The sequence below is a fragment of the Onychomys torridus genome, chromosome 9 (assembly GCF_903995425.1).
Source record: "Onychomys torridus chromosome 9, mOncTor1.1, whole genome shotgun sequence".
In the NCBI taxonomy this organism is placed as follows: domain Eukaryota; kingdom Metazoa; phylum Chordata; class Mammalia; order Rodentia; family Cricetidae; genus Onychomys; species Onychomys torridus.
The window spans coordinates 10,862,013-10,934,101 of NC_050451.1; the positions used below are offsets into that span (position 1 = coordinate 10,862,013).

The window sequence follows — 72,089 nt, forward strand, 5'->3', positions numbered from 1 at the left end:
CACTGGCTGTTTTTCCAGAGAGACCAAGGTTCAATCCTAGAGTCCACATGGCAGCTCACAACTGTCTGTAATTCAAGTTCTGAAATCCGATGCCATCTTCTGTCTGATGCAGGCAGCAGATATGCATGTAGAGTATAAGCAACCATGTAGACAAAACAACTATGTATGTAAAACTATATTAAATAAAAAATCAAAAGAAAAAATTAAGTAAGGCTCATGTGTTGTAGGTTTTGTCCTCAATGCAAGAATTGTTCAGGTCAGGAATTTTGGAAAGTGATTAGATCATGAGGCTTCTGCCTTTGTCAGTGCCTTAATCCACTGATGGATTAAAAATTTAATGGACTATTGGGGAATGTTATGGCTGTGGAGAATTAGGCCTTGTGGGAGAAAGTGGGTCACTGTGGAGTGACTTTGGTAATTAGTTTGTCCTGGCCATCTTTGTCAGTCCGCCTTTCTGCTTCCTGGCTGCCATGAATTGAGCAACTTTATTCTCTCACAATGTTCTGCTTTGCAACAGCCTCAGAAAATAAATGGGCCAGCTGACCATGGACTAATTTCTGAAACCTCAATCAAAAGGTAATACTTTTTTTCTAAGTTGTTTAGTCCAGGTATTTGTAACAGAAATTTAAAAAATGACTAACATGACCCATTCTGCTCTTCTACTCTGAGCAGTGTAGTACGAAGAGATACACATTGCCAGACAGCAATTCAGGACTCAGGACTCCAATCTGCTCCTACTGTAAATCTGCTCCTACTCATGCTTCATGACAGCTCTGATGCTAAACTGGTTCCTGTGAATCCAGAATCTGGGAAAGTAATCCTAGACTCAAATGCCAGACCCTCCCAACATCAGAGCAGCTCTTACAAACTTTGTGCTAGTGATTGTCCCTAGAGTTAGCACTGCTCTACAATTAACTTTTACCTGAGGGAAACTGGCATGAAGCAAGTAGGCCTTGGAGAACTCCCTCCTAGAATCTTACAAATTTCAAATTTTTGAGTGGGATTGGTTCTGTGCCCTTTACACAACACTTCCATCAATTACCAGAAAGATGACAAGTTATGATCCAAGACATTACCTGTCAACAATGGACCCTATGAAGCCCACATTTTTGTTTCTTCTAAATTAAAATGTTCTAACTTAAGATTTACTGGAATCCTCTGTGTTTATGGTTCCTTATTCCTTGGATTGAACTTAGTTGGGGCCGGAGTATAGGACTTGATAAATCAGCTGAAAGCCTATCTCAGTGCTAGGTAGACTATGTTTTGGGGCTGTGATTTGCAACCTCCTTCTGATTTCCAATGCTCAACAACATTGCTGATGACACCCAAAGGGCTATTTCAGGTGGAATGTGTTTAAAGATCTTTGCTTTTCTTTATCCCCAGATTGTCACAAAGCAGTATAAGCAGAGAGCATTAAGCTCCTCCCAATGAGAATGGAGGGTTTATCTTCCCAGTCAAGACCTTTTACTAAGCTGTGAGGTTCTGAGTGGGGCACAAAACTGTCAAGATGTGTTTGATCTCTCAGTAAAGTCTATAATGTATTGGGACTCAGGAGGTAAAAGTACAAAATGGAAATATTTTATTACATTTGAAAGAAATCCCCAAATGTCTATCTTCTTGGAGAAATACTCTATAATATAGCAAATATCTGTAATATCAGTCCCATGGGCAAGTACTTCCTACACAAGTGAGAACTTGAACCCAGATGAAATTACTAATGAGAGCCCAAGAGTAACCCTGAAGAAATACAATATTAAAAGATTATGTGATGAGCTGTTTCTGGTCTATGTTCCCTTCAGGTGTTAGGTTTTTTTGGAAAGCCCAGTTCATGGTGACCAGAGTTCACACTGGCAAGGTTCTCATGTACATGTCACCATGCTACAGATGCCAGATGATTATATGGGTGGTGCTGTTCTTGGGCAGGTTATCTCATGCTGTGGGATGTTCCGTATGTCAAATGTGTTGCTCTGATCGGTTAAAATAAGTAAAGTGCTGATTGGCCAGTAACCAAGCAACAAGGATAGTGTAGGCGGGACAAGGAGGAGGAGAATTGTGGGAAGTGGATGGCTGAGTAGAGAGAGACTGTGAGCCCCTGCAATGACAAGGAAAATGTAAGGTACTGGTAAGCCACGAGCCACATGACAACTTATAGATGAACAGAAATTGGTTAATTTAAGATAGAAGTAGATAACAAGAAGCCTGCCACAGCCACACAGTTTGTAAACAATATAAGTTTCTGTGTGTTTACTTGGTTGGGTCTGAGCATCTATGGGCCTGGCGGGTGAGAGAGATTTGTCCTGACTGTGGGCCAGGCCGGAAAACTCTAGCAACAATCTTGTGCTGTATAAGAAAACAGGTTGAGCATACCATGGGTAGGAAGTCAGTAAGCTGTCATCCTCAATGTCCTCTACCTCAGTTTCTGCCTTCAGGTTCCTGCCTTAAGTTCTTGCCTTGACTTTAATTTGCAAGATATCATAAGCCTTCTCCCCGACAAGTTGCTTTTGGTAATGATGTTTTATCACATTAATAGAAACCCTGACTAAGATACTACTCATCTCTCTTTGCCTATTTTGGGGAATACATTATTTTTTATTGGTTGAGAATTTCATATACTTATACAATGTATTTTGATATTATATATATGCGCACGCACACACACACACATACACACACATATACACACACACACACACACACACACACACACTCTCATCAGCTCCTACCAGACACTCTCTACCATATTCCCTTCCCAATATGGATGCAGGCTGCAGGCTCAGCCACTGAAGTATGGGCAACTTACCAGGAGAAACAGCCTTGAATGAAACTGACTCTTTTTCCCTTGAAGCCATCAACTGCTAATATCTCCTCAGGAAGAGATGGGATTCCTGAGACCTTCTATCCATACTGGCATGGTGACTGGCTTGATCACAGCTGCTATGAGTTCATGTGTGTCAAAGCCTGACAACATTGCTTCATGGAAAATCTCCCCAACTGCTGTTATTAGTCTTTCTGTCTTTTCTTCCATTGTTTCCTGAACCTTGGAGGGAAGCCATATGATATAGACGTCCCTTGTAGTGACCAGCACTTTACAGCCACTTATTCACAATTGGACCATTTCTGAGTCTTTGAATCAACTACTATCTGCTGCAAAAGAAGTTTTGCTAATCTGTGGGTATAAAGATAAGTATTTAGAAGACAGTTTGGTGATTCCTGTGTAAATTAGTTATAACTCTTGTGTCTGTGACAAAATAGCTGGAACAAAGCTACTTAATGATAGAAGGGTTTATTTTGGCTCATGGTTTAAAAAAAATCAGTCCAGAGCAGGTCAGGCAGCTGCATTGTCTGTAAAGTCGGGAAGCATGGAGCGATGAATATTACTGTTCAGTCAGTTTTCCTATTTCATTCAGTTTGGAACCCCAATTCATGATATGGTACTGTCCAAATTCAGAGTGATCTTCCTTATTCAGATCAACCTCTCTGGAATTTCTTGGAAAGCACAGAGGGGTGTTACTATGGTGATTCTAACTACCAAATTGAAAATGAAGATTAACTATCACACATTATATATTACTGATATGGATTCACAACATGCTCCCATGGAGGGGCATGGTTGCACATGCCCAGTGGACCTAGTCACTTCCACCTAGCCATTTCTGGGTCAAAACATTTCATGTGACCAGGACCCTGTGGCTTTGCGTGGTTGTGTAAAGCACACAATGCAAACATGTGATCTACTGGCATGTATAGAATAGCAACATGGGCCTGTGTGCACAGGCGCAGCCCCGCCTTTATAAGCAGGCACCATGATTTCCAACACCATCTTTACTCACATGTGTTTTCCATAGGCCTGTGCACATCTGTCTCTCTTCCCTATCTTAATAAAACTTGTTAGCAGCCCGGAACTCCCACCTGGACCAGAGGTGAGTGCCTGGGGTTATAGTGAGAGAGGCAACCGCCCCTGAGTCCCACCCCTGGGCACCAGCCACCCTGGGAGGACCTGCTCAACTTGGCCCCAGTTTCCAGCCAATCATTGGGCCCTGTGGGAAGGCTCCCCTTCTCCAAGACTGCAGGCAGACCCTGCAGTCTTCACACCCTGCCCCCACACCCATTTGCCTGAGATCACAGCCATTTCCTGAGACTTAGAGATCAGTGTCCAGCATTCCATCCTGCCCCAGAACTCCCACCTGGACAAGATAAGGAGACCCCAGGGACTTCCTGAGACTCAGAGTCCAGCCCCCCAGCTCCTATCTGGCCAGCACTCTCACCTGGACCACAGCTCCCATCTGGCCCAGAGCTTCCATCTGGACCAGAGAGAGGCTCCCTAAATCTGTCACCTCTGTCTGGACCAAGTACACTGATAACCCACAAGGAGATGGGAAGACATCAAGGCAGAAGTACATACAATAAAATAAAGAGCAATACAGAATCTCCAACAGCTAGACCTGAACATCACAGAATAGAAGACACAGAAGAAAACAACCTTATAAGTAACATCATGAAGAGGCTAGAGCCTTATATAGAAGAAATCAAAAATAAAGTGGAGGAACAGACAAACAAAAAAATGGGAAGAACGCTATAACGAACTAGAGGAAAGGAAAATTAAAGCAGAAGAAAACAAAAAGTCCCTGAAAGAAAATCATGAAAAAGCAAGGGAGAAAGTCCAATACCTGAAGAGGGAAATAGAAAAAAATGAAGAAACAAGCAGAGCGAAAGCTGGAAATAGAAAATCTGAGTAAACAAACAGGAACTTCAGAGGCAAGTATAACCAACAGAATGCAAGAGATGGACGAGAGGATCTCTGGTATGGAAGATACGTTAGAAGAAATAGATTCATCAGTCAAAGAAAACACTAAAGCCAACAAAGTCATGACCCGAAATGTCCAAGAAATTTGGGACACCATGAAAAGACCAAACCTACAAATAATAGGGATAGAGGAAGGAGAAGAATACCAACTCAAAGGCACAGAAAATATATTTAACAAGATCATAGAAGAAAACTTTCCCAACTTAAAGAAGGAAATGCCTATGAAGATACAAGAAGCCTATAGAACACCAAACAGACTAGAACCCCCAACAACGTCCCATTGCCACATAATAATTAAACAACTAAACATACAGAATAAAGAAAGTATATTAAGGGCAGCAAAGGAAAAAGGCCAAGTGACTTATGAAGGCAAACCCATCAGAATAACACCCGATTTCTCAATGGAGACTTTGAAAGCCAGAAGGACCTGGACAGATATAATGCAGACACTAAGAAACCAAGGATGCCAGCCTAGACTAATATACCCAGCAAAACTTTCAATCATCATAGATGGAGTGAACAAGACATTCTAAGACAAAACCAGATTTAAACAATACTAATCCACAAACCCAGCCTTACAGAAAGCACTAGAAGGCAAATTCCAATCTAAGGAAGGCAGATGCACCCATGAAAACACAGGCAATAGGTAACACAACAGCAGTAAACCCCAAATAAGAGAAGTAAACACACACTACCACCAAAAAATAAAAATAACAACATGAACGAACAATCACAGGTCATTAATATCCCTTAATATAAATGGACTTAATTCACCTATGAAAAGACACATACCAACAGAATGGATACAAAAACAGGACCCATCTTTCTGCTGCATACAAGAAACACACCTCAAATTCAAAGACAGACACCTCCTAAGAATAAAAGGCTAGGAAAACACTTTCCAATCAAATGATCTTAAGAAGCAAGCTGGTGTAGCCATCCTAATATCCAGCTAAATAGACTTCAAACTAAAATCAATCAAAAGTGATGATGAAGGACATTACATACACATCACAGGAAAGATCCACCAAGGTAAAGTCTCAATTCTGAACATTTATGCCCCAAACACAAGGGCATCCACATATGTAAAAGAAACATTACTGAAGCTTAAATCACATATAAAACCCCACACATTAATAGTGGGAGACTTCAACACCCCACTTTCACCTCTGGCCAAGTTGAAACTTAACAGAGAAATAATGGCCTTAACTAATGTTATGGCTCAAATGGACTTAATCAATATCTACAGAACATTCCACCCAAACAAAAAAGAATATACCTTCTTCTCAGCACCCCATGGAACCTTCGCTAAAATCGACCACATACTTGGCCACAAAGCAAATTTCAACAGAAACAAAACAATTGGAATAACCTCCTGTGTTCTATCAGACCACCATGGTTTAAAGTTAGATTTCAAAAACAAAAAAAAAAACTACAGAAATCCTACAATCTCATGGCAACTGAACAATGCTCAACTGAATCACCAATAGGTTAAGGAAGAAATAAAGAAAGAAATTAAAGAGTTCCTAGAGATCAATGAAAATGAATACACCACATACCCAAACTTATGGCAGTGATAAGAGGGAAATTTATAGCACTAAAGGCCCACATAAAGAAGCTGGAGAAATCTCACGCTAGTGACTTGACAGCACATCTGAAAGCTCTGGAACAGGAAGAAGCAAAGTCTCCCAAGAGGAACAGATGCCAGGAAATTATCAAATTGAGAGCTGAAATCAACAAAATAGAAATATAGAGAACAATACAAAAAAATTAATGAAACAAAGAGTTGGTTCTTTGAGAAGATCAACAAGATAGACAAGCCCTTATCCAAACTAACCAAAAGACAGAAAGAGAGCATCCAAGTTAACAAAATCAGAAATGAAAAGGGGAACATAACAACAGACAATGAGGAAATCCAGAGAATCATCAGGTCATACTTCAAAAACCTCTACTCCACAAAACTGGAAAATCTAAAAGAAATGGATAATTTTCTGGATAGATAGATACCACATACCTAAGTTAAATCAAGACCAGATAAAACATTTAAATAGTCCAATAACCCCTAAGGAAATAGAATCAGTCATTAAAAGTCTCCCAACCAAAAAAAGCCCTGGACCTGATGGTTTCACTGCAGAATTCTACCAGATCTTCAAAGAAGACTTAATACCAATACTCTTTAAATTGTTCCACATAATAGAAGCAGAAGGTATATTACCAAACTCCTTCTATGAGGCTACAATTACCCTGATTCCTAAACCAAAAAAAATAAAAATAAAAAAAAAAGGATGCAACAAAGAAAGAGAACTATACACCGATCTCCCTCATGAACATTGATGCAAAAATACTCAATAAAATACTGGCAAATAGACTCCAAGAACACATCAAAACAATTATCCACCATGATCAAGTAGGCTTCATCCCAGGGATGCAAGGGTGGTTCAACATACAAAAGTCTGTCAATGTAATACACCATATAATCAAACTCAAAGAAAAAAAACCACATGATCATCTCACTAGATGTAGAAAAGGCATTTGACAAGATCCAACACCCCTTCATGATCAAGGTCTTGGAGCGATCAGGAACACAGGGAACATACCTAAACATAATAAAGGCAATCTACAGCAAGCCAACAGCCAACATCAAAATAAATGGAGAGAAACTCAAAGCAATACCACTAAAATCAGGAACAAGGCAAGGCTGTCCCCTCTCCCCATACTTATTCAATATAGTACTTGAAGTTCTAGCCAGAGCTATAAGACAACATAAGGAGATTAAGGGGATACAAATTGGAAAGGAAGAAGTCAAGCTTTCCCTATTTGCAGATGACATGATAGTATACATGAGTGACCCCAAAAATTCAACCAAGGGACTGATACAGCTTATAAAAACCTTCAGCAACATTGCAGGATACATTCCTCTTTTGCTATACAATAGATTTATTGCTAAGTTTGCACTGTTATGAATACTGATGTTATGAACATTGTTGTCAATATTTAGAGTTTAGAGTAGTTGCTAGAATAAAACTAGAAATCGTAGTGATTCCCTATTCATTAAACAACTTAATTATTAAAATAGTGAAGGTTGACCATGGTGAGAGACATTTTACATTTTTGTCAAGAAAATTATAACACAGCATTGGGATAAATAAGAATTTATGGGGTAAGTCATGTTTCTGAGTATTTCAGTTAAGAGTCATAAAAATATTAATTATTTTTATGTATATTGTATGAAATTATCATAATTGTAACTTGTGTCCAAAATAATTTTAAATTAAATAATTTTAAAATTTGTTTGGAGAAAAAGTAATGTGAAACAAAGAGAGGTATTTAATCATCGAGTACATTTTTGGGAGGGGGCTGACATTACTAAACCATAAAAGGATAGAGCAATAGGAGGAGACAGAGAGTTGTAAAAAGAAGAGTAGAAAGTTTTTGATGCATAATAAAGTAAGTTTGTTGAGACCTTTCTGGCTTGGTCCTGGAAATTTGAATGGATTGATGGAGAAATGAAGAAAGGACAGACACACAGACAGAAAAGCTTGGGTTGGGTGTTTTGTGTTCTCTCTGGTGGGAGGCACCTACAAAACAACCCAATGTGTTTATTTTACATCTGAATGGAGGAGGTGGGCTTCCCATAATCATTTGAACAAAGAGGCAGGTTCAGCTAATCTCAGTACAGGGTCCCTGTAGGGGAGCAGTGGCAGGTTGTAGTCCTCAGGATGAGGAAGCTGGAGTTGATAGTTCCTGCACACACTGTCAGCATTGGCACTCAGACCGGAGGAAGGCTTTGCGTTCCGTTTGTGCTTTGCTATTCTTGTCTTCTGAGTCACGGAGGTCCTGGACATTGCTGTGGTCATGTCAATACTATGTATTCATAGAGGGGTTCATTCACTCCTTATGCATTCACTCAGGGCTTCCTTCACTCCCTACATGAATCTTTCCAAAATTAGCAAAGAATAGAAATATTTAACAAAACCTCAAAAAGAAAACCAAATACATCAAGGTTTGTCCTCCATTTGAGCCAACCAATGATCTCTACTTGGTGGAGACAATGAGGCTTCATGGTGACATGATGTGTTTGTATTTCTCCATTCTGAAGCACTAACACATCTATTGAGCAAGTTCTTTCGAATCAGCCGAATCCTGATAGATGGAGCACCTTGGAGTTGTTTGGTATATTAATCAGGATAGATTAAGTTATTCTGCAGAAACAAGACATCAATATCTCAGGAGCTGGATTCAATAATAGTTTATATCTCATTCACTCCAACTTTGCTGCAGCCACAGGAGACATTCCAGAGTTTTTGCCTTGCTGTGTTACTCCTTCCAGAATGTGTTGATTGTGTAGTGTTCTTAATTAAACCACTGCAGCAGGGCAAGCAAAATGCATCACTGTACACCATGGAGTTTACATATTGCTTGGAATATATTTTGCTGAGCAGAAGTAGTCATTTGGAAATTCTTAACTCTGAGAATCTCTGGCCAGATGAGAGTAACTGAACTTTAATGGGAAATGCCATCCTTTTTGCTTATCCAAACAAAAGAGGAATGGATTAACTGTGTACCTATTAACTTAACCCTCCCATTACATTGCTCCGTCATGCATGGGCTGCAGTGGAGCTCTGCAACTAATACAGGAAAAACTGCAACCTGTGCTGTAGGTCCAGCATTTCCTAAGACTTTACATTTTATCATCCTTTGCTGAGGTGGATGGCCAAACATTTTGTTGACTTCTGGTACAGAGACTTTCACAGAGCCTGACATGAGTTAGTATACACCACAAAATTATAGCACCACAGGGAAATTGACCTGTCATGGCAGTGCTCAACTCAAAGGTAGCCTACTATCTAGGGTAGTCTACATCATCTAGGCCTCCATATTTTTTAGATGAAAACAATTAAAACTTGGGTGATGGGTGCAGAATAAGGACAAAAGAGAGTAGGATCCTGTGGTAAAATGATCAGAGATTTTTATATATGAAAGTGATACATGCTAATAAAATACTTTAAAAGGGTACATATTTTTAGTTACTCAAGAAGGATTTTTACATATACATATTAGTTTGCTAAATATTTTAGACTTTTTCATAAATTCTGAAGAAAACTGGCTTATAAATAAAAATCTGAAGAAAAAAACCTCCACTTTTAAAGCTGCAATTAGAAAAAGTATTATCTCACTGTTTGTATATATCAATACACTGCTTCTAAGAAATAGCCTAGAGTAAGATGAGAGTTAAGTACGGAAAGGAGGACTAGCTTTCCTGCTGATGCCAGTGATCCCAGTGAGCTCTTAGCCACTCAGTTTTTTCCTCTGCAGGTGAGGTGAGAATAGACCTCAGGTTATTTGAGGGATGAGAGTGTACAGGAAAGAGTCATGAGGGAGTGAATATGATTAAAGTACCTTAAACACATATATGAAAAGTTCATAATGAAACCCCTTGTTTTGTAGATTAGCATATGCTGGACTGAAGAGATGGCTCAGTGCATCAAGCAGGAACCCACATGGAAAGAACTAACCCCCCTGAGTTGTTCTTTGATGTCTACAGGTAAACACACAACACACACACACACACACACACACACACACACACAAACACAAAAAACACAAGATACATATACACACATACAACACACACACAGACACAACACACAGACACAAATACACACTTGCATGCATGCACAATAAAAAAATAAGTGTAATAAAATTAATGCATTCTAAAAAAAAGAAGAAAAATATACTCTGTGACTAAGTTTTATAAGCATAGGGTTTTAAGCGTGATAGATTGAATTGGATTTGAAGTCAAACTTTTCCTGTCACTAAAAATGGGATTTTGAGAAAACCGATTTCCCTAAACAGAGTTTCATTAAGAGTAAAAGAATTGTAATAACACCTTCTACATGTGATTATTATAAAGACATATATAACAATGTATGTCATAGTGCCATAGTACCACAGACACCCTAGAATAAAGCAGTTTTCAATAGATTTATCTGTTCCCTTCCCTGGAGGAAGATGATTTTTATAAAGAATGTTTCTATGATTACACTTGGTGTTTGATCTCCTATTTGTAGTCTATAAAGCTAACATTAACATTCTAATGATGCCTGTTCTGTGTCTCAGTATATGCACATGCATACAACTCACACATATTAAAGTAACAGTTGGGGAGCTAGGGATTCTTTGTTTCCTTTCACATGGTACTTTTGCAAATTCAGTTTTGTATAGTTTATGCAACGAGTTGTTTTGATACTTTATTGACATTCCATGAACACTCACAGAATTTAATGGCCTAACACAATAGTAAAGGATTCCCTGAAAGACAGTTCTACCCTGTAGTCTATTTTATATGGATAATATTTCTTGATATTATATCTTTTTAAAAACAATCTTTAAGAGTAAAGAATGTATAACAAAAGCTACATGTGACCTTATGGAGAAAAATTTTGATGATCTTTCACTTGCAGAAACAATGTATATTTTGTCTCTGGCAGTATTTAATGCTATATTTCTTTCATCAGTTCTCTGCTTCTGTCAGCTGGGCCAGATTTACTGCACTGGAGTGCCTGAGTCCAGAATGGTCTACCTCCATGATGGGCAAAGTGTCTTTGGTTTGGCCTGGGACCTCAACTGAGCCAGGGGGCCATGGATTTCAGTCTGTCTTCATTACATCTGAACCAGGCTGTGTCATGGTAGCCGGGTTCTCAAGGCAAGTGCAGCTTCAGTACTCACAGGGGTTCAGTTTCTCTATAGCCTCTTAGCCAAGCAGGCACAAAGGCCCACTAACAGAGGTCCTGCTCGACCAGATGCTTAGTGCAGATATAGGGAATTTCAGAGCTTCTCACAGGAATCCAGACGTCACATCCTTCTTGATTTCATGCTGGCAGTCTGTCATGATTGCCTTTTTTGGCTCTTCCAAGCTCAGATGTATTACATATCAGCACTTAGGGAACTGCTCCATCACTTATTTTTCTTTTCAGAACTTTGCTTTCTGAACTTTGATTTTCCACCTTCTCCTGAAATTGTATAAGGTCTGATATGACAATTTGCTCATCTCTTACTTTGAGTTTATTGTGTTTTCTGGTTGATTCTGGTTAGATGAAGTTTGTCAACACAATTAGGGACAGGAATCTGGATTGGTTCTTTCATGTGACTACATGCAGAAACATTTGTAACTCTGATATTAGTAGAAGGGGGAGTTGATAGCCTAGCTATTACCATGACAAACAGCTAATGACTACTTGTGTTCACCAGAAATAAAGTGTCCATAAAACCTAAGGAAATAGAATTCAGGGGTGGTGTGTCTGTTTTGCCACTTCTACTTTACAGAAAACCAGGTAGTAAAAAAAATATAGAGCTCAAGACTCAAATACTTGCCTCAAAATCTGGTAGGTTACTAGGACAAAAAAAAAAGACAAAATAAATCAAAACAACAACAAATATGTCTGTGTTAGCCAGAGAAAGAGTCATTCCTGAAGATCAAGACCAAGTCTGTGGAGGGTGGACTATAGGGTTTGTCAATTCATAACCTTGTAAGTTTTTGTTGCTGCTGTTGTTAAAGTTAGGAATTAATTGTGAATTAATGTGACCTTGAAAGTTACAAAAGTGGCATTTATGATTCTTATTAGGCTTAGAAGTTTGATTTTTTTCAACTTGCCTGAGTATTTTCAGTCAATAGTATCAGCCTCCTCAGACCTATACCAAAGTACATTGAATAACCTCTTCCAAGGGAGGCTACTGAGAAAGTTTGTAACTTTGATCTCTCTTCAACTAGGATACATAAGCAGACTTAATTGTTAACTGTCCTCTGGATCAACTTACACGTGTGCTTCATGAATACATACTATAATCCTCTATGACTATTTTGTAAAACTTGACTGATCTACATTGATCAAAATATATGAAATCCATGTTTAGAATGATTTTAAGGATGCTGAATATGAGTGGAAGAAATGTAGTTATCTTGGGTTGGATTAATTGATGTGAGTAACTTATGCAGGGAGTCTTTATTGATTATGTAAACTTGGAAATACATGTTTATTTATTGGAACATGAATGTAAGTATGACTTACAATTACTGAAGGTGGGCCCCTGACTTGACTTAGCACTGTACAAGTATGCATTGTAGAGTTTCTGAAAGTGGGAATGTTGCAATGAAACATTGCAGAATCTGCTGTTTCCTCATTGCTTCAGGATTGCACTGAAGATACCTTTCTTCAAGCCTTTGGCAATACTTTGATGAGTCAAGTAGTCACTCTTAAAATGACTTATATTACCATTACTTATGACAAAAATGATAGTGAGAGATGCTGTATTGAACTTGTTTCCCTAAATTCAACAGAGTGATAGCAATTCAGAGTATCAGGAGCCAAACGGCTTCAGTTAAACATCAGAAGAATAATTTAAATCATAATAAGTGAAACAAATAGTAAAATGATACTCCTAAACTAATAATCTATGTAATTACTTATAAGTTGGCTAAAACTGCAAGTAAGAAAAGAGAGGTTTCTAAGTGAAAGGACAAAGTCAGAACGTTGAAAACAAACAAGAAAAAAAAGTATACCACAAAAGAGCAGTCAACATAAAATCAGAGTGGCTAAAATTATTTAAAAATAAGCACTCAAAGGAATATTTTTAGGCTTTTAAAAAATTATGTAATGATTGAAGAAACAAGCTTCAAATAATGGAAAAGAAGCAATAAAAGAGAAAAGTAGATAAATCAGTAATTGTTCTTGGATGTGGTAACTTTACTATTTCAGTAATTGTTATAAACATAAAGTAAAAACTATTAGTAATATATAATATCTTGGGAAAACTATAATAATAGGTGAGCTAATTGTAATTCATAGACTCCTTGACCAAACAATTACAATTGGAAGTTCTTTTTAAGTGGACATGCAACACTCCAGAAGAAAAATACTTGATGGCTTCTAGGGAGCAAAACATTACATTTTTTTTTCTTATCATGATATGATGGGATTAGAATATATATATATATATATATATATATATATATATATATATGGAAAGAAAGATTTTTAAATGAAATGAATCTTTAAAAATTAAAAATTACTCTAGATACTCTGTGTCAAAGGAAATAACAAGAAACTTTAAAATGTTTCAATTGACTAAGAATGAAAGCATATAAAATGTTAGATAGGTATAGCAAAAATAGGATTTGGAGGAGAATTTACAGATTGGTTGATTATATTAAGAGAAAAGTTAAAAATAACTAGTGAATGTTTCCACTTGAAATATAAAATTACACAAAGCACATCAAATGCACTAAGAAGTAAAGAGAGGATGTAGCTAGGAAAACAGAAGCACAATAGAGAAAATTAATATAGACCAAGTTCACCAGAAAAATTAATACAATTGGTAAAGCAAGGCTAATCTGAAAAGATTTATTTATGTGTTGAAAGAGGCAGAGAGAGAGACAGACAGACAGACAGACAGACACAGAGACACAGAGAGACATACAGAAAAAGACAGACAGAAACACAGAGAAAGAAATAATCAAATCAAATCAACTGGGCATGCACTACAATGGTAGAGTGTATACTTATAGTATAAGGCTCTGAATTTAATGTACTAAAAGTTATTCCCTCTCTAAAGAAAGAGAAAATGATTTGTTATTCCTGCTCTTAGAGATCTTAAGAGGCTACTGGGCAGGCATTTCAAACATGGTCTAGGATCAACAATTTAAATGGAAGACACAAATTAATCTAAAAGAGAACCACAATTTACCTATTAGGTTTAATTCTAAACCAACAGTTTACCAGTTTCACCAGTCAGTCCATTTTCCCATTGTTAAGACTGTAATAGCCTTGGCTAATAGAAACAGCTAGGGAAATAAAATGTTCACAAACAATTTTCACATAAGCAAATATGGCACAGCATGAATGGAAAGAAAACATTCACTAGTCTTCAATTGAAGTTAGATGGCAGAAGAACCAGGGTTTCTGGTGTCTGCGAATATTGGAGGAAACAGCAGCCATGACAATTGCAGCAGGTGCAGCAGGGTAGATGAACTTGACAGTGAGATGTAGAAACAAGCAGGCAAAAGCCCCAAAGCTTTTCGTTATGTGTTCCTTATATCTAAGTTCTGTGGTTAGGTGCCACCTATATTCAGAGTAAGCCTTCTCATTTCAGTTGATGTAATAAAGCAGACCGGTTACAACTATGCTCAGAGATTAATAAAATATGGACAATTTCTCACAGGTGTGTTCAATGGCTTGTCTCTTACTTGATTCCTGATAGAGTCAAATTGACAGTCAAGATTAACTATCATAATAACTTTATTAGGAAGAAGTAAAGAAATGTCTGTTCACTTAAGATAAAGAGGGGGAAATACCAAAGAAAGTACTCAATCAGATATCACTTTCTCTTTCTGTTTCCCCACATCCAATTCTTTAGTCTCATCCCCAGCTTAGCAGTGGAACACCTATGGCAGCCCCACCCTGTCCCCATCTTCTGTGATCTCACAGATCTTCCCCTTCTAGCCTTTTTTCTATCCCTCCAGATTATATCCCCTTAGTCTCATACCCAGCTCTGTAGCAGGAAACCTGATGCAGTTTTCCCTTCCTTTCTGATCCCATCCCCAAAGGATCACAAAGATCTTCTCCTCCAACTTTTCTTTCCTCAACTTATCCCATTATCTTAGCATATAATATTTGCAGGCATACACTGGGTACATATCAGTTGAGAAAAACAGGGAGGAAATAAGTCCACAGAAAATTTCCTGTCAGGCAGAATATAGCTACTATGCTCTCCTAAAGTCTAAAGAGGAAGCAGAAACAAAGGAACAAAGTACCCAACAGAGACAAAGCAAGATATAATCATTAAGACCTACAATCATCCCAATCCCAGATGCCTAGGTGTCAGCATAAAACATAAGCAATAACAGTCAGGGCAATATGTCTAAACTAGAGCACAGTAAATCTACCACAGTAGGCATTCCAACATAACTGGAGTCCAAGTAAAAGACCTTAAAACAGCCTATAGGATGATTATAGAGGTTCTTAAAGAGGAAATGAATAAATATTGTAAATGAATCCAGGAAAACACAAACAAATAGTGGAAGGAAAAAAAAATAAAATGGCTCAAGACGTAAAGATGGAAGTAGAATGGATGAAGAAAATAAACTGAGGGATTCTGGAAATGAAAAACTTGGACACTCAAACAAGAGTGACAGAGGTGAGCTTCACCAACAGAATATAAGGAATGGAATAAAGTTCTGGTAGCCATGTTACAGGAACAATGAAGTTCTAGGTATCAGCCCACCAAAAGAAAACTCTCTGATGGATACCTCATATATTAAAGCCACGAGGCTACAGACTCTGGAATGTCTTTTGCTTTTGCTGTGCTTTCACATTTTGCTACTGCAATCTTTCCTTGGTGTATAGTATGGGTTTATGGGAGTATGTGGAGAATCCCTCACTGCCTATATTGTGGTGTGTTTATCTCATGAAAACATCCTGATCTACTCGACATTTCTGTGAATTGTCAGAAAGATAATTCTTCCCTAAGTTGATTGTCTAATTGATACAGAGTTTTTATAAATAAAAAAAAATACTAGGATATGTTTCATAGATGATGCTTATGAGCTCTATGAGGCCTATGAGTTTCACTTAGGAGCTACTTTAGATCACAGCTCAGATTTATGAAATAGGAAAACATTTGAGTTCAGGAGATAGGCTGGCTCAAATTCCTTTAATCCTAATGCTGAGAAATGCAGCCACAGGTTTTATGTGCACCATTAAGTAAAACAAAGCTTCAAAATAGCTTCAGATTAGACCAGATGCCTTGCTAATGGTTTTTAAGACAAAAATTCCCAGAAAAAAATTGTAGTTCACAAGGACATAACTGAGCTCTCTGGGTAGGTTGAAAATACAAAATAGCCCAATTATTGCTGGCTGGCAATGATTAATTCCTTCTACACACTCCTGACCTCAGTTTATGAATTCTGACTAGTCAGGGTTACAAAAATAATTTGACTCCATATCCCCAAAATAAGGACTATCGGCTTCTTTTGGTAGTCAGGAGTCACTCTCATGTTTGAAAGTACATTTTGATATCTAAAGCATCAGGGGAGTGCTGACTGAGCTAAAGCTAAAATTTATACAGTATCTCAGGAATGTTGACTTGAGCCTAAATTAGAGGATTTGTGATACCCAGACATCTCCTTGCCTGGAGACTCAGTACTCTCTAGATACTGTCTAATCACAGGGTGTTAGTTCAAAATGTTTACATAGTTGTGGGTTAGTTTAATTGCTTTTTCCCTGCCTGAGAGAATCCAGGACATAAGGTCAAAGTGGCTATTACATTCAGAAGTATAGGTTATAAATACACAATTTTTTCATTCTCTAAGGCTTTTCAGCAGTTTAGATCTATGATTTCTTTAAAATTGTTTGTAAGATTACCTCTTAAGACAGATAATAAAGTAACTGATACTTTCTTTATAACTCCAGCAAAAGGGTTGGCTGAGAAAATATACTTCTTGCTTGCTCATGACAAGCTACTTAGATATATTTCTTATGAGTTGTTGGGATGACTCTGTTTCTAGTCATGTCTTTACCTACAGAATGTAAACTCTAAACTCCTGTACTGCCTGAAATATTTTGTTGGGGTATATAAGCAATGAGAAAGAAAGAACAAATCTCTCAGACAAAAAAAGTCTTAACTTCACTGATGCCATGGATTTCCCTTTGAGCCCTATGTACTGCTTTGTGGTTGGTTCCCACAGGCAGTGATAAGAAAGAATCCCAAGCATTGAAGATATGATTATAGGAAAAATGGATACACCAGTGAAAGAACATGTTAAATCTAAAAATTTACTGACACAAAACACTAAGGAAATTTGGGACCCTATGAAAATATCAGACCTAGGATTAATATGAATAGAGGAAGGAGAATCTCAGCTTAAAGGTATAGATAATATTTTCAACAAAATCATAGAAGAAAAATTTTATAACCCAAAAGAGATGACTATAAAGGTACACAAATCAGAGAGAAAACCAAATAGATGGAACTAGAAAGTATCTTTGGCACATAATAATCAAAACACTAAACACATAGAACAAAGAAAGAATATTAAAAGCTGCAAGAAAAAAAATGACCAAGTAACATAAAAAGAGAGACCTATGACAATAATATCTGACTTCTCAAAGGAGATCCTAAATCCAGAACATCCTAGACAGATGTGCTGCAGACTCTAAGAGACCACAGATGCCAGACCAGACTACTATAACTTGCAGAACTTTCATGCACCATAAATTGAGAAAATAAGATGTTCTGTGATAAAACTAAATATAAACAATATTTATCTACAAATCCAGCTGATAAAGTGTGTTAAAAAGAAAAGTCCTATGTAAGACAGTTAACTACAACCATTTAATCACAGGTATAATTAACCTCAGACTACCAAAATAAAAGGAAGGGACATGCACACACACACACACACACACACACACACACAAAAAAAAAAAAAAAATTACCATGATCACTATCACCACCAACACTAATAACAAAATAACATGATTCAACAATAATTAGTTACTGATATCTCTCAACATCAATGGTATCAATTCCTCCAAAAAGACACAAACTAAGGGAATAGATGAGAAAACAGGATCCACCCTTCTACAGCATCCAGGTAACACATCTCAACATCAAAGATAGATATTATCTCAGGGTAAAGTGTTGGAAAAATATACTTCAAGAAAATAGACTTAACATGAACTCTGGTGTAACCATGTTAATATCTAACAAAATAGACTTCCAATCAAAACTAATCAAAAGAGATAGAGAAGGACACTACACATTTATCAAAGGAAAAATCTACCAAGATTATATTTCAATTTTCAACATCTATGCCTCAGACATAAAGGCATCCAAGTTTGTAAATGAAACACTACTACAGCTTCAATCACATATTGATCCTCACACACTGATGTGGGAGACTTCAATACTTCACTCTCACCAATAGACAAAAACTAAACAGATAAATCCTGGAGCCAACAGACATTACAAACCAAATTGCCCTAAATGATATTTGCAGACATTTCTCCTCAAAACAAAAGAATATATTTTCTTCTCAGCACCTCATGGAACTTTCTCCAAAATTGATCACATACTCAGGCACAAAAGCAAGTTTCAACAAATAAAAGAAAATTGAAACAACTCCCTGTACTGTATTGTACCATTATGGATTAAAGCTGAATATTAACAACAAAGGGGACAACAGAAAGCTTATAAACTCATGAAACTGGAACAACTCTTTACAGATAAAAGAAAGGATCAAGACAGACATAAAAAAGAAATTAAAGGCTTTCTAGAACTGAATGAAAATAAATACACAACATATCCAAAATTATTGGACACAATGAAACTGGTTTTAAGAGGCGAGTTCATAGCAATAAGTGCCAAAAAATAAAAATAAAAAAAAATGGAGAGGTCTCATTCTAGCAACTTAACAGCACACCTGAAATTTCTAGAACAAAAAGAAGTAACCATACCCAAGAGAAGTAGATAGCAAGAAATAATCAAACAGAGCTAAAATCAGTAAAATAGAAACAAATAATCAATGAAACAAAAAGTTATTATTTTTTTTATTTTTGGAGAAAATCAACCAGATAGGCAATCCCTTTTCCAAACTAACTAAAGATGGAGAGAATTATCCAAATTAACAAAATCAGAAACAAGAAAGTGGGACATAACAAGAGGCGATGAGGAAATCCAGATGATCATAAGGATATACTTTAAAAACCTGTACTCCACCAAAATGGAAAATCTAACAGAAATGGACAATTTTCTCAATAGATACCATTTACCAAAGTTAAATCAAGATCAGATAATCAATTTAAACAGACCTGTATCACCTAGTGAAATAGAAACCATTATTACATATCTCCCAACCAAAAACTGTCCAGGGCTAGATGACTTTAGTGAAGAATTCAAAGAAGTGCTAACACCAATACTCTTCAAATTATTCCACAAAATAGAAACAGAAGAAACATTGTCCAATTAATTCTATGAAGCTATAGTTACCCTGACACCCAAACTACACAAAAACTCAATGAAGAAGAAAATTACAGAGCAAATTCATAGATGCAAAAATACTCAATAAAATACTTGAAAAGAGAATAAAAGAACACATCAAAAAGATCACTCACCATGGTCAAGTAGGTTTCATCCTAGAGATGCAGGGATGGTACAATATACAAAAATCAATAAATGTAATCCACCATATAAACAAACTGAAAGAAAAAATGCATGATCATCTTATTAGACACAGAAAAAGCCTTTGACAACATCAAATTAAATGGAGAGAAAGTCAAAGAATTCCAATAAAAAAGATAAGGTTGTCTACTCTCTCCATACCTATTCAATATAGTACTTGAAGGATGGTGCTTTGGAAGAAAATGGCCCTCAAATGGAGTGGCACTATTAGGAGGTATGACTTCGTTGAAGTAGGTATGGCCTTGTTGGAAGAAGTGTGTCACTGTGGGGGTGGGCTTTGAAGTCTTCTATGCTCACATGACTCCCAGTGATACAGTCCACTTCCTGTTACCTTCTGATCAAGATGTAGCCAGCACCATGTCTGCCTGCATGCTCCCCACCATGATAATATTGAATTGAACCTCTGAGCTGTAAGCCAGATCCTCAATTAAATGTTTCCCTTTTTAAGAATTGCCATAGTCATAGTGTCTCTTCACAGCTATAGGAACCCTAACTAAGACAAAGTCTTAGCTAGCATAATAAGACAACCAAAGAAGATCAAGGGGATACAAATTGAGAAGGAAGAAGTTGAAGTATCATTTACTGATGATATGATAGTATATGTAAGTGTCCCTAAAAATTCCTCTGGAGAACTCTTACAGTTGATAAAAACTTTTGGCAAAGTAACAGTACAATACTAGCTCACAAAAATCAGTAACCTTCCTATATATGAATGACAATCAGACTTAGAAAACATCAATGAAACAACACATTTCATAATAGCCTGAAATAAAATAAAGTATCTTGTGGTAGCTCTAACTGAGCAAGTCAAAGGCTTATATGATAAAAACATCAAGTCTTTGAAGAAAGAAAGAAGTTATGGAAGATAGAAAGATGTCCTGTGTTCATGGATTGGTAGGATTGACCTAGTTAAAATGATCATTCTACCTAAAGCAACCTACAGATTCAATGCAATCACCATCAAAATTCCAAAACAGTTCTTTCCGGATCTTGAAATGATAATTCTCAATTTCATATAGAAACACAAAAAATAACAAGGATATCTAAAACAATTCTGAACAATGAAAGAGGTGCTGGAGGTCATATCATTCCTGCTCTTAAGTTATATGACAGAGCTATAGAGTAATAAACACAGCACTGCATTGGCATAAAAACAGAAATATTGAACAATGGCATAGAAATGAAGACCCAATACAAACCTACACACCTAGGAACACCTAATTTTCAATAAAGAAGCCAGAAATACACACCAGAAAAAAAGAGAGCATCTTTAATCAATGGTGCTTATCAATTTGGAGGACTGCATGCAGAAGAATGAAGACAAATCCATTCCCATCACATGGTGCAAAACTCCACTCCAAATGATACAAAAAACCTGATAGAAGAGAAAGTAGGGAACTTCCCTGAACTCATTAGCATAGATGACTTTCTCAACAGAACACCAATAGCACAGGCACTAAGATTACAATTAATCAATGGGATCTCATGAAAGGGAAAAGTTTCTAAAAGGCAAAGGACACTCTAAATAGGACAAAACAGCAGCCCAAGAAAAGAAAATATTTTTACAACTCCACATCCAGTAGAGGGCTAGCATCCAAGATATACAAAGAACTCAAAAAAACTTGATATCAAAAAAACAAACAACAACAAATGACTCAATTAAAAAGAAAAAAACAGGGGAATCCATGGCTGATATGTAAAATTAAATTAAATTATAAAATAAAAATACAATAAAATAAAAAGGGGGTACAGATGTAAGCACATAATTCTCAAGAAAGGAATCACAAATGGCTGAGAAACACTTAACTAAATATTCAACATCCCTAACTATCAGGGAACTGCAAATCACCACTATGTTGAGATCCTATCTTATACTCGTCAGAATGGTTAAGATCAGTAAAACTAGTGATAGCCAAATCTTGAGATGATATTAAACATGGGAAGCATTCATCCATTGTTGGTGGGAGTGCAAACGTGTATAGTTGCTATGAAAACTCAGAATGGTAGTTCCTCAGAAAGTTGGGAAAGTACCTAATGATTCAGCTATAGTATTCTTGGGTATACACCCAAAGGAAGCTTCATTCTACCACAGAAACTCTTGTTCAACTATATTCATTGCTGCTCTCTTCACAATAGCCGTAAATTGGAAACAACTTAGATGTCCCTCAATAGAAAAGCAGATAAAGAAAATGTGGTACATATACACAATGGAGTATTACTCAGATATTAAAAAAAATGACATCATGAACTTTTCAGGCAATTGGACAGAACTAAAACAAAACAAAAGCATCATGCCAGGTGGTGGTGGCACATGCCTTTAATCCCAGCACTCGGGAGGCAGAGGCAGGTGGATCTTTGTGAGTTCGAGGCCAGCCTGGTCTACAGAGTGAGATCCAGGAAAGGTGCAAAACTACACAGAGAAACCCTGTCTTGAGAAACAAAAAAAACAAAACAAAACAAAAACAAAAACAAAAAAGAAAAAAACAAAAAAAAGAAAGAAAGAAAGAAAGAAAGAAAGAAAGAAAAAAAAGCATCATAAGTTCATAAGTGAGGTAACTCAGACTCTGAAAGATCAATGTGGTTTGTGTTCACTCTTATATGAATATTAACCATTAAATAAATGATCACCAAGCTACAATATGTAGACCCAGAGAGGATAGGCATAAAAGAAGGTACTAGGGGGCATACATGGATTCCACTGTGAGGGGAAAATAGAATAAATTTTTGGGTGGAATGGAGCTGGATGCTGTGTGATGGAGAACAGGAGAAGCAGGTGGGAAGCAGGATGAGAGAGGGGATTGAGGGAGAGAACGGGGTGAGATATAGTTAGAATTGAAGGGCATTTGTGGGGCCATATGGGAACCTTGTGCAGTAGGTAAGCATCGGTAAATTGATTCTTAATGCTATTATGCTCTAATCATAAATCCATGCCTTATTTATCTACTATCCTGAAGCAGATGGAAACAAATATAGAGACCCATATCCAGACATTAAGAGAGATAGACAGAGAGACAGAGACAGAGAGACAGAGAGACAGGGAGTCAAAGACAGAGACGGACAGACAGTGAGTGACCTTGGAACACACAGCTCTAAGGAAGATATCTTTATCAAATCCCTCCCCTCAAAGCTCAAGCAACCCCACAGAAGAGGAGGCAGAAGGAGAGTAGAGACAGAGTGAGTGGAGTACACCATGAGAACAAGGCTCTCTGAAACACTGAGCAAAGCTTGTATGAACTCACAGAGACTGAAGCAGCAATCACAGGGCCTAAAAGTCTGCACCAGGTGTTCAGCATATATACTATAATTTTCAGTATAGTACTTTGATGGGAATCCTTAAAATGTGAATGAATGGGCTCTGATTCTTGTGCCTGATCTTGAGACTGTTTTATTTTTCTTTTAGCTGTCTTGCTCAATTTCAATATAATGGTTTTTGTTTTATCTTAATATATTTTATTTTGTTGTGTTTTGTAATTATCTCTTAGAATCCCGTTCTTTTCTAATAAGAGACAGAAAGGAATGAATCTGGATGAGAGAGGAGGTGAGGAGGAACTGAGTAGTGTAAAAGGAGAGGGAAATGTATTCAGATTATGTTGTATGAGAAAAGAATCAATAAATCAATTTAATAAAAGGGGGGAAAAGAAAGTACCCAATAAAAGTGTAGGTTTGTAGACCAATGAATGTAATGGGGTTACATATGGGAACATGGATAACTGAAAAGCAGCCTACAAATGTTATTTCATTATTTTAAAACAAACATTTTAAAAGACAATAAAATGAAGCATGTTGAAAGAAAGAAGACATGAAAAGTAGCACATGTTATATGATCTATTTGTTTAAAGTGTAGGCAAGAGAAAGTTATTGAGTTAGAAATCAAAATGGTAGTAGTCCTTTGGGACTGAAGCAATAAGATAAAGACTATTAAGAAATTTCATGATGTTGTGGAATAATGTGTTATGTACAGATCATGCTAAGGTTATGTAGGAAAACATCTGTCAGTGTGTTGTTTGCTTATTATCTGTGGTTTTTAATTATGTCATCTTTTACTACAATAAAAAGAAGAAAAATTTCAACTTAAATATATTTTAGAAAAGGTAAAGGTTTAAAGGCCCTTTTTATGTATTGATTACTTGATGTAGTAGAACAGCATATTAAGTTTGAGTAATATAGAAAGGAAGAAAGGAAAACATATAAGAGCAGAAATTAATGATGTAGAAAACAACCTACAGTAAAGAGAATGAACAAAATCAATAGGCTTTTATGTTGAATGAAAATCACTGTAAAATACAAACCTTTGCTGAAATTGATCAAGAAATAACAAGAAAAGAGAAATAATCAGTGTTAGGAATGAGGTGATATGTTAGTATTGATGATCCAGACACTGGAAATGTTGATAACAGAACTATTATAATACATTTTAGATAAAGTACTAAGCAAAATTTCATTAATGTAATATTGAATAGTGATACAAGGAGAGAAAAATACTATAATAATGTTGTATACACATATGTACAAGTGCACATACATGCATGTGTATGTGTACATGTGTATGGTGTGTGTGTGTGTGTGTGTTTGTGTGTGTGTGTATGTGTGTGTGTGTGTGTGAGAGAGAGAGAGAGAGAGAGAGAGAGAGAGAGAGAGAGAGAGAGAGAGAGAGAGAGAGAGAGAGAAAGAGAGAGAAGGGGACAACAGAATCTGAGAACCTTTAATTTGTAAACTTCTTTACAGTTCCACACAGCACTGTGGAAGAATTCTTTCAAACATATAAACCAAAATATAATACCAACATACACATGAACTCTAGCAATTAAATCAAATAAATGCATTTATTAATTTTCCTAATCTGGAAAACTATAGTGTGCAAGTGAAAATAAGAACTTTACAAGAAAGGAAACTTACATTTAATGTCTCACATGTCCTAATATCCAGTGTTATTTGCTTCCCCTTCCTTTTAAAGAATGAAGACATGTATTTCACATATAAGAAAATTTCTGCACACTTGCAGGTAGGTATGGGGTCAGGCTGTTTCCATACATGGGCCATTCTGTGTGATGTTACTGGGAACATGGAACATAATTGTCTCTGCAGGATCGATGCTTTTACATAAATAGATATCCCTCCGTAATCTCAAGTTCTGTGTTTGGGGAATTCTACCAAGTGCAAATGGATTTTTTTTTTCTAAGTTGCAGAGATTTCCAGAAAACCAAACTTATGTGTGCTATGTTGTGACAGATAATCACACTGAGACAAGAGAAGTGTGAGTAGGGGCACCCTGCTGCAGCTTCCTGTCATCTTAGAGCACATGTGTCTCTCCAGCACACATTCCCTTTGCATCGTTTATGGGTTATGTGGTGAGACAAGTACATGTGTGGTGAACATGTAGAGATATCTTTCCTTTTACTATTAAACTATATGGCATAACCATGATTTGCATAGCATTTGTATTATAAATAATCTAGACATGTTTTGAGGCTCCAGGAGGTGTCTGTGGGGTATTCTAGAATCAATATTGCATGAATACTGAAAGACAACTGTGAACATATTAGTGGAATCATTAGCTCACATGTTAGTCCTATCCTATTTTTAATTTTTTCAGGCATCTTCATTCTGTTCTTCATATTAATTGCTCCTACATTCCTAACAGCAGTGAGCAAAGGTTCCCTTCTCTCCATATCAAAAGGAAAACTCTTGTTTTTAACAACTTCCCTAACAGATGTGAGGTGATGTCTCATTGTACTTTCATTTGCATTGTCCTCATAATTACTGATGTTGTATGCCTACTTTGTATTCCTGTAAGTTACTTGTATATCTTCTTTAGAATGGAAAAGACAAATCTAAACAGCGCAAAATCTCTTCCATTTATCCACAGTCTTTCTGGAATAATACACATTCCTAAGCCAAAAAGATAAAACTCATTTTTTTCTTCAAGCAATTTGTTTATCTATCTATCTATCTATCTATCTATCTATCTATCTATCTATCTATCTATCCATTTATTTGGTTTTTCGGGACAGGGTTTCTCTGTGTAGCTTTGCGCCTTTCCTGGAACTCACTTTGGAGACTAGCCTGGCCTTGAACTCACAGAGATCCGCCTGCATCTGCCTCCCAAGTGCTGGGGTTAATTTGTTTATTTTCTCCTGCAGAGTTAAACAGAAAATACTTTCTACATGCTCAATTTCCCAAATGATAATAATAACAATTGTAACTATAGTGGTTTTTATGGTAGATCCTAGAAAAATGGTAAAAGATCTGGTGTTGGAGGCATTATATGTGACAGGTTTTTTTTTTTTTTTTGAGTTTCAAATGTATATGTACAAATTACTTTCTTCTCCTTACTCACTCTTCATCATCCTTTACCTTCTCTCTCTTTTTTTTAAATTTACCTGCCATCAGCCATAGCCTGAAAATACTAAATGAAAAGTCTAGAAACACTTCACACTTTTAAATTGTGCACTTGCACTGAGAAGTATGATGAAATCTCATGCTGACCTTTGTTGTCCTTCTCAGAAAGCAATCCACACTTCTATGCTATCTCCCTGTTAGGCACTTAGTAATGGTCTTGGTTACAGGATCAACTATCAGTGTGTCAGAGTGCTATGTCCACTTCCCTAATAATGGTCCCAGAGTGCGAGAGTTGCCCTGTCAGCAATTCTAATGTACTGAAGAGAAGTCATGAAGTATTTTTAAAGTGAAAAGGCGAAAGGTCAAGAATTAATGTGGAAAGAAACCAAAGTCACCAGCTAGCAAACAGTGTTTCAAAACAAGAACTCATATGAGGTATTTTATTCAAGCCATAACAGGACAGGAAGGACTACTATAAATTAATTTTGAGAAAAATTATATGCAGTATATGTTGTTTACCAATTTAGAGTGTGTAATGATTTTAAAGGCTATATATATGAATATTTAATAATTTCTTTTATTTTTGTGATTTACAATATAATTGTGCATTAGAATTTTCAAAAACCAGAGATTCAATTACTACTTGTCTAGCTTCTGAATTTGCTATCATTCTATTGACTGCTGAAGTCAATCTTTGTAAGAAATCAGTGAAGGTTTCTTTTGGGCCCTGTAGAACTTTAGTAAAAATTTGATTGAATTTTTACTACTTAAAGCACATATGTTGTCTTTAAAAAGTTTATTGATGTATATATGCAATGCAAGCATATTACACTAGGTCTTACAGTTGGGTTAGAAGCTGCTTTTCAAAGAATAACTAAGACCTAGTGTTATCCACAGGAAGCTTGTTAATACAGAAGAGAAAATAAACAATGTCATGGCCCAGGGCTGGCAATCAGAAGAGAAGAGGCAGAGGGACCTGGGCAGGAGGGTGAAGCAAAGCATCCTGAAGAGAGGGGGCATTGCCAAAAGGAGCTTGGGTAAGGGGAAGGGAGGGGTGCATTGAAAAGTGGGTCAACTCACATCACAAGGCATGAAGTGGGGAGAAGTACAGCAGGTTCCTACAAAATGAAGTATCAACACAATTGGGGGCGCTCAGAGGGTGGTGACAGCAGGAGTCAGAGTCACCTCAGACCTTTGAAGCATGCTTCAAGGGGACTGCTATTCATTTATTTTCTCTTATTCCTGAATGGAGTGAGAACTGAAAACAAAAAGAAAATGCTTTGATGATAGAAATGGCATTGGCAAAGTATTTCCTTGGTAAAGCATTAAAGAGAAAAAAAAATGTAGTGCTTGATTTTTAACTCAAATTATCCCATATTACATTTTCACTTATTTAGAAAATTTTAAATGTCTATGGTAGAAAAAATAAGTGTGTGTGTGTGTGTGTGTGTGTGTGTGTGTGTGTGTGTGTGATATCACTGCGCACACAAACAGAGGCAAGAAGAGAACATTTGATGTCATGCCCTATCACTTTCTACCTTATTACCCTGAGAGCATCTTTCACTGAACCTGGACTTGCCCCAGAGACCCTCCAGTCTTTTCTACTCTACAGATCTTGGGTGAGTGGCCTGCTGTCAGCATGCCAAACTTTCCACTAGTTTGAATTCAGGTCCTTATCCTTACACAGAGGGACCTTCCTGTCCAGGTTCCCTCTGCTTCCTCTCCTCTGATTGCTAGCCTCTATCCACTGAGCCATGTCCCTTTGTAGAGAATTTAAACACACACACACACACACACACACACACACACACACACACACACACACACACACACACACACATACACACACACACAAAGCTAGTATTTACAAGAAAACTGTTTTATTCAAAGAAATTATTTATATCCACTTTTATATTATACCTATTTATTGTTAGAATTTTAAATTTAGATTTAAATTTTTAAAACTTTAAAAAGGACTTAACTCTAAGAATTTTGCTATTGCTGAGCAATAAATGTCTTTCAGTCATTTGAGCTTCCTCTATTAATAATTCCCTGTTTAGTTCTATAGTCCATTTCTTAATGGACTGTTGGGCATTTTGATGTCTAATTTCTTGAGTTCTTTATATATTCTGGATATCAGCCCTCTGTCAGATGTGGGGTTGGTGAAGACCTTTTCCCATTCTATAGGCTGTCACTTTGTCTTGTTGACCGTGTCCTTTGCTCTACAAATTGCTCAACATCCCTAATTATCTGGGAAATGCAAATCAAAACTACTCTGAGATACCACCTGTCAGAATGGCTAAGATCAAAAACACAGAAGACTGCTTATGCTGGAGAGGATGTGGAGCAAGGGGAACTGTCTTCCACTGCTGGTGGGAATGCAAGCTTGTACAGCCACTTTGGAAATCAATATGGCGCTTCCTTAGAAAATTTGGAATCCATCTCCCACAAGACCCAGCTATAACACTCTTGGCCATATACCCAAGGAATGATCAATCATACCACAAGAGCATTTGCTCAGCTATGTTCATATCAGCATTGTTTGTAATAGCCAAAACCTGGAAACAACCTAGATGCACTTCAACTGAATAATGGATAAAGAAAATATGGTATATATACACAATGGAGAAAACAATGACATCATGAGATTTGCAGGCAAATGGATCGATCTAGAAAAAAATCATCCTGAGTGAGGTAACCCAGACTCAGAAGGACAAACATGGTATGTACTCACTCATAGGAGGATACTAGATGTAAAGCAAAGATGACTAGACTGCTATACAACTCCAGGGAGGCTACCTAGAAAATGGGACCCTAGGAAAGACACAGGGATTGCCCAATGACAGAGCAATGGATGAGATCTACATGAACAACCTGGATGACAGTGGGAGTAATCAAGGGCAAAGTTTGAGGGAAGAGAGTTTAGGGGAGCAGGAGATCCCAGCTGGATCAAGAACAGAAAGGGAGAACAAGGAATAACAGACCATGATAAATGAAGACCACATGAGAACAGGAAGAAGCAAAGTGCTAGAGAGGTCCCCAGAAATCCACAATGATACATCCACTGTAGCCTACTGGCAATGGTTGAGAGAAAGCCTGATCTGACCTAGTCTGGTTGGTGATCAGATGTCCAAACACCCTAACTGTCATGCTGGAACTCTCATCCAATAACTGATGGAAGTGGGTGCAGAGATCCTCAGCCAGGTCCCAGGTGGAGCTCCAGGAATCCAGTTGTTGAGAAAGAGTAGGGACTGTAAGAGTGTGAATTGTTGAGACCAAGTCTGGAAAAGCACAGGGACAAATAGCCAAGTGGATGGAAGCACGTGAATCATGAACCAAAAGCTGTGGAGCCCCCAACTGGATCAGACCCTCTGGATAAGTGAGACAATTGAATAGCTTGAACTGTTTGGGAGGCACCCAGGCAGTGGGATCCAGACCTGTCCTTAGTGAATGAGCTGGCTGTTTGGAACCTTGGGCTTATACAGGGACGGTTTGCTCAGACTGGAAGGAGGGGACTGGACCTGCCTATACTGAATCCACCATGTTGAATTGAATCCCCAGGGGAGTCTTGGCCCTGGAGGAGATGGGAATGGAGGGGAGGGGCTAGGGAGAAGGTGGAGGTGGGTGCAGGAGGGGGCAGGACAGGGAGAACCCATGGCTGATGTGCAAAATTAAAACACAAATATAATAAATAAAAATGTAGAAAAAAATAAAGAGAAAAAAAAGTTTTAAAAAAGAATTTTACTATTGCTTTTAACAACTACTACTAGCCTACAATTTTTTCAATTCATGACAAATTCTGTGAGAAAGCTCTTCTTTTATGATCACATAGTCATTCACATTAGGAAAAACTGAATAACATAAAATTTCTTACCTAGGATCATTTATGACACTTTCAGCACAGAGTGCTCTTCACATCTCTTTATATCGGAAATTATTTATTGTAATGGATAACCCCTTACTAATTCTTTTTTCCAATGGGTTCTCTGGAGCATGTATTTGAGGAATCCCGGTTATACAAAAGAAGACCTGTTATATAGTTTTGTGTACCTCCCAGGAAGAGTCTCTGTGTCTCTGCATGAAGACAGTAATGCAGGAAGGATAGTAAGTGCTTACTTTGATTTCTTCAAAAATTTTAAATGATGCCTCAGGAAATGGCTCAATGGATAAAGTGCTTGTTGAATAACTGTGAGCAGCTGAATTTGAATCCCAAGCATCCATATGGGAACTAAAGTGGCACTGTATGTTTGGAATCCAGTGTTCCTACATTGAGATGGGAGCCAAGACAGGGGTATCCCTAGATAACCTCAGGTAAGCTAGGCTGGTTTATGCAGAGGTGAACAACAAAGAGATTACCTCAAGCAGCGTAGAGAGTGAGAACTGACACCCAAGTTCTACACTCACATATACACATATAGGCATGAACATGCCTGTGTGTACACACATGCAAACAAGAAAAAAAATTGATCAGAAAATTACAAAAAGAAAAACAAGATACAAGTTTCCTCAAAGCACGAAGTGTTGTTGGAATCTACATATATACGAGAACTGGAAACAAGAACTGATGGTAAAATAGGAAGTCTTTCTGAAGGAGACTTAAATGTCTAGTAAAATGTTTAAAAATTTGAATTTCAATTATCATAAAAAAACTAGCAAAAAAAATTCAGGTCTCACTCTTTTGCATATCCAATTGGGGAAATACAGCCTGATCATTTCTTTAACCTAAGGAGGCATAGCTGAAACATGTACTTTGAGTTTTCTTAGCATGATAGAAGTGACCAAGATTGTTGTGGTACATGTCATTGAATATTTATAGACATTGCTGTAACTTGAGCATGTCTCCAACAACTGAGACAGATTTCTCTCACCACAGATGTTCCTGCCAGGCACCTTGATGTGCTAGCATGCATTTTCATTATTATTAAATACTTGTAAAATTATTTTTTTAATTTCTTAGGTCAATAAAATAATTAATTTAAATTTATGTAGCTATATATGCATGCATAACATTTTTCATTAAGTATGACATTTGAAAGAGGATTTTATTGCTGTGGATATCGCTCTGTGTAAATAAAGTTCTGATTGGCCAGTGGCCAGGCAGGAAGTATAGGCGGGACAAGAGAGAAGAGAATTCTGGGAAGTAGAAGGCTGGAGGGAGACACCGCCAGCTGCCGCCATGAGAAGCAACATGTAAAGACACTGGTAAGCCACACGCCATGTGGCAAAGTATAGATTAACAGAAATGGGTTAATTTAAGATAGAAAAGGTAGATAACAAGCAGCCTGCCACGGCCATACAGTTTATAAGCAATATAAGTTTCTGTGTGCTTTCTTGGTTAGGTCTGAGCGACTGTGGGACTGGAGGGTAAGAGAGATTTGTCCTGACTGGGCCAGGCAGGAAAACTCTAACTACAAATGGCGCCCAACGTGGGGCACGAACCCACGACCCTGAGATTAAGAGTCTCATGCTCTACCGACTGAGCTAGCCGGGCAACGTGTTGGCAAGAGTTTCCACCTAAAACCTGAGAAAAAAGATTCTAAAATGGAGCTAAAAACAGCTTCCTAGTTGTCTCTCTCAAGTTAGTGGCGCCAGTTTGAGCTACTGTGGCGGGTTCCTGGCTTGTCCGTCTGACCTGCAGTGTGGCGGGAATGAGGAGTCTACAAGGAGCATTTTACTCTGCTGCATGGTGGATTTAGCCTTTGCTAGTTAAAAAAAAGGTTTCTGGGCTATGCGCTGCTTTGATAGAACTGCTTCTGATAGTTGATGGTACACATGGCTCCAGACCCAGAGCTGGTGGTAAACTGTACCACCTCCATGTTGGGAAGCTGAGGTGGGCAGAGCCAGCAGCCACAGCGGCGTTTCAGTCTTACAAAGATGGATATTACACAGAGAATCTGGTTTGTCTTGTCTTTGGGATATTTAACTGAAAAAAAATATTTGACCGTAAAAGCTGTTGAGTTAAATAAATATGTAAATTTTAAAGGTAACTTGACTTCAAAATTTGGATATAAGGATATGTTGCTTTGGAAAAGAGTCTCTGCTTTTGTTTCCACAGAAAGCCAGAGGCTGTGGATTTGTTCCAGATTAAGATACATCAGGTTTGATCAGCCAAGACCACCTGAAAGGTCTCCGATGACACCATGGCCCAGATGATCCAACATCCAGAATGGTTTCAAGGCAACTGGCTCAGAGGTTCACCCTCATGGACTACTCCATAATCCTAAAATTTTCTTTGTGTCCCCATAAGATACAGCGCCGCCCTCCAGCAGGAAGTAGTAAGAGAAACTACGCCCACATTCCCAAAATTATCAAGCTGGCTTTGGAGATGGAATTGGCTCACTCCTTCTCTAAACCCAGATATATTGCTAAAAGAAAAGGATAAGAGATTCTTGTGTCCCAAATCAGAAGAGCCCTCTGGTGTGGGACAGAGAAAAAAAACAATATTTTTATTTAAAGCAGGTTGATTTTAAATGAGATCTCTTTCTAAAGAAGAAAAGGGGATATGATATAGATATAATAGGATGAAAGGGTAGATTAGGGAACTTACTTCTAAAGAGCAACAACTTGTTTAAAATGTTTTACATTGGTATAGATTTTAGTCTATCAATATAAACTTAAAGTTAATTTTGTTATACTGTGTGTATATTTCTACTCTTATTTAAGGTATTATGTTTATATAGCTCATTTTAAATTATAATGGATAATTAAAAATAGATTGATAATTAGTCATCTATGATAATCATACTCATAGCCATGTTAGTTAAGTCTTCTAGGTATACATAGAGATATTTCAGACAGATAGGTAATCTTCAAATACTTCAAAGACCTACAGAATATGGCATTTAAAATACTCTTAAAATTTAGACTTTCTGGACAGTGAGACATGTCTGCTCCTGGCAGCACCAATTTACTTCAGAGACAACGATGGGCATTGAAGACACTTCATATGGAGTTTATCTTCACCTTAGCAAAAATAGCCATTTGGGCAAGAAACTGTTCTTGCCTGGACTGCTTGATCAACTGGACATGCAGGACCCATAGAAAGGTGACCACTAAACTTTGTTTGACAAAATGGTCCTTCAGGTTCCTGCTTCACAGAGGAAACTGCCAGACATTCTACAGGACACTGAGAGAAGTGACCAAGAGACTCTAGCCCTGTGGGCTGAAGACAGATGCCCCAACTTTACAAAGGAACATTAGGTGACTGTCCAGGCTGCCAGCTGTCTCTGTCTACTCTTGCAAAACTCCCGAAAAATGCTTGCATCCTTCTTCTGGTTCTCAGGTAATATTATATCCTTCTGAGGTCTTAGATGTGGTTGAAGACTAGATAGTTATAATTTTCTCAGTTATGATAAAAGATAAGTTAGATATAAAATCTTAGACTCACAAATATAAGGTAGATAGGATATCTTCTTTAATATTGTAACTGTAATTCTTGCTTGATAATTGTTTGTTATATGTAATTGTACTATGTAAAAGTTAAAACCTTCCTTAAAAAAAAAAGAAAAGGGGAAGTGCTGTGGATATCGCTCTGTGTTAATAAAGTTCTGATTGGCCAGTGGCCAGGCATGAAGTATAGGCGGGACAAGAGAGAAGAGAATTCTGGGAAGTAGAAGGCTGGAGGGAGACACCGCCAGCTGCCGCCATGAGAAGCAACATGTAAAGACACTGGTAAGCCACACGCCATGTGGCAAAGTATAGATTAACAGAAATGGGTTAATTTAAGATAGAAAAGGTAGATAACAAGCAGCCTGCCACGGCCATACAGTTTATAAGCAATATAAGTTTCTGTGTGCTTTCTTGGTTGGGTCTGAGCGACTGTGGGACTGGAGGGTAAGAGAGATTTGTCCTGACTGGGCCAGGCAGGAAAACTCTAACTACATTTTATGACCTGAATTAACTTATATTATACATTATTATATAATTCCAAAATGTGTATATATTTACAAAGTATGATGTAGTTGGAGATCTTCTCTCCAGGTGCCACCAAGGCCCCACGGTCCCACAACCTATGTATAAAATAATCATTCAGATGCTTATGTTACTTATAAACTGTGTGGCCGTGGCAGGCTTCTTGTTATCTAGTTCTTCTATCTTAAATTAACCCATTTCTATTAATCTATACTTTGCCACTTGGTTTGTGGCTTACCTGTACCTTACATCTTCCTTGTCTTGGTGGTGGCTGGCCACGTCTCTCTCTCCCAGGCTTCTACTTCCCATAATTCTCCTCCTTCTTGTCCCGCCTACTCTATCCTTCCTGCCTGGCTACTGGCCAATCAGCACTTTATTTTACCCAAACAGAGCAACACATTTGACATACAGAACATCCCACAGAACTTCCTCTTTTCTATTTTTCAAAAAGCAAGCTTTTAACTTTTATATAGTAAAATTTTAGATAACAAAACAATTATCAAGCAAGCAAGAATTACAGTTACAATATTAAAGAAGATATTCTATCTTATATTTGTGAGTCTAAGGTTTTATATCTATCTTATCTTTTATCATAACTAAGAAAATTGTAACTATCTAGTCTTCAACCACATTAAAGACCTCAGAAGGATATAATATTATCTGAGAACTGGGAGAAGGATGCAAGCAACTTTCAGGAGTCTTGCAGGGTAGACAGAGACAGCTGGCAGCCTGGACAGTCATCTAATGTTCCTTTGTAAATTTGGGGCATTTGTCTTCAGCCCACAGGGCTAGAGTCTCTTGGTCATTTTTTTCAGTGTCCTGTAGAATGCCTGGCAATTTCCTCCATGAAGCAGGAACCTGAAGGACCATTTTGTCAAGCAAAGTTCAGTGGTCACCTTTCTATGGGTTCTGCATGTCCAGTTGATCAAGCAGTCCAGGCAAGAACAGTTTCTTGCCCAAATGGCTATTTTTGCCAAGGTGAAGATAAACTCCATATGAAGTATCTTCAATGCCCATCCTCCTCTCTGAAGTAAATCAGTGCTGCCAGGAGCAGACATGTCTCACTGTCCAGAAAGTCTAAATTTTAAAAATATTTTAAATGCCATATTCTGTAGGTCTTTGAAGTATTTGAAGATTACCTATCTATCTGAAATATCTTTGTGTATATCTAGAAGACTTAACTAACATGGCTACGAGTATGATTATCATAGATGACTAATCATTAATCTATTTTTAATTATCCATTACAATTTTAAATGAGCTGTACAAACATGATATCTTAAACAAGAGTAGAAATATACACACAGTATAACAAAATTAATTTTAAGTTTGTATCAATAGACTAAAATCTATACCAATGTAAAACATTTTAAACAAGTTGTTGCTCTTTAGAAGTTCCTTAATCTACACTTTCATCCTATTATATCTACCCTTTTCTTCTTTAGAAAGAGATCACATTTATAATCAACCTGTTTTAAACAAAAATATTGTTTTTTTTTCTGTCCCACACCAAAGGGCTCTTCTGATTTGGGACACAAAAACATCTTAATCTTTTTTTTTTTTTTTTTTTTTTTTTTTTTTTAGCAATATGCCTGGGTTTAGAGAAGGAGTGAGCCAATTCCATCTCCAAAGCCAGCTTGATAATTTGGGGAATTTGGATGTAGTTTCTCTTGCTATTTCCTGTTGGAGGGAGGCGCTGTATCTTATGGGGACACAAAGAAAAATTTAGGATTATGGAGTAGTCCATGAGGGTAAACCTCTGAGCCAGTTGCCTTGAAACCATTCTGGATGTTGGATCATCTGAGCCATGGTGCCATTGGAGACCTTTCAGGTGGTCTTGGCTGATCAAACCTGATGTATCTTAATCTGGAACAAATCCACAGCCTCTGGCTTTCTGTGGAAACAAAAGCAAAGACTCCTTTCCAAAGCAACATATCCTTATATCCAAATTTTGAAGTCAAGGTACCTTCAAAATTTACATATTTGTTTAACTCAACAGCTTTTATGATCAAATATTTTTCTGTAGTAAAAAATCCCAAAGACAACATAAACCAGATTCTCTGTGTAATATCCATCTTTGTAAGACTGAAACGCTGCTGTGGCTGCTGGCTCCACCCACCTCAGCTTCCCAACATGGAGGTGGTACAGTTTACCACCAGCTCTGGGTTTGGAGCCATGTGTACCATCAACTATCAGAAGCAGTTCTATCAAAGCAGTGCATAGCCCAGAAACTTTTTTTTCTTTTAAACTAGCAAAGACTAAATCTACCATGCAGCAGAGTAAAGTACCGCTTGTAGATTCCTCATTCCTGCCACACTGTAGGTCAGATGCACACACCAGGAACCTTCCATAGTAGTTCAAACCGGCAGGCTGCCGCTAACTTGAGAGAGACAACTGGGAAGCTGTTTTTAGCTCCGTTTTAGAATCTTTTTTTTTTTTTTCAGGTTTTAGGTGAAAACTCTTGCCAAAACATTGGGCACCATTTGTAGTTGGAGATTTTCTCTCCAGGTGCCACCAAGGCCCTTAGGTCCCACAACCTACATATAAAATAATCAATCATTCAGACGCTTATATTACTTATAAACTGTGTGGCCATGGCAGGCTTCTTGTTATCTAGTTCTTCTATCTTAAATTAACTCATTTCTATTAATCTATACTTTGCCACTTGGTTTGTGGCTTATCTGTACCTTACCTTGTCCTGGTGGTGGCTGGCCGCGTCTCTCTCTCTCTCCCAGCCTTCTACTTCCCATAATTCTCCTCCTCCTTGTCCCGCCTACCCTATCCTTCCTACCTGGCTACTGGCCAATCAGCACTTTATTTTACCCAAACAGAGCAACACATTTGACATACAGAACATCCCATAGCAGTATGATATAACCCCACTTTAGCAATGTAAGTTAAAATAATTAAAGCAAACACTGTTGATGTTAATGTCAGTTTCTTCCAGGTATAAGGTAGTTACTGGATTCTTTTTTCCCTCTTTTACCTAACTCTTATTAACCCAGAAGGCTGCCTTAAGAAACTATGAAAGGAGATCCTCAGGAGAAATGTCTAGGACATCAAGAACATCTCTTTAAAGGTTTAGTGTGTCCAGTATTAAGTGTGTAGATCACATTTTGTTCTGTACTAAGTGAGGTGAGGTGCATCCTCCTAACTCATATTAGCCAATAACTGAGGGATGTACTTATCCTGTTAGCTTCAATTAACTGAATACCGTATTCTATGGATAATGGGAACATTCTCTGAGGTTGGAGCTGGCCCTTTGCGCTCTGCCACATTTATTTATTTATTTATTTATTTATTTATTTATTTATTTATTTATTTACTTACTTACTTACTTACTTACTTATTTATTTACTTACTTACTTAGTTACTTACTTATTTATTTATTTATTTATCTATCTATCTATCTATTTATTTATTTATTTATTTATTTATTTATTTATTTATTCTCCAAAGCAATTGTGTGACTAGAGTATAAAAGTGTCACATATATTACTGATTTTAATTTTTATGCATCTAAATGGGATTTTTTCAGACATTTAAAGATATTGAAAAGCTCACTTATGAAAAAGAAATAAGATTGCATTACTAAATAGCTCTTGCCTTCAGACACAGTACTAATAATTTTTCATTTTCAGTGTCCTGTGGGGTGAAGGTCTGGCTAGCAAACTAAATGTCCATATAGAACAAGATGCTTTTCACAACCATAGAGGCAATCATTAGTTCCCCAAATTAAGTCCGATTATCCCAAGGGCTGAATAAACCTTGCCATTATCTGCCTGTCTACCACCAGGTTCACAGTGAGCATTTGTTCAAAGTCCGAGGGACTTTGACAGATTGAGACTTTAATGGTCACCCATGTGACTTCAAAGGTAGAGGTTCAGCATGTCTTCTGTGGTCAAGGGACAGTCACTTCTCAGAAATTACCTCCTCACCTGAAAATGTACAAAGGCATTGGCTTCCTAGACAAACTTCAAACTGGAGTCTAGGATCCTGTCACTAGCTGGGTGGGTTGGAGTTTGAGTAAGGGAAAACCAAAGGAGGCCAAAGATCTGAACTTTCAAAATCTCCCCTGGCAAACTGGGTGTGGCTGATGGAACCCTGGGTAACTAAAACACTGTGCCCTCTGGGTAGTGTGCTCTAATTTGATGAATAGGAGGAAAATCAGTTTAGTAAGTAACATAGACACAGATGGACATAGTATGGGTTTTGAGGAAAATCTGGAAGCATATTTTATCTTTAGACTTACACTCTCCGATATGTTATGTGTTTTACTGTTCACATTTAAAAAATTAAAGAACAATGCAAAATTCTTTCTAATCTATTAGTTTTAATTGGCTACTTTATTAAATTCAATATATACTAGTTATTATCACTTCAATATCTAATCAACATAACATTTATTATTAAAAGGTTTGGTTTCTTTTTCCTTTGTCTTTGAAATCTGAAATGTGTCCATGTTGAACTCCCTTTGAAATCTGGGGTTCAGAAATGCCTGGAAAAATATAGTTCTCAATGTTTTGATGCAAAAGGCCAGGAGTGATATATTTTTATACTCCTACATATGTGTTAGTCCTTGAAGTTCAAAATCTGTTAGTGTTGTCTCATTAGTGAAACACTAATATATAGGTTAATAATACCAAGCATGAAGATGAGAGAACTAGAGAGTATATGAATCTGATTGCTACTGTAATGAACACACATCCTATCTCTTTAGCAGCAGAAATATATGCTCTCCTCTTTCTGAAGGCAATGAATCTAGGTGTCATCAGAGAAATGTCTTGTGAATGTACCAGGGACTCTTGTATGGTTTGTGACATACTCCAACCATCATGTGGTACTCTTGCTATAAATCTATCTGCCCCAGTTCTCTATATGATGATACCTGTCATATTGGATTAGGGTCCATTTCACTCCATTGTGACTAATATTAATTAATTACATACAATTTGCTGAAACTACTTGAAATAAGATATTGTGGGTATTAGGGTTACCACAGGTATTATAGAGGGACATATTTAACTTATTGCCAAGGGCAGTGAAGAAGTAACTGTTGATCACACTGCTTTTCCCTTTCTAACTGTACTTGGTGTGTTTATGTACTTGTATGTTCATTTGTGTGTATATATGTGAATATTTCTTCATTTTCTTGGGGGCCCAATGAGCACATAGCAGGCACGAAGTAAATGGTTGTTGAAATAAAAGAACAAGAAAAGTAGATTTATGTTCAACTAGGAACCAAACGTTTTGGTGATGTTACTGCTGTTTCCTCGGGGAGTTGTATACCTTTTGGCTTTTTCATGCTTTGGCTGGAATCCCTGATTTTCAGGGCTTCATATCATTTATTAAAAATTCCATCTGGATGGAAACTTGGCTGAGCTTCTTGGCCTTGAGATTTTAATTGATGCTATGCTTATTGGAATGTGAAAAATGGGAGTTTTTGTCCTCTTGGTGCCTTTTAATACCTCTATAATTGACATAGTTTGGTTCCTCCAACAGGCTCTCTCTGACTTGGTTTCATAGAAGTGAAATGTAGGCACACTAGGGCAAACATACAAAGTAGAAGTCAGAGGCTGTGCAAACAGTATTGTGTCCTGGAGAGTCAATTGTCTTGCAGGAAATGTACCTTTGTGGGTCCTCATAAATGAGCCTTGATTCTGCCACAGGTTGACCTAAAAATATTGCCCATACCCCCTTATGATACTGCCTCTTCCTAAAGGGGCTCCCAAAAACCCACAAGCCCAGAACCACCTGTTTACATTCTTTCAAAACTCCATTCATTTGGCTGGATTTTATTTCAGTGTTTGTTGTTAGGGACACACATTAGTGGCCTTAGATATCTTAGAGTATGTTTTGTGAATTAAAGATAAATTATAACTTCATTCATTTAGCAAATTAACATTTCTTGAGTACCCAGTATATACTCAGAGTCAGGGAAAATTCAAATACATGAGACTCTGAGGTTTCCCTTAAACACTCCATAATCTAACCATGAGATCAACATATGCACAGAATAGTCATACTGCACATGGAACATGGAAGAGATCAATAGTTAAGTCAGGGTAGGGAATTTTGTGGGCACAGAGGAGAAAATTTTCACTGTCAACGTAAGATGAGTTGATGGGGATTCTAGCTAGTTCTACATGAGTTTGTGTAGAGTGAGCTCACTGATATTGGTCAGATTAGTGAAGACTGACGAAGTAAATAGTACCTCAGAAATGTTCATAAATTTTCTTGGCTCTTATGACATCCCTCAAGAAAGATATTTTAAAAACACTGTAGTGATGTCATAAGAACAGCTAGATTTACACAACCAAAGAATTCCTATGGGGACAATTCTAAAAGGTTTTCCTATTTTCTTCATCACGACAATGGGTATCGATATATGCACATTGTACAATGATTTTTAAAGCAAAGTTATATAATTTCTCTATGTTACCATTATGACAAAACTGTGGTATTAATTTTAACCATAGCCGTCCCATAGGCTAGAAGACAGTGGCTTAGAAGAGCATTTAATTTATCAAGCTCACTGGGCATCTTGCAATTAATGTTGGATATTTTTCTTCCTTTTGAAGATGATGAAAGAAAAGAGTGTAGCCATCATAAGTAGAAAACAGTATGTTGGTTGGTGATTTAGTGAGTACATGTGTAAAGGTGATGTCAGGGAAGACTAATAATCTGGATGATGACATCACTGAGACTTTGTGCTTCATATGTCACTTTTCACATGATTTTATGATTTTTTCCCTTTCATAATGTCTTGTACCAGCAAGTCTCAGGGGGAAATCCCCACATCCCAGATAAACAAGAGAGAGCACAAGAATCTTCTCCAATGTCTTTGAATGCTTAATTCTACTCAAATGGGCTCATATAGGGTCAAATAACCCCTCCCTACAGCTGGGATACAATAATAATATGTTTGAAGCATTTATTAGAACAAATATTGTATTATTCTTCAAAGTCAAAACAATAAAATAAAATCGTGGTTGTAAAATTGGCTCTGGGGTTCATACTTTAAGAGTATGCACCCAACATTGCTTCATGTTTTTTTCTTGGAAAGAGAGAAGCCAATGGTAATTTTTAAGTTGGGATTAAAAGTGATTTTTTCATTTGCACAGAAAGTTTTCTTGATGGCTCAGATTGGCAGTGTCAGAATCAGGCCTCTCAGTGCTGCCTCAGCCCTGAGTCCATGTATAGCTCTCTATTTTCCTGTGTCAGTGTCGTGTGACCAGGGCTGCATAAGGACTTTTGTGGGTCCAGAGCACACTTATTTGTTATGTGAAAGTATTGAAAATTATATTTTACTGTATTGGTATAAAGATTAACTTTATATTTAAGTGATTATTTTGACATTAAAGTTCATTTTATTTTTGTTTTACATCTTGTATCCTCCTATGAGTGAGTACATACCATGTTTGTCCTTCTGAGTCTGGGTTACCTCACTCAGGATGATTTTTTCTAGATCCATCCATTTGCCTGCAAACCTCATGATGTCATGGTTTTTCTCTGCTGAGTAGTACTCCATTGTGTATATGTACCATATTTTTTTTATCCATTCTTCAGTTGAAGGGCATCTAGGTTGTTTCCAGGTTCTGGCTATTACAAACAATGCTGATATGAACATAGCTAGACTGCTACACAACTCCAAGGAGGCTACCTAGAAAACGGGACCCTAGGAAAGACCCAGGGATCACCCAATGACAGAGAAATGGATGAGATCTACATGAACAACCTGGATGACATTGGGAGTAATGAAGGGCAAGGTCCGAGGGAAAGAAAGCTTAGGGGAGCAGGAGATCCCAGCTGGATCAAGAACAGAAAGGGAGAACGAGGAATAACAGACCATGATAAATGAAGACCACATGAGAACAGGAATAGGCAGAGTGCTCAAGAGGTATCCAGAAATCCACAATGATGTATCCTCTGTAGACTGCTGGCAGTGGTCGAGGGAGGACCTGATCTGACCTAGTCTGGTGATCAGATGACTAAACACCCTAGCAGTCATCTTGGAACTCTCATCTAATAACTGATGGAAGTGGATACAGAGATTCTCAGCCAGGCCCCAGGTGGAGCTCCAGGTGTCCAATTGTCGAGAAAGAGGAGGGACTGTATGAGCGTGAACTGTTGAGACCAAGATTGGAAAAAGCACAGGGACAAATAGCCAAACGAATGGAAGCACATGAATTATGAACCAAAGGCTGTGGAGCCCCCAACTGGATCAGGCCCTCTGGATAAGTGAGACCATTGAATAGCTTGATCTGTTTGGGAGGCTCCCAGGCTCTGGGACCGGGACCTGTCCTTGGTGCATGAGCTGGCTGTTTGGAACCTTGGGCTTACACAGGGACACATGCTCAACCTGGAAGGAGGGGACTGGACCTGCCTGTACTGAATCCACCAGGTTTAAATGAGTCCCCAGGGGTGTCTTGGTCCTGGAGGACATGGGAATGGAGGGGAGGGGCTGGGGGGAATGTGGGGATGGGTGCAGGAGGGGGGAGGACAGGGGAACCCATGGCTGATATGTAAAATTAAAACACATGAAAAAAAAAGTTCATTTTATTATTCTAATTAAAAAAAAAAAACTTACACAGTTTGCTGGGACCATAAAAATAATGTGGTCTCTGTGCTGTGTGCCTACAGAGCCCAACAAGTAGGGTAGTTGGAATCAGCCTGAGTTGGGAAAGCCATAAATATGGAACCAATTATTTTCCCCCTTATAATCATATCTTATTCATCATTTTACAACATATTTGTTACTTAATTTTCTCCTGATTTCTACATTTTCCTCATTTTTCCCTTATCCACTTTTCATTTCCATGATCTAAGCATTTTGACTTGCCTCCTTGCCTCTAGTGTTACATTTCTCCACCTATGATTAGTCCATCCAAAATGAGCTTTCAAAAATCAGTTCTCTGATCCACAGCTATCTTTCTTGTATGTATTATGGCCTCAGTTTTAATGTTTTTATGCGATTCCTGTGTGTGAGAAAGTGTGTGTCTCTGTGTTTATCTATATGTGTTTCTCAGGAGTTTTCTTGGCTCTTTTTCTTCCATTGTTTTGTCTTATTCCTACTTGTTTGATTTTTTTTAACATGTTTTATTATCATATCTTAGATGACATTTCTTTTCTAATGAAAGACAGAAAGGTCATGGATCTGCAAGGGAGAGGAGATGGGGAGGAACTAGGGGGAGTTGGGGAAGGGGAAACCATAATCAGAATATATTGTATGAAAAATCCATTTTCAATAAGAAAAGAAATTTCATATCTTCTTGAATTAATAAATAGCTCTTCAAATGATTCCCCATCTTGGATTAATAAAAACCCACACTCATTTAGGTAGAACAGTGATTTCCAGAGATAAAGAACAGTAAGGGATGGGAGAGCAATGGACAGATTGACTAATGGAAACGAAGTAGTGGTCAATAGAAAAAATATACTCTTGTCTTCTGTTGTCCAGATATATTTAATGGTATCCTATTTTATATTCCAAATAGCTGTAGAAGAAAGTGCTTTGAACTTTCTAAGATGTCTGAGATGAGGTACAACTTGAGTACCCCAAACTGGTCAACATACAGTATGTATTTGCCAAAACATACACTGTGTCCTACAAGGATATTCTATTATGATATGTAATTCAAAGATAAATTTAAAATAATGTTGACATAACCTGCAAATTCATGGAATTGTGTGTGCCTGATTGTATGGGTCTGACACTTCTTCTGACTTGCCTGTACTGAGCTTCCAATTCCTAGAATGCAGTTTTAGCCTTTGTATCTCAGACTCTTAGAGCATTTTATTTCCTCTGGAGTGTCTTTTACTCTTTCTGACTGTCGAGTTAATTAGTAGACATCCCTTACATTGCTCCTTTCAAGTGTCACTTTGTCAAGGACTTTTTCCCTAACACATTTCACAAAGGTGGTGTAAAAGAATGTATTTTCTAAGGAAATTATATTTCTCCTACATGATTATTTTAAAAATTCCACTCAAAAACATGATAATTTCTATCTGCCAAAAGGTGAACACCATATCTAATTTGTATGTCATTCCTTTTCATCTGTGCCCACTATGCAATAATACATTGATGTTTGTCAGTTTAATATTGAATCAGTATTGGTTGGTTCTGCAGACAGAAGGTAATCACAGTCACCACATTGGTGGAAAACAGAAGGAAGAACAATAAGGTCTTCCCTGGCTGGTGTTCTAAAGGGAATGAACAAGTCCTGAGCTACCCTTAGCCCTCTACACATAATCTAGAAACTGTCTAAGTGCTAGAACAACCAGTTTTCATGTTCAGGACAGTTTTTCTCTGGCTTGACTTCATATTGAGACACACTGAAGAAGTGAGCATCTTACTGGCTCCCTCCACTGTTCACAGTGAGTCACAGAGCTCATGTCAGGTGCCCGGATGCTGATCACACCAAGCCAAAGCCTAAGGAGAGAGGGAAACTTGTGGTACTCCCTATTGGAATTCTTCTTATATTGTTGTTCTGTTTTGAATTCTTTGTTTTTTCTAATTTAATTTTTTATTGATTCTTTGCGGATTTCACATTATGTGTCTCGTTCTCACTCTGTCCTTGCAACTTCCCTCCTCTGAGATAAAACAAAATAAAATTTAAAAGGAAAGAAGGAAAAGAAAAGAAAAATCTTGTCATGACAACTGTAGTATGACACAGTGAGTCACACAGTATGGCCTTTAGACCATACATCTTACCTGCAAATACTCATTGCAATGAGTCATTTGTCTGGTTGAGGCCTCTAGTTTCTACTACACTGCTCTGGATATCACTCTGTATACATAAAACACTGGTTGGTCAGTAGCCATGCAGGAAGTATAGGTGGGACTAAGAGTGAGGAGAATTGGGAGAAGAGAGAGGCAGAGGGGAGACACTGCCAGCCGCCACCATGACAAGGGAGATGTGAAGTACCGGTAAGCCACGAGCCACGTGGCAAAGTATAGATTAATAGAAATGGGCTGAATATAAGAGTAAGAGCTAGACAATGGTAGGCCTGAGCTAATGGCCAAGCAGTTTAAATAATATAAGCGTCTGTGTGTTTATTTTATAAGTGGGCTGTCGGACTGACAGGGCTTGGCAGGGGCTGGAGAGAAGATCTCTAACTACACTACACTATTGATACTGGGCCCTCACTGGAACTCCTCTTGGATATCCTATCATTGTCCTGTGTCATGGAGATCCTGGAACTTGGGTCTGCTGGGCCAGCCTCTTCACATGCTCTAGCAGATCATAGATGGGGTGGTTGTTGGGATGGGACATTCATAGCCCTGTTTCTAGACCTGGGTGGTTGCTGAGTCAGTCAGCCCACCAGCATCCTCAACATGAGGGTGAGCTCTTCAGTGCTGTCCCCAGCCAGCTCACCCTATGCAGTAAGCAGCAAGGGGCCAATTCTCCTGTTCTTATGCCCTAAGAGCCGACTCACTTACACCTACACCACCAGGGTCAGCTTTGCTCTGTTGCCCAGGTGAGGAGCAGGGGCAGCTCTCCCACCAGCTATAGGTGGTAAGGGGCAGAGGGAGGCTTCTCTGCTTCACCTATACCACAGTATGACAGATGAGGGGCAGAGCAGATCTCTAATGCTCATGATTTTAGGGCCAGCTCTCCTGAGCCCCAGTAAATGGAGTCAGCTCTACTGCACTGCCCAGATGAGGTACAGGGCAGGCTCTCCTGAGTGCTGCAGCTGGTCTTCCACTGGCATGGCTCATGGGCCCACTCTCCCTCCTACTGTAGGAAGCAAAGGGAAAGGGGCAAGGAGGGCATCTCTTTTTGCCCATGTTACCACACAACAGATGAGTAGTGGAGCCAGCTCTCCTACCCTCATACCCTCAGAGCTGGCTCACCTGTGCCCCCACCATTAGGGTCTGTTGTACCATGTTGCACAGGTGAGGTGCAGGGCATGCTCTCCCAAGTGCTACAGCTGGTGAGGTGCTGGGCCAGCTCTCTTGTTCTTATGATCTCAGGATCAGCTTCCCCACCTGCCACAGGTGTTGAGAGGTCAGGGGGAGAGCATCTCCCCCTTGCTCACACCACCATATGTCTTTTCCTAGCACACACACCACCACATGGCAGCTGAGGGGGTGGGACCAGTTCTCCTGTTTTCATACCCTCAGGGCCAGCTCGTCTGTGCTCCTGCCAACAGGGTCAGCTCTGCTGTGCTGCCCAGGCAAGGTACAGGATCTGCTCTCTTGAGTGCTTTCAGTGAGTAAGCGGCAGGGCAGGGCCAATTCTCCCTAGTGTTGCAGCTAGTTAGGGGTGAGGCCAACTCAATGCAGTCCTATCCTCTTGCCCTTTTATGGTAACAGGAGCCACAGCCATCAACACAGACCATGCCTGCAGCAGGGCCACTGTGCAGACATGGTCCTTGGCTGGAAAGTCACCATGCCCACCCAGGTCGCAAGGAGTCCATCCACCTTGGCCCACTTCTTACCTCCTTCACCTTTTTGAATAGGTCTCTCCATAGGACATGAACTATTCTCTCTCTCTATTCCATACCCTACCATTTACCTATATTTGTTCATGATAATAGAGCCCAACCACTCAGTGCCACAAGGAGCTGGGCAGGCCCTCTTGATTCCTTCTGGGGTAGAAAGCTCTGGGAAGTGAAAAGAATCTTTGTCTCCCACTCAGTCTTATTTTAGTTTGGACACTATTCTAAGGGCCTTTGATTGTGATTGTGGGAGCTAATTATCTAAGCAGAGTAAAGCTCTGAGATAGATAAACCACAAGCATTGATGGACACATTAAATGCCCAAACCAATATGGAAAAGCTACAACTGATCTGCTTTGCATCACAGAAATTATGGGTTTGTCATTGTCTAGAACTTATACTCTGAAAGCAGCTATTCACAGCTGGGAAAGTTGGATGTAATTTCTGAATGGGACACTTAACTCTGAACAGGGAATGAATTAGTGCATAGTATATGTTAAAATACTTTAATAGTGATTCATATAACAATGATCCAACTCTTTATTTCATATACCAGGCAAATGGAAAGACTAGTACTATTTAATAATTGATACAATAAATGCTCCATGAAATATTATAATTTATCAGACATGAGAAAATTTCTTAGTGATATTACAGTCCACAGACTGACTAGACATTAATGATCTTTGCATTTTATCATGTTAATTTATCTCTTTGGTATCTATTGAGTCACTATCAAGTCTTACTTCCTAGTGTATATATTAAGGACATTGTGATTTATATAGGCTAAGTCACTTATCACAATTTATAAGCTATATATTGTATACCTCTTTGTCTTAGTTGCTAATTCCTCTGAATAGAGAAGTCTACATAATAATAATAACAGCATGAAGAAGAAACAATAAATATAAAATATTCCTGCCTATGTACAGAAATAGGCCTACCATGTGCCATAAGAGAAAGGGCCAGGACTAATCATGAACCTTCCTTAGGATTGCCAAAGACAGCTAGCTTTTTCAGAAAGAAAAAAAAAATTCTTTCTCTGAGTTAAAAAAAAAATTAGAAATGCAGCCACTGGTGATTTTGTAAGGTCACCTTGTACAATTCAATTTATTACCTAGAGTCTAGAGTATTTCTCCTGACACAATAAAACCAACTAGCAGAGATATTGTGTGAGACTCTCTCCTTTGTTGTCCAAAATCTTCTTTGAAGGGAAAATGAATTGTGCAACATCGCCCCTTCACTCATCCTCTTGCAAGGGAGGAACTGTTTCTAAATGATTGCTTAGCTTGTGAGATAATTATTGGACTAGGAAGGGATCAATGCTCATTAAAATGTCCTAGGGCATGCATCAGCACATTTGCCACTGCAGACTGCCTGATTCATGCAGCCTGCTGGGTGTTGATAACATCCCAAGATGTGGGCAGGATTCAGTTAAGAGTAACTGCTTGGAAAAAAGGCCCAAGCCACATCTGTCACCCTGAGTCACAAAAGTATCCTCCATTGCAGAATTGGTAACCTTCTTAGCTTTTAATAAAATATTCCTTATCTCTTCTTTCTCCATCTGCAAAACAAGACTAGTTATAATCCCTGTCTCAAAGCTATTAGGGAACATCCTGAATTAAATCAGGGTTCAGTCTGGGCAAAATCTCTGGCATAGATGAGTGCTCAGTAAGTCAGTATGAACCATCTTAAGAGAGGATTGTTGTGGACCTCCATTTTAAAGATGAAGATACTGGAGGCCAGAGATGCTACATCACACAGAAGATACTAAAACCAGCATTTGAACAAAGGTCAGCTGATTCTAAATTGCATTAACAAATGTTACATATTTATTACTAGAGCAGGCAGAAAAGACATACATGTCTTTAAAGCCTTTCCTTCTTCACATTTTTTCTGGATAATGGAAGAGAAGGAAGAAATGGATATTAAGACAGTGTGACATCTGCAAATTCATTTCTACATTTGAGTGAAATCAGTTAAGAAAGAATTCAAAGCAGTGAGTGTCTGGGATGAGAAGTGAATCTGGGAGATTGTAACAGTAATCTTTGACTTTGCTATAAACACTGGATGTTTTCCCCAAACTCTGTTTATATCAATAAAACAGGAAGTTTGCTGTTATCTAAAAGCAAGGTGGAAGAAGTAAGTCTGGGAGTTTAAGAATTATGAAAGAAGCTACAAAGTCTCTGTGGGGAGAAATCAAATCGTTCCTGCAGCTCTGAAGATGAGCTGGGTCATCATTCATGGTGCAGGCTCACTGAAAGGGGAAAGAAGCATAAATTTTAGAAGGGCAGGGAGTTAGAGATGGAGAAAAGGAGGGAGAGAGGGATCCTTATGGAAACATGGTTCTGTTTTAGCAAAATGCACTAGATACCAAATACAACTAAACCCATGATTGAGCTTTCTTTCCTAGAATATAGCTTAACTACTGATCAATACTTTGCCATGAAGCCAGAGATTCCCTGGACATGGATATGCCATGCCCCTCTGGTTGATAGTTCCCATTCTCCTCCTCACCCCAGAGAAGTACTCACTTGCTTTTCCTGTCTCTTGCCTGATCTTGTGACCATTTAGAGCAGCCAAATCAAAACTGTTTTGTTTTGGTTTTTGTTTTTGTTTTTTCCCTAAGAGCCAACTCCTCCACAGCTTGGTTAATCCTGATTTACAATTTGAAAATATAATGCAGGCCATACCAGAAGAGAAATCTTAATTTCATTAGTAATACTTAATTCACAGAGAACACAGCCATCTTTGTGTAAATGAGCTAGGCCTTTTGACTTGGAAATAAGTCCATGTACCCCAGCCCCTGTCATCAAGACAAATACTGGTGTGTTAAAATATGGTGATGCTGTCAAAGAGATGCCAGTGTGACCTTGACCACGCACCTCTCTTCAGCGTCTCGGTAGGACTCGGCTCATGCAGGCTTTCAGAAAAAGGCACTATGAAGAAATTGGTGCACACAGTGTTAAACAGGCTCTGCTATCCTGCCAGATGGAAAAGTAATTCAAAGTGATTTCCATGTTGCACCCCATAGATTTTATAGCATTTTTCAGGTGTAAGTCATTATCATTTCCCCCTTCTTTGTGCTTGCATGGTATATTGGTGCAGCAGCCTGTAAAACCTGAGCAACTCACAATAATGCTGTTGAAATAAATAGTTAAATAATGAATGGGTGTTGCTTTTTATTGGCCCTATTATAGAAAAAAAAAATCATTTAAAACAGGTCTGCCATGCTGCTTTAGCAAGATTCAAGTTAGCAGTTTATAAGGAATGGCTAAATTTCTAAGAGTCCTCAGCTAAGAGACCCAGAGGAGATGCTCTCTGTTTTCAAAGGTTCATATTCCTAGACCTGAAACACATTTTCATCAGAATTTCAGAGATCAGCACGGTGAATGATTTGAGTCATACTAATTAAACTCTTACAGGACTTAGATATAAATTGGTCACAGATCCAAGATGACTGAAAAAATAGAAGCATAGAAAAATGTTTTAATACATTACTATGTTTTCCTGCTAAAACATCAACACGGGAAGCCAATACACTTGAAATTTGCTTTGTAAACACATAGGCAATGCAAGAAGAAAGAAAAATATTTCATAAAATTCTGGTCATGAAATTATAACAGTACATAATCTCTTTGATAATTAGTGATAATACTAAGGATAATACAAATGATAATAGGAAGCAGAAAACCTCCATCCTTACTTCATGCAGGGCATTCTAGCAAAAGGCTATGAAATGCCTGTCAGCCAACCATGCTAGGCTCTTCCCTGGACATTTTAAAAATTAATTACTTAATTTCATTTTACATGTGTGGATATTTTGCCTGTGGGTATATCTGTGTATCATGTATATACTTGGTGCCTATGGAAGCTAGAATAGGGCATCAGATCCAGAACAGGAACACACACACACACACACACACACACACACACACACACACACACACACACACGTATTTGGGAACTGCCGTGTAGGTGCTGGGAATTGAATCCAGGACCTCAGTAACAGCAGCCAGTGCTTTTAACCATTGAGCTGTCTGCCTAGCTTACCCCCACCACCTTGAAATACTCATAGTTTGTTTGTTTGTTTGTTTGTTTGTTTGTTTTTGAAAGCACTCACAGATCTTTGTTCTCAGGCATTATTTTTCTGGTTTGTGTTATGCATTACATATGCTAATTTTATTAGTGATAAAAATAAGTTTGTATATTTTCTAGATTTCAAAGTTCACTATGTTGATCATAGGAACGGCTCATTGAAGTTGGTTGATTATTGCTAAAGATCATCATTTCTGTTTTATATTTGAGATTTACTAGCAGAAGCTACCTTATTTGGGAAAGACCTAATTATTGACTTCATCTGACTGTAATTTATTTTTAAAGTCTAGCCTGACAGAATGTACTCAGGCTGGAAATAAGCAAAATCAGAGGCAAAAACAGCATTTTGGCTTTAAAAATTAAATCGGTGTTATGGTGTTTGTTTTTTGACAAATGTATCATGAAAATCATTAGGTTAGTTTCACATGTACATATGTACTTTTCACAGAAACTCTGTGAAAGACACATTAGGAACTAAATTCCAAGTTCTGTAACAAATTTTATAAATTACATACTTTCCATGGAAGTATCTCCTGTGGTACTGTGTAAAAACAGACAAGGATGTTTTATTTCTTTTTCTTATTTATTATTTACAGAATGTTTATCATAGATTATAGGCTGAGTGGCTATTTCCTGGTGTCAGGTTATTGGTCATCTTACTTCCCTACTCAGTCTTATCCTCACTCATTCTCCCACTAATGCCCTTATTCTTTATCAATTTTTCTTCCTCCTTTCATGTTTTGTGAGTGTGGCTCACTGAGTTTAGGTAGGGTTTCATGTGTGAACATGTATTGGAAGTTAATGGAAAATTTTCAACTCATTAAGGCTTATAACACTAAAGAAAGTTACATCCCTTCCCTCAGCAACTGTAAACTGTCAAAAGTCCTTTAGGGAGGGCTAGAGCCTTATGAGCACTTTCTCTTTTTACGATTAAATGGTGACAGGGCAAATCTTGTGCAGGTAGTCAAACCTTCAGTGAGTCCATGAGCTCATTGGCTTGCCTTGTAGAGAAGACAATGGTTCTCAGCAGTCCTTCATAACTTGTGGTTCTTACAATCTACAGAACTAGTTTTATTATGATGGATGAATAATATTATCTTCCTTTATGCTGTAGGAAACATTATCCAATACTTAAAGATGTTGTAACTTGTTATAACCTACCTGTGTAGTAATGTGAATTTGTCTGACACTTAAGTCCACCTCTTTCTTCTCCAGTTGAAAGACAGAATCAAGAAAAAAAAGTCTGAACATCTGCTCTAGAAGCTGAGGGAAGTTGATCACAATTTTGGGATTATTCTACATAACCCAAGGAGATATTGTTTTAAAAATGGAATATCTATTTCACACCCCTCCATTCAAGGAAGAGAAGGTAGAAAGATTCTAAGAGCCAGAGGTGGTGAATAACATAAAAGCAAGCAAATAAACAAACAGTGGTGTCTAGCCACAACAGGACAGTGATGTATAAATCTCACAGAGTTTGTGATAGTATATATAAGCCTCACACAGGCTCAAACCAAACCAAATCCCAGCATGGGGAGAAAGTGGGGGGTCTACGTGAACATTTGATAGCTGTCAAGAGAAGGAATTAGTTTTCTTTAATGGTGTCACCTCTGGTATATCAACCATACCCCAGGGTGGGCCACACACCCAAGAATAGTTGGCTAATACCAACTTGATTTGATGGAGAAAGAGAGAGAGAGAGAGAGAGAGAGAGAGAGAGAGAGAGAGAGAGAGAGAGCATGAAATTGGGTAGATAGGGAGGTAAGGTTGGATCTAGGATGAGTTGGAGGAGGGGTAAATATGATCAAATATATTGTATGAATTTATCAAAGAGTTAAAAATAGTATCGCTTTGAAATGAATGGAAATATAGCTCATAAGTAGCAAAACTTCTGTATAGTGATATTTTATTTGTATTGAAATGTGATTTTATTTGTATGTATTAAGTTGCCTTGGGGTCAGAGCAAGCCATAGCAGAAGCTGGGCAGTGGTGGTACACGCCTTTAATCCCAGCACTTGGGAGGCAGAGCTAGGCCGACCCCTTGTGTTCAAGGATACAGCCAGCATGGCAACACATGCCTTTAATCTCAATACCAACCATAAAAGATCTGGAGGTCTGTACAGACAGGCAGTGACAAGGAAGTCATGTGGCTGGGTTTACAACCAATGAGAAAGCAGAACAGAAAGTCTATGAAAAAGAAAAAAACACACAGAAGTATCTCTCAGGAGGAGAGGAAAGACAGCAGCAGCAGTGAAGGGTAAGTTTTTCAGCTCTCACCTATCGCTCTGACCTCTTGGCTTTTAACTCTGCAATTGGCTGTGTTTCTTATTTAACAAGATGGTTACATACTCCTGGGTTCAGAGAGGAGTATGAGTCTGAGCCAGACATGGTGGTGCATTCTTGTAATTCTAGCTACTCAGGAGGCTGAGGCAAGTGGAGAATGATGAGTTCGAAGCCAGTCTGAGCACAGTAGCAGAACACTGTCTAAAAAAAAAAAAGGGACCAAGCACTGGGGGTGTAGCTTAGAGGCGGAGCTCTTGCCTAGAATGTGAAATTCTGGAAGTTGACCTAACCATTCATAAAATATATTTAGATGTCTATAAAATTGATTTGGGGATGAAAATATCTTCTGACTGTGACAAGAGACCTAGAAAATAATTTATATTCTGTGAATGGATATGTGTCTGTTTCCTTTATTTCTACAGTATAACTAGGCATAGATATGTTTTATGAATCAGGGTAAAATTGCAATCAACAGAAAGTTTAGGAGAATGTTTAGGATATAGTACTTTGGTTAATGAAATTTTCAGGTTAAACTGAATTTAACAAGAAAATGCTTTTTCTATGTTAGAGTAATTTTAGAGAAGGAATAAAGGTCACAGTTCTCAGGTCTCTGACTATCTCATTTTCACCAAGATCAATGGTCACCATCATTCTATTCTATTATCTAATATCCAATGGCCAAGAAAACTGGAAGCTAAGTTGACCATTGACTTAAAATAGAGGAGTCATATAGTTGGACTTTTCTTTGGGCTTCCAGCTCACAAATAACTACATGAAGACTTATGAATTATGAATTATGAAATCCCAGCCTTAGCTTTGGCTTATCCACTAGCTCTTATAACTTAAATTAACCCATTTATTTCAAACTACATTCTGTTGCATGGCCCATTACCTCATCCCTTTGTACTGCCATGCTGTTTCCTCCACATCTGGCTGGTGACTCCACCCCTTCTTCCCAGAGTTCTCTGTCTGTCCTGAAGTCCCGCCTTTCCTCCCTGCCTGGCTATTGGCTGTTCAGCTTTTTACTACACCAATAACAGCAATTTTCACACAGTGTACAACATTATCCCACAACACAATCAGGGATAATTGTCCCTTCTTCATTTTTTCATTGGCACCAGTTCTGTGTCCTTCCCTGCACTGTGTGGTGTGATTATGAGTCTCTAGCACCTTCACTCTCTTTGGATTGTACTTTTCAGTTTTTACGAGAAAGCAAACTTTGGGGTTCAACCAAGATATACAAATTTTAATCTATAAAACATATTCATCATCAAGGAGTAACATTTGTTTCAAGTTTCTGAATGTCTCACAAGATTTTAAACTTATTGATTTATAAAAGTTTTGACATAACTAGATATGCTGAGAAAAAGAAAACTCTTTTATCTGGGGGCCAATAATCCAAAGTCCTAGACTGGAAAATTTTGGATATTATTATTTTGTAACGCATTATTACACAGGCCTAAATAAGTTTTAGAGACTGCTTGAAGCAAGTTGCTGATAATATTTACTCAAATTCATACAACTTCAGTTGGGAAACTATTCTTTATTATTCACCCACTGATAGCTGTAGTAGAGTCATGAAGAGAATAATTACCGATGTTGCACAGATAGTAACTGTTAAGTCAAGATTCAAGCCTGCACAGATCTGAACCGCAGTCCCATTATGCTGTGAAGCATATGTAAAAATAGTATGTCACTATATTACCTGTAGTCATATAACAAAAAGCTTAAATGTTTAGACATTTATGTAGGTTACATGTGGAAATCTCTCCCATTATTTACACAAATTAGCCCTGTTTTGCTTCCTTTTAATCTTTTATTTTATGTCACACAGAGCAGAAAAGAAACACATTGTATCAGCAATTCCCAGGTTCTCATTCAAAGCATGTAATATAACACATGCTTGTGGGATGATGTCTTAATCTGCGACTACATTTTAGTGAGTAAATATGTCTTTATTTCTTGAAGACTATATATGCTTTTTTTATTTCACTGTCAATGTCTGTTCTTTTCCAGCTGGCCCCTAGTTTTTACAACTGTAAAAGCTCTGCTCTGGAATATGATGGGGCTAGGAGTTCCTTTGTTAAAAGGAGCAGAGAAATGTGACAGCTTTTACCCTTACTGGAATGAAGCTGCAGAACTCAGAGAATCTCTGATTGTGCTTGTTTCTTAGATGTATTTATTCCCAGTTCTGTCTGGTTCCCAGCCAAGCTGAGACTGAAATCCTGGCCAACCTTTGTTGGGCCCTGGGTTCCAGGAGACACTGCCCGCAGCAGAATCAGCTGCAATCTTTGTTTGGGAACTCATGAAAGAGAAAACAGGACTGACTGGCATTTAGGGAATGAATTTCCTCCAGTCTAATCATGCTTGTTAATTAAAGCTGCTCAAACTGTCACTATGGGCAATTCCAGAAAGACTGTAGTTGCCAGGGAGAGCAAAACACTGCAGCTGGACTGACACAGACGCTCAGGCATTATTTGACAGAGACCATCATCTGACCAGGTCTCAGCTAAATACACATGGGGCTATAGGTTTCCTGCTTTGTGATTAGCAAGACCCCAATCCTTCTGATTCCTTTAGGTCTCTGTCAGAGCAGCCCATGTAAGTATTTGGAGGAGGAGCCAGTGATGAGGATGAAACAGTCTTCTGTAATTGCCATTATCATTTAGTTACTGTCTCCTGCTATAGCCTAAAGAGTGGAGAGGAATCCAGTACCTTCTGGACTAACAATGACTTGGATACTACCTAGTCACATTGTCTTAAACAATACACTTAAGCTTTTTGAAACTTAAGAATACCATGAATTGGGGGAGTATGATTACACATCCAGAATCTCTAGGATAAAGGAAGTAATATATGGTACATTTCATATATAGTAGATTATTGGTATTTATTGATTTTTAAGAATATTATGAACTACTTTAAAGAATATCTTATATTTCTCAAAAAATAATATTCATAGTAGAAGCAGGTAGATACACTTTCATTTATCCATATGATAAAATATTCTGAAATAAATAAAGTTTTTGAAGAACTATTTGATGGTATTAGCATGTTTAGATGAGAAATTTGTAGAAAATGTAAGGTATCAAATTATGTGTAAAGCTGACCATATTTTCTTTTTTAAAATATATTTTAATTTTATTTTTTGTTGTTTGAGAATTTAATACATTACATATAATATGATCAAATGGTTATCCAATACCAAATGGTCATCCCTAAAAACATATATAAAAGTAACATTATATAGACTGAGTAGGCTGTATTTATGTATTTAGGAACATATACATATATGTATATGATATAATTACATTATCTAAAAAGTGGAAGATTAATAACAGGATAATAATACTATGTTCCCTCCAATTTCTCTCCTATCCAGTCACCATGTTTTCCTATCAACTTCAGCTGCTTGTTTTTTAAAAACACAATGAGTTGCTGGGCAGTGGTGGCACACACCTTTAATCCCAGCACTTGGGAGGCAGAGGCAGGTGGATCTCTGTGAGTTTGAGGCCAGCCTGGACTACCAAGTGAGCTCCAGGAAAGGCATAAAGCTACACAGAGAAACGCTGTCTCGAAAAACAAACAAACAAACAAACAAACAAAAAACCATACACACTGAGTCCATTTGTTGCTACTTGTATGTACATGACTGTAGAATTGCATACTGAAATACAGGTAGCCCCCTGGGGGACCCTGAAGGAATCTGACATTGTCCCATAGCACCCATCAATTCCCAATAGGTCCTCAGCTAAAGGTAGGACTCCACGAGGCCCTCCCCCATCCATGCTGGGCCTTTGGCTGGCTTGATTTGGTTCAGGTTTTGTACATGCAGTCCCTGTGGATGTGAGTTCATGTGTGCAACTGTGCTGTTATGTCTGGCAAATCTGGTTTTACTGCAGACATCCACTACCTCTAGGTCTTACAATTTTCCCAGCCTCTCTTCTGTGATGATCCGTGTGCTTTGGAGGGACAGAGTTTGCTATAGATGACCATTTAGAAGTGAGCACTTCATACTCTTTCTTTTCTTCATGTTGACAAGCTATGAGGTTCTATATTAATCACTATTTATTACAAAAAGAAGCTCCTCTTGTAATGATTGAGTTGCACTGATCTATAGGTTAAAAGATAAAAAATTAGCAGTCACTTTGCAATTGTGCCAATTAGCAGGTGGCAATTGCTTAGAGAAGGCTTCAGCTGACGAAAACACACATATCTCCCATGAGTTGTACAGGGAGCTCTATGGATATAGGTTTTCTGTATGGCCATGCATACTGAAATGGGGTTTTGATGTTTTTTCTGTCTTCAAGGCATTTTGATGTCTTGTAAATGATTTCTTAACTACTTCTATAAGTAACCCTAATAAATTCATTGGATCACTATGTTATACTTGGGTGGAATAACTTTTTTGATGTGTTGTCTGCTCCTTATCTGGGATGAATAGATATCAGTTCTTGTCTCCCCAAGAAAAATTAGACAAAACTCTCCAAATAGTCAAGATATAGAAACTGGGTTACAAGTTGATAGATTTTGGACAGGTATTTAAATTGAATAAACAGTCCAGTGTCAGGTATGGGTCACCTCTTTTCAACTTGTTAATCAGTGACCCCCTAAATATTAAGTGGTTGCTATTGCTCATGGTTACCATCTTGAGTTTGATGGTAAGACCTTATTGATGAAGATACCGCATACTTGAGTCATAGAACACATAGAAATCAAACTGGTACTAATATGGAAGCTTCATCCCTACTGTCTAGCTTTCATAGCTCTAGAAGATGTTATTCACACTATTCAAAGAAAAGTAATTATAAGTTTATCCAACTGTGAACCCTGCAAGGTATAGATAGTACTTTCTCATCAAAATAAGTCCATTGGTGTAATGGTGGCATAAATATTATGGGAGTAACCACCCACTTTCTGATTGTATTTAAGGTTGCTCCACAAGATAGAACCCATGCCTGGCATCATTATCTCAGTCAAGGACCTGTTTCTAGATAGGGCATAGACCCTAGGGGAAAACCTACTACTATTCTGGCAAATGGACATGATTTTAAACTGAGTCCTAATGACTTATCTCTGTTATAAGTCAGTTCTTTGCTCAACCCTCATCAAAAAGCTTGTTTTTTTCAATGAATGGTGATTATCACAGAAACCACACCACAAATTTCAAGGTGCAGAGAATAAATGGGACAGCAGAGTTCTCAACCCTAAATCATACCCCTCTTCTCAATGCTCAGAAATCACTGTAGGAAGTGTTGGTGGTGGAAAGAGTATAATATCACAAGGCAGAGAATGACTATGAGGAAACAGTGTTTTCCATACCTGACAGGGCAGTTGTATATGTAAATTCATAGCAGTTGTGACAGCATCAACAAGCCCTTTGCAAGCTGAAGCCAAACACAATTCCATCATGGAGCAGAGAAGTAGTCACAAATCACACCTCTAGTTGAGGAGTTCCTGACAATTGAAACTACTAAGGGAGAGAAAATTAATTTGCTTTGTGAGTATTAGCCTCTGGTAAAGTGACATTGCTCCAGTAGATGTCCCCACACCCACAAACAAATTGTACTAGGTGAGTTAAAGAAAGAGAGAAAAGGAAATTGGGGAGGAGTATTAGGGATGGGTTTTAGAGGAATTAGAAGGTAAATAAGACCAAAATACATTGCATGAGTTTCTTAAAAAATTAATAAAAAAGTTTTTCCTTTTTTTAAACACTAGTATAGTTCTATTTCTCTTAAAAATGTACATAGATAATGAAAAATAGATTTAAAAGCCTCAATTGTGGACTTAGATGATTATATGCTTAAACCATAACTCTACCCTAATTAATAATTAATGACTTTGTGAAAACTACTGAACCTACTCTTTTTTCCTGTGCAACAATGAGAAGTATAATCACTAGTTAGTGTGGTTATTGTGGAATTCCTTTTAAGTCGTGCTGAAATGTGAAGTGTCCTTCTCTGTCAATGATGCTGATGATACTCCCTTAAAAGACTGCCATTTAAAGGCATAAAGGTAACCCCTGACGGTTGTCTCACTTGTCAATTTCCAAATTGATGGATGATATAAAAAAAGGCAACCAGAGAGAGTTTCTGCCTCGGCTTTACAGTTCATAGTACCTTTCTGGAATTCAGCATAGCTGATAAATTGCCAAAACACTTCATACTGTTTTCCATAACAGGGATGTCTGATATGGCTGTGATACAGGTTCACTCATCCATGCACAGAGCTTGGGCAGGAGAAACCCTGGATTCCATAGGGATGTCAGTAAACTTTGTTCAATGTATGATGTGAATGAGTCCTGTGTAGAGCCTGAGGTTGTAGGATGACTACCATTCTGGTTTTATACCCCGTAGTCACTGTTTCTGTTGAACAGCTTGTATAGGATTCCTGTCTACTTTTCCTGGAAATCATCAAGTGAATATTGTAGGACAGAAGTGAGGATATTAGAGATCACATTTCTCATACACCAAAGACTTCCAAAATTATTTTATATACATATTCTCAAGTGACCCTTTTTTTCCATTATGATTAAAGCCGAAGTTTCATACCTGAATATTTGCAAGCAAGTCATTTTTTGGACTGTGGAAGGAGTGCTTTATGAAAAGACTTCTCTTTTCCCTGCAGCTGTAACAATAGTCCATATTTTGATGTCAGATTCACCGTCTAAGGCCATAGCTCTCTAGTGCTTTAGGTTTGGAATGATCAACCTCTACTTTATTTCTCAGTGATTCTTTCATTGTTTTCCAGAAGCAAGACTGTTTTGCTTATAAAATGACCCAAAGAATAAATATTAAAGTGCTTTGGAAATGGAGCTGGATAAAATTACAGCTTACAGAAAGGACACTGCGTTCCCCTTGACCACGTGCCAGAAAAGCTTAAAATCCCTGCCTAACTCACAGGATATGGCAGTGAAATAAGATCAAATGAGGAGCTCAGTTAAAGCTGGTGATAAGAATGGTCTCTATGCTACTGCTACTAGATGTCACAGGCATCCCCATCTCTTAATGTAGGCATGCCATTCAGGGTTAAAGAATGCTCCCAATCCTCCCAAAAGGAAATATATCTGAAAATTAACCACACATATAGATAGGTACTGAGATGGTCTTAAGCATGTGTTAAGTCTCAAATCATGTAAGGTCATTTATAAAAGTTCAGTTACATTATGTTAACAGTGCCAATTTCACATTTCATACTCTCTGGGTTGATGTGCCATTTAGCTTTCAAATTCTCTTGCAGAAAATTCAAAAATCAAAGAAGATTCACATATAATAATTTAGCAGTAAAGCTTTTTACTGCAAATTTGTGCTTTGTTCTCTCTTGCTGATAAACAAGGCCTCTAGAATGGGAGGGGATGGTGATGGCACTATCTATATCATCATTGTCATTACTATTACTATTATTTGTTAATATTGTTATCATGACTCATATTGTTATTTAATCCTAAAATCAACACCTCACAGAGACAATTCTTCATGACAATCAAACAAAGAAGCATGTGGAAATGCCAGAAATCTGAAATAGGTAAGTTTAAAGTATCTCTTTTATGGTCTAGATTTTTTTCAAAGATTGATTTATTTATTACATATACAGTGTTCTGCCTGCACGTATCCTATAAGCCAGAAGAAGGCACCAGATCTCATTACAGATGGTTGTGAGCCATCATATGGTTGTTGGGAATTGAACTCAGGACCTCTGGAAGAGCAGTCAGTGCTTTTAACCTCTGAGCCATCTCTCCAGCCCCATATGGTCTAGATTTTAGTAGTTATTTTCCCCTGTAAGCTCAATGGGCATAATAATAAATAATTAGGAATCAAATTAATACTATATACAGTTATCCAAGTGATATTAGTAGGTTATCTTCTAGGGCCTATGATCTGTCTAGATTAGCCTGATAACAGTGTCAGTATGGGTTTCATTTTGTAGAACTAGCTTTGAATCCAATCAGAAAGTGGTTGGTTACTCATTGCCATGATGTTCATACCACTGTTGAAACAGTGGGCATGTCTTGTAGCTCACAGGGCTCAGTACTGGCTGGGTAAGAGTGATTATTATTTCCCACCCCATTGCTATGAAAATGAGCCAGTAGGAATTGATATATGAAGGCAGACTACTCTGTGAGATGGTCACATAGAGACCTGAATGTTTTTTCCAAGTTAGTAATTAGATATAAGCAGACTACATGAATCCCAGCTTCCTCCTTCCATAGGCAAATGAATGCTAGCTATGGTAAAATCACAAGCCCTGAAATCTGATGAAATTACTTTGTATTTTCCTCTACCTACTCATATGAACTTTTCAATATTCACTTTTCTCATCAGTTGAATGTAAATAATGATAGTGTTATTGAGGGAAATCATGCAGAAGTATTTATTAACTCGTTTGATACAATTTTTGAGTACATGTTTAGTAAACCTAGTCCTTGGTTTTATTAAACTGAGTGTGGTGAAGGAATCTTAAGCTTTTGCAATGGTCTGGTGCATATATATATATATATATATATATATATATATATATATGGTCTTTGTGTGTATTTTATAACTAGGGTTTAACTTGATATCAGATAAATTAAAGCATAATGTCTTGAAAATTTAAAACTGAAACCTCTCTCTGTTGCAAAGAACATTTCTTTGCTGAAAAGTGAGAATTACAGTTCCCTATGTGTACAGGGGCAGACATGGGAGGGATTGGAGGGAGGAAAGGGAAAGGTGAAAATGACACTATTATATTTTAATTTTAAAAAACATTCAAAAATAAATTGAAGTTCCTAAGACTATACAAACAGTAAATATGACAAACAGGAAGCATAATAATTTATTGCCTATTTTTTAGGATTGCTCACGTGAGGTAAATGGAGAGTGTGGTTGGTGTTTGACATTGTGGCAACCAGATGCATTTGAGTAGCCTGACTCTGGGCTTCAAGGTTGTCACATGCTTATATTGTCTCCTATGGTTTGCTCACATTTTGACTATTGGACAGGAATTGAGGCTCTACGGGCTTGTGTTCCCTCATCCCAAAAAGTACTTCCTTTATAAGAATGGTGTGAGGAATCAGTGAGACCCAATGCCCAGCCCATAATGTAATGCTAGGCATCTTGTAGATGCACAGAAATGTGCTTGGACTAAGTCAAGAATATTAGGAAGTCACACAGAGGAAATCACCTGTAAAAAATAACTGTAAGATATTAGGTAGGTAGACTAAAGAATCATAGTGTGGAAATAAGTCAAATCAAATTTCAAAGCATAGCTTGGTGTAACTCTGAGATTTTTCTCATTAGCTTTTAATTTTAGTAAATTGCTTTTCTCAGTAATAATAATAACAAAAGAATTCCATCTGTTGTTTTCATAATATGTTTTGTTTTGTTTTGATTTTTCTCTTTTGTTTAAGAAAGTCTTGATATTCAATATTTAACCTGAAATATATATTATTTAAACCTAATTCTTTAAAAAAAAAGTTTCTAAAAAGTAACTTTGAGGTAAGTTCTTTCCTTGCAAATATTGCTTCTGATATCTTGTGAAGTCAGAATGTTGTTTGTAAAGTACCAAGGGCTCAAAGTAATAAGAAACAAGCAAAGTCAAGTGTGGAATATTGCCAAGCACAGGTTTCTGCAAGACTAAGATTTATTTCTAATTCAAATCTTAAGCAGAAATACCTAATGGCCAACAAGGTCTCAAATACTCAACAGAAATTCTGGGTTCAGGTCTGTGAATTTCTATCCCAGATATCATGTAAAATATATCTACAAAACGTGAGTGTGCATAAAACCATGGCAGCAGTACCACACAGATCCATGAAAGGCTGTTTCTCACAGAGACCTACAAGATAAGATACTAAACACACATAGCCATACAACCCAGAGATCAGGTCCTAGGATAGCTTAAGAAAGAATTATGGCAGATCTATTCTTTATTGTCCTTTATGTAAAGTCCTATGAGCTACCTAGCACTCAGGAGGTTGACTCATAGTCCTTCCAATAGACTATGTTTCAGTTCAAAACAAAACAATAAATGTTACCACTATTTTCCATAATCAGTCTGCATGCCCTACATAAAGCGCCTATACCACAAGAATGACACATTTGTCATAGTTGATGAACCTACATTGACACATCAATGTAAGGTGCTATTTTGTTAGTAGAGGTTCCTCATGAGATATTTTACTTGACTTCGCCATGAAAGAGCTATGTGACTTAGGGCAAACTCTGTCTCTGAATTCTGATATCCATATCTGGAGAATGGAGATAAGTATGATTCATACACAGTATCAATAAATTATACGAATCCTGTTGTTCTAGCTGTTATTCTTAAAACAAAACTAATAGTAGAGTTATGTATTCTAAAAAGAAAATGATGGTGGCTCTTTGTTGGTTTGGTTGCTATGGATCGGATGTGAGTGTGTCAGAACTCAGAAAGTTCAGGTCTCAGGCAGTATAATGACCTATGTGATGAGAAAGGCAGGTCTGGCCTGGATCCTAAGACCAATAGCATCTGAATCATAGGGTGATGAAGGACTTGGAAGAACAAAGACCCACAGTTGAGACATCTTTGAAGCTTAATTTTATGCGATACTAGGACTGGACATAGGAAGACCAGTTACACATTATATGAAGCATATCTGCGAGTGTGCATGTTAGTGAGAATAGTATATGATTAGGTGACTGTAACAATCTGTTCATTTCTGATGTGAATGGCATCCTCATGTTCATGTAGGTCTGAACAGAGCAAAACCGCAGAGGAACTTACTGCCTAACAAGTTAGGTGAGACATCCCTGCTCTTCTGTTATGGACTGAGATTTTAGTTTACTTTTTAATTAACTTTTGATGTGTATTTGTGTGCTGTGTGCATGAATATATACATTTGCGTTCACATATGTGTGGATGCATGTGTGTGTACTGGTGTGTGTACATATACGCAGGTTTGTGTGGAGTTGATATTAGATGTTTTCCTTGACTGTTCTTCACTTTACTTATTGGGCCAGAATCTGTCACTGAACCTGGTGCTCACAAATTTTGGGCAATCTTGCTAACCAGATGGCCTTCGGGATCTCTGTTTGTGATATGCCTGTCCAGCTTTTATATGGATTCTAGAGATCCTGACTCCAGGCCTTACTCTTGTAGGGCAAGCACTTTATCCACCTAGCTATCTCCCAAGCCCCTGGACTGAGATTTACATCTCAGGGCTTCTAGCTTCTGAGCCTGCATACTCAGGCAGGAATAGCATTACTAGCTTTTCTGTGTTTTTTTCTTGTTACACTCTTTAATTCTTTATTTCCCATGTGCAAAGTGTATGTTTCTATAGATAACCTTGACTAATACAGGCATTACAGATGTCACACATGAACACTATGTGTCCAGTGTAGCCATAGGTGCCAGAGGGATGGAGAGTAGGGAATGCATATGGTCTCTGTTCTCATACTGCAGCTGGGAATTGTAATGTGATAAGCAACAGGATTCATTGAGGTAAAATCAAGATTGAATTCAAACACATATGCACAGACAGACATGGACAAAAAGGAAACTCCATGGTAACAGGTGTTGAATTAGAGGAAACTGCTGAGATTATTTGTCATACATCTTTAAAGTGCAAAGTAGGTGCCAGTAGAGAGAAGAAAGCATGTGTTCATGAGGGTCTTTAATTTATATGGAGTGTTTCAGGAAAATGGCAGCATCTTGCATATCATACTGGAAGTTGTATCAAATGTATTACATTTTACATTATTAAATCTTCAAAAATGGGCTTGTTATTTTAAAAGAATAATCAATGGTCCTGATAGTACTGAGTTTAGGGCTTTGTCTTAATTAGGGATTTTATTGCTTTGAAGATACACCATGACCACAGCAACTCTTATAAAGAAAACATTTAATTGGGATGGATCATATACAGTTTCAGAGGTTCAGTCCATTATCATAGCCGGGAGCATGGTGGCATGCATGCAGATGTGGTACTAGAGCTGAAAGTGCTACATCTTGTAGGCAACAGGAAGTTGACTGACTATCAGACCTAGAGAAACTTGAACAAAAGAGACCTCAAAGCTTGCCTGACAGTGATGTACTTTCTCCAACAAGGCCACACCTAATAATGTCACTCCTTTTGGATATCATTTTTTTTCTTTCAAACTACCACATTGCACTCCCTGGCCCCCAAAGGCTTATAGCCATATGACAGTGTTAAAACACCATCAGTCCAACCTCAAGTCTCTATAGTTTATAGTTGGGAGAGAGGGGGAGAGAGGGAGAGAGAGGACCAGAGAAACAGAGATTGCTCAGGAAGAGAGTGGAAAGAGAAAAGGGAGATACACAGAGGGCCTGCCTGCTTTTTAGGTTGGGCCACCATCCTAGGCTGATGATGTAATTAAGGACATAGTCCTTATATCCTAGACTTTCACTTATTCTAAAAAAAAAAAAAAAAAAAAAAAAAAAAAAAAAGCAAGTAGATGGAACTAGGGGTATCATTCCTCTCAAAAACTGCTTCCAGCTGACTTTTGGATGTTGGTCAGTTCTTGGGGGAATGGAGAAGGGGAGTCTTCTGAGAATAGACAGGCACTGTGGGATGCTGTCTGTCATCCGTTTGTTCTGGAGACATGTATCCCTCTTGGCTGTGGCTGGGAATCTTTTGTCTGACAAGATGCTGGTGACATAGAAAAAAGCTTAGAGAGAAAACAATCATTATTATTTTATGTTGGTAGATCCGGCCTGTCCAGATGGATTTTGAAACATGTTAAACTTTATTAGAGACAGATTATTTTAAAGCCTCTCATAGTAATAGATCCTTACATTAAAGTCTCTCTCTCTCTCTTTGTAGTGCCCAGACACTTTTGGGTATGGGGGTATAAATACATTTTAGCTGTTACAGTTTCTTACTTGAAGATCTCTGGACTCCCATTCTGTGGTGGTCCTGTACCATTAGCTGAACAATGACTTAGAACAGGGAACTGGGAAGAGAAACGCTTATGGTACATGAGAATTTTTTTTTGAATTAGGGACAAGGCAAAGATTAGAGCCCTGTCTGTATGCACATGAGAAACACAGGCAGTAACTTTTAAGTGAGACAATGAACTTTTATCTTAGTTGAAAATCTTTTTTTATTAAGTAACTCTGAAAGTGCAATTAAATCTGGTGAGGTAAGTACAGCTGTCCTCTGTACCCGACAATAGAAAGGAGAAGTGACATCCTAAAGCTCCCAGGACTGAGTCAGTGGCTCTGGTGTCCAGAAGGAAAAAAAAGTGGATCACTTCCCTGCTCTGTTCTGGGTTCCCTGCCATGTCTGTAGCCAAGCCTAGGTTTGCAGCTTGGTGTACCCATGTGTCTTAGGTCTGTACCTGGGGGCAGTCAGCTGACTGGTTGTCTTTCTAGGCATCACTTTTAACAAGGCTATTGATGGCCTGGCAGGGCATTTGCTAGCCCATGGCCTTTTTCTCACAAAAAAAGGAGGCCAACAGCTTTTGAGAGTCAGAGAGTGCCAGCACTTGGCAATCTTGTTTTTGGGATTTTATCTCTTTTCTGGCACACCTTAAATACCACAGATGACTCTTTTGCCTATGGGGTCAGGAGCCTTGCTCTCCAGATGCTCAAGTTTTAGTCAGGGAGGTCTGGGGAACAAGAGATGGATTTTACTCCATGTCCTGGATTTTTTTCCTGATGATTGGTGGCTTAAAGACAGCTTTTGGAAGATCTGCCAGGAGGCAGACTATAAACCGATCCTTGTGGAAGACTTGTCTGAGGCTATAAGCTGATTATTTGGCTTAGGAGACATCCTGACCACTGTAAACTTATTTGTATGGATCTTAGCCACTTTGAGACCTGTCTGTGTTTCTTAAGGCAGTTGAAAATGAGTGGGTGGAGTTAAGGTGAGTTAGGGCAAGAGTCTTAGAAGCTGCCCAAGCCTGTCCATTTGAGCCCACCCACTGCCGGCGGAAGTCAGACAGAAAAGGATGCACGTGGAAGATGCAGAAGTTGAGAGGGAGAAGGGTTTAGAGCTTTAAAAGAAAGCTTGGAGATAAAGTAACTCTTATTTGCCCGTTCCCTGGCAGAAGTTCCCACAACATTGTTAGGCGGCCAGGTTTATGCTGTTATGTGGCCAGATTTACTGGTGCCTGCCCAAATCTGCCAGTGTAGGTAGAAGATGTATTCACCCCTTTGTCCCATGGCTGTAGCCAAGAGAAAAATAAAAAATTAAAATAACAAATTGGGATCAGACTCCAATCTCGGGCATCCCCAAGAGTGGAGAGAGATCTGAGAATCAGCTCAAGTCACCATTCCTCTTCATCAAGGGAACATGAGGGCTGTGGCTGCGCTGCAGTTGATCTACCCGGTAGACCCGAGACAACATTTATCTCCTCATCAGGAGCAAAAATGTGCCTGCTATTGCTAGCACAGCCCAAGGACAACCCCCGGGGTGTCTGTTGCAAAGAATATAGCTCAGACTACAACCATGAGAACGGCAGACTCATTGTGAAGAATTGTGGAGGTAGCAGGGTAAGGGTATAGGGGTCTAGCAGAAGTGAGGTGAAGGATGTGCACACACTCGCAGTCTCGTGGTCTTGCTGGATGGGGGAGAAGGTAGCAAGAGGCAGCAGAGAGTAGGTCCTTGGTTGTTGGTTGGTATATCCAAGTTATGTCACCAAATATTGGTTAATGCAGTGCTGTTTGTGGCGGGTCGCTGCCCGTAGTGGCCACGATGATGGAGGAGAGCCATAGTTACCTTTTTAGGGCTTTATTGGGACAGAGAGGGAGAGAGGGGGAGAGACAGAGAGAGGGGGGAAGAGAGGACCAGAGAAACAGAGAGTGCATGGAGGGAAGAGAGCAGAAAGAGAAAAGGGAGACACACAAAGGGCCCACCCACTTTTTAGGCTGGGCCACTGTCCCAGGCTGATGACATAATTAAGGACAGAATCCTTACACTAATGGCATGAAAGAAAGCCTACATGGTTGGGTAAAATTAAAACCTACAGATACAGACAGGAAAACGTGAATATAGGAGAAGAATTGATAGGGATAGAGAGATGTCTCCATTGCTAAGAATATTTACTGCTCTGGACACAAACTCAGTTTACAGCACCTACACGAGAGTGCCGGAGAGGTCACCACAGCCTCCAACTTCAGCTCCAGAGGATCGTATTCTATCTTCTACTTCCACAAACATGCACACTGATGCACATGTACATATAGACAATACACACACATACAAAAATTAAAAAGAAACAAAATTTTAAAACTAAAATAAAAAAGAAAACTTGAATATCTAAATACCTTTATCTATATATTATCATTCTGTGTGTCTGACTGGAGAGAGGGAGGGAGAAAGAGGGGAGAGGGAAAGAGAAGGAGGGGGGAAGGAGAGGTAGAGAGAGAGAGAATTTGTTATAGGAATTGACTCACATGGTTTTGAACCCAACAAGCTCCAAAATTTGCTCTCCACTCTATGGAAACTAAGGTTACATCCCAAGTGTTGGTTAAGCGGTGGTCATGATGATGGAGGAGAGTGCTGGTTGGCAGAAGAATCACGAGCCATGATTAACTTTCTAGAGCTTTATTGAGAGAGAGAGAGAGAGGGAGAGAGGGAGAGAAGGAGAGAGGGAGAGGGAGAGGGAGAGAGAGAGGGGGAGAGAGAGAGAGAGAGAGAGAGAGAGAGAGAGAGAGAGAGAGGGAGAGGGAGAGAGAGAGAGAGAGAGAGAGAGAGAGAGAGAGAGAGAGAGAAAGAGAGAGAGCATGTAGGGGGAGAAATATGGAAGGAGAGAGTGAGAAAAAAGAGATCACAGAGAGAACCTGCCTGCTTTTTAGGCTGGGATGCCACTGAAGGCTGGTGACATAATTAAGGACATAATCCTTACACCAAGAACAGAAGATCTAGTCCGAAGGAAAGGGAAATGAGATATCTACTTCAAACAAGGCAGAAAGGAAGCAATTATGGTCTACTTCAAACTTCCCATTGTACTCAGGCCCCTGTGGATCACATAATACCACATGATTAACAACCTTAATTGTCAGCTTGATAGGATCTGGAATCAACTAAGAGTAATGCCTTCTGAGCAGTTATTCACTGGAAGGATGAACCATGTATAGGGTGGGGAGACATTCTCTCAAAGTGGATGTCACATTCCAGAAACAGATCAATTTGTCCCTGTCTACCTTTATCCATTGCTGGTGAGGGCACCTATCCTGTTTTTACTCCTGTTACTCCCCTCCTTCCTTGAAATCCAAACCTTTTGCCTTCTTTGGGCTTCCAGTGTGGTCTGAAAACCAGTGGCTCTCCAGGAATCCTCCAGGCCTCCAGTATCAGATCGGGTCTGCTCAGGCATCCAGCCTGGTAGACACAGCAGCTACTAGGTTCTCAGCTTTTCCAGTATCCTGATAGACATTGTTTGGATACTCAGTAGGCACTATGTAAGCTAAGTTACTATAACTCCATTTAACATATATTAATTCCCATTTTTCCCTTCCTCTACTAATATACTTAACTACTCAGGAGAGGGCAATCTGCTTTACCCAGTTTCTTGGTACAAATTCTAATCTCATTTGACATACTCAGGGAGAATGTTTCATCTGGGCATCCTGTGGTCAGCTGAGAAGCTACATAGAATCTGCTTTCCAGGCTGTACCTGCAGCTGGGTGAGGTAGAGGTAAAACACAATCAGGCTCAGCCATTTGAGGACAGACTATTTTGAAAGATAAAATGCCAAGGCCTGTGATGATCTTTTTGTGTGGTACTTATGTCCCTATTACAGCTGAGGGGGATATGAAGCAGGCATGCTTTGTCCTTGGATTGTCTGTTTGGGGAGGGGATTTGATGGAGCTACTAATAACCTCAATCTGGTGGCTCTGTCTGCCTTCATCCCAAGCCACCCCACCAGAACTGCAACTTTTCACTTCTGCAGATAAAATTGTGAGCAGAAAACAAATAAATGAGATTTGGTGCTTTGTGTTATTACAGCTTCAAGGTGAGAAATCAGCAGAAAATCTGAAATAACAGTTTCAGTATTTCCTAGCTCAGAGAGTCTTAAGCTCGATTGCATAACATATAAAATAGGGATGATAAATTAAATCTCATTTGAAACCTCATAACGTATTATTTATGTCCCACTATGTGAACAAAAAAGATTTCAGAGTAATACTGGCTGTAATATCTAGACAGACTTGAAGATGGAGAATGTACTTGAGCATTGAAACCTGATTAGAGTTTGGTTAAGATTAAGCATGAAGGGGAGGGTTTGAACAGGAGAATACAAACAAAGGTTGGCAAATTGGGGCAAAACAGGATAATTTGCTTGATTTTTTAATACTATTTGTATCCTTTTCATATTAGAAAAATACTAACATCTGCTTCTAGCACTATGGCAAAATAGATATCCTAACAGATTTTTAATGAAGGCAGTTTTAAATTTTTGAATTAAAAATTAAATATTGCATAGTTCAAAAAATTAAACTATTCAGAGGATAAAAGCTATGAGAAGTGGGGACCCAGAGCAATAAGAATCTTATTATTTAGCTTATTTTATATTTTTGTTTGTTTTCCAGACAGGGTTTCTCTGTGTAGATTTGGTGCCTGCCCTGGATCTCACTCTGTAGACTATGTTGGCCTCAAACTCACAGAGATCTGCCTAATTCTGCTTCTTGAGTGTTGGGATCAAAGGCATGTGCCACAAACACCCAGAGCTTAGCTTATTTTACTTTATGTGTGGGAGTGTTTTGACTGCATGTGTGTATGAGCACATGGGCATGGGTAGTGCCTTCAGACATCAGAAGAATGTATCTGGTTCCTTGGAACTGGAGTTATCAATGGCTGAGAGCCATTATGTGGGTACTGGAAACTGAACCTGGATCCTCTGCCAGAGCAGAAAGTGATCTTAACCATTGAGCTAACTCTCCAGTCCCAGGAACAACTTAGATTTGTGAGTTATTCACATAGTCCTAGTGACCTTCTGTTTACTATTTTGTGACCTTAAAGTCAATGGTGTAGAGGTATAGAGTTTGATGGGAAATGAGCAAATGTACAAGCAGAAATTCATGCTCTGATACAAATATATCCAGTAATGTAGTCATTTGTATCATCTAGGTAAATGTGAGAAGTCAGCATAGCCTTAAAAACTTAAGGAACATGTTTCTTTAGATACAAATAGTCTCAATATATTTAAATAAAGAAATTTATGTCTAGCTTTGCTTCTGGGAAAATAATTTTACTTGGGATTTGGTAGGGCGTAGGGAAACACTCATGTGGGATTTTAGAACACATTTAGACTCCCAGAAGGAGGACTTAGTTTAAAGTGCTTCTATGTGAGTTTTGTTCCCTGGAGCCTTGAAGAATCAAAGGCAAGCTCTGCTAGGAGTTGTTTACCTTTGTCAAACACTGGAGGGAATCTCCAAGTACAAGTCTACAGAATATGAGCTCATTAGTAAAAGTCACATAAAAAGAACAAAACATGGTTGAATAGTGTTCTCAAAGGGATCAAGAATGTGTATGTTTGTGCATGATTATTTCCCCCATATTTGAAAGTCTGAAAAAGGGAGTAAAACTAATAAATGAAAGGCAAAACTTTATTCAAAATTAAGTTTTGAAACTAATGTGCATAATTTCAAAAACATTTCTTTTATTTTAAAATATAACACAAATTGTTAGAAGGTCTTAATTAATAAAAACAAACCCAGAGCCAGGTATTGGGGTGAATGCTGAAAGATCAGAGAGGCAGAACAGGCCACAGCTTACTCACCTCTCCAATTCCTCAGCAGATCCTGTTTCCTCAGACTGGAAGCCTCTGAGTCCTCATCCAAATGGATCTCTCAACTGCTACTCAAAAGCCTAAAAGCTGAACTAGGCTTGGTTCCTGGTCCTCCCACCTTAAATACCTTTCTGCTTCCTACCATCACTTCCTGAGATTAAAGGCATGTGGCACCATTCCTGGCTGTTTCCAGTGTGGCTTTTAACTCACAGAGATCCAGATGGATCTCTGCCTTTGGAATGCTAATATTAATGGTGTGC

At 38.2% G+C, this 72,089-nt stretch overlaps 1 non-coding gene across 1 annotated transcript; it reads right to left on the minus strand.

Annotated features, from left to right (window-relative positions):
* Window positions 1-31,798: 31,798 nt before the first annotated feature.
* Window positions 31,799-31,871, minus strand: Trnak-cuu. Its single transcript has one exon. It is a non-coding gene; the product is annotated as a tRNA-Lys (tRNA).
* Window positions 31,872-72,089: the final 40,218 nt, after the last annotated feature.